General features: G+C 41.8%; 1 protein-coding gene across 1 annotated transcript; it reads left to right on the plus strand.

Annotated features, from left to right (window-relative positions):
• The first annotated feature begins 4,269 nt into the window (after nucleotides 1–4,269).
• On the plus strand, nucleotides 4,270–42,393 carry LOC100559291 (BPI fold-containing family B member 4). The gene is made up of 21 exons (XM_062979789.1): nucleotides 4,270–4,384; nucleotides 5,339–5,627; nucleotides 9,295–9,402; nucleotides 10,666–10,815; nucleotides 11,026–11,089; nucleotides 11,498–11,558; nucleotides 13,993–14,027; nucleotides 24,378–24,922; nucleotides 27,044–27,148; nucleotides 28,046–28,189; nucleotides 28,462–28,522; nucleotides 30,427–30,487; nucleotides 31,220–31,311; nucleotides 31,606–31,818; nucleotides 32,529–32,582; nucleotides 33,285–33,455; nucleotides 33,776–33,843; nucleotides 35,346–35,388; nucleotides 38,288–38,351; nucleotides 41,093–41,169; nucleotides 42,015–42,393. The coding sequence occupies exons 1-21, from the start codon at nucleotides 4,270–4,272 to the stop codon at nucleotides 42,036–42,038; spliced, it is 2,544 nt and encodes an 847-aa protein (XP_062835859.1). The 3' UTR covers nucleotides 42,039–42,393.
• The last annotated feature ends 29,696 nt before the right edge of the window (nucleotides 42,394–72,089 follow it).

The raw sequence follows: 72,089 nt of genomic DNA on the forward strand, positions 1-72,089 counted from the left end.
CCTTACTGAAATCTAGATATGCTACATCCACGGCATTCCCTGTATCGACCCAACTCGTAACTCTATCGAAAAAAGAGATCAGATTAGTCTGGCATGACTTGTTTTTGGTAAATCCGTGTTGACTATTAGCAATGACCGCATTTGTTTCTAAGTGTTTGCAGACCACTTCCTTGATGATCTTTTCCAGAATCTTGCCTGGTATTGATGTGAGGCTGACCGGACGGTAATTGTTTGGGTCGTTCTTTTTTCCCTTCTTGAAAATAGGGACCACATTCGCCCTCCTCCAATCTGCTGGGACTTCTCCTGTTCTCCAAGAACTCTCGAAGATAATTGCCAGTGGTTCTGAAATAACTTCCGCTAGTTCCTTCAATACTCTTGGATGTAGCTGATCTGGTTTAGGTGGAACCTTTTCTCCCCCTGCAATTTCAGTCCATTGTGTTGTGTCCTAGTCTCTGGAACAGCAGAAAACTAGCTAAATCATTGTTGATATGACATCCTTCCAGATATTTAAACATGGATCTCATGTGGGTTGTTGTGTGTTTTCCGGGCTGTATGGCATATTCCAGAAGCATTCTCTCCTGACGTTTCGCCCACATCGATGGCAGGCATCCTCAGAGGTTGTGAGGTATATGGAGAAACAAAGCAAGGAAGGTTTATATATCTGTGGAAGGTCTTGTGTTCCTTATCAACTTTCTTGTGTCTCTTATCAACCTTCTCGTCTCCAGGTTAAACACACTCAGCTCCCTAAGCTGCCCCTCAAACGGATTCTATTTACACAGTTATCTGGCTCTTATATTTATCTAGCCTAGATAACCTTCCTGGCCCATTACAGGGTGGTCGGAAGCCACAAAATCAGTTACTTGCCAACAGCTAGCAAAACGGTGGTTATCTCATCTCCATTGTGCAGGCTAGAAGTCCCGCTTGAACATCTTTGAGAATTCCTGGAGAAGTTCCAGCAAACTGGAAAGAGGTAAATCTTCAAGAAGAAAAAAAAGAAGACCCAAAGTAGGACCATTCAGTCACCCTGACAGTGATAACAGGAACGATTCTGGAGTAAATCATGAAGAGATAGTTTGTAAGCACATAGAAAGGAATCCTGTGATTACCAGAAGTCAACATGGATTTCTGAAAAACAAGCCATGCCAGAATCATCTTTTTTTTATAGAATAGCAAGATTAGTAGATGAAGGGAATGCTGCAGATGTAGAATATCTTGATTTTAAGCAAGGCCTTTAAAAAGTCAATTATATTCTAGAAGCTAGTAAAATATGGGCTAGGCAATGCTCCTGTTAGGTGGATTGGGAACTGGTTGACTGGCCAAACCCAAAGGGAGCTTCTGTGCAATGGCTCCTCACTCCTCTTGGAGAGAAGTGACCATTTGGGTGCCATAAAGAGGGTCCTGTCCTGGGCATTTCTGGGTTATTCAATGTCTTTATACACTGTTCAACCACTGTGGAATACATCTCACCACATTAAAAGAGTGGATGTGGCTCTTAATGAGATGTGCTGCATTATCTCAGGATGTCTATGCTCCACATTACTGGAGAAATTATACTGTTTAGCCAGCATTGCACCACCTGACATCCACCTGACATTGCACCACCTGACAGCAATGAAAGGACCAAGGCATTGACATCTCCGGCCCATCCCCTGTTTGAGAATCAGTCAGCACTCCAACATCTTAAATCAAGAAATAGCTCCCTATGATCTACAGAGATTCTCACAGGAACACCTCAGCAAGTGAGAGTCCAAAAGTGGCAGGCTAAAACCCAGAACCTCAATTCGGGACTGTTACCAGATGGGAAACTCCTTCCTGGGCTCACAGAAGACTGGGCAACTTGGAAGGCTCTGAACAGGCTTGCTCTGGCACCACGAGATGCAGAGCCAACCTTAAGAAATGGGGCCACAAAGTGGAGTCCATGACATGCGAGTGTGGAGAAGAGCTATTTATTTATTTATTTATTTATTTATTTATTTACAGTATTTATATTCTGCCCTTCTTTCTCACCCCGAAGGGGACTCAGGGCGGATCACGTTATGTACATACAGGGCAAACATTCAATGCCCATAAACACATCAAACAGAGACAGAGACAACGGACAGACAGACGCAGAGGCAATTTAACCTTCTCCTGAGGGGATGTTCGATTCTGGCCACAGGGGGGAGCAGCTGCTTCATCATCCACTCTGATGGCACTTCCTCACTTCCTCATTCCAACGTTGTAAATTAGTTAAACTTGCCTCCCCACTTTTATAAGTGGTACCTTATTTCCTACTTGATAGATGCAACTATCTTTCGGGTTGCTAGGTCAGCAACGAGCAGGGGCTATATTTTATTTTTAATTGATGGGTGCTCACCCCACCACGGAATGGCCTCGAACTCATGACCTCATGGTCAGAGTGATTTATTGCAGCAGCTGTTTACCAGCCTGCGGCACAGCAAACCACAGACCACTGACTACAACGTGGTCTGAGCCCTGCCACATGCACTATGGAGGACCTTCTTAGAGCAACACCAGAGGCACTCCAAGTGGCCAGCTTCTGGTCAAAGGACATTTAGTGTCATGACAAGTTTTTTTAACTTTGTGTTTTCAAATACATTACAACTTGTACCCTCGGTTTGCTTCTGACACAATAAATAAATAACCTCTTCATCAATGACTTGAGTGAAAGAATAGAGGACATGCTTATCAAATTTGCAGATGACTCCAAATTTGGAGTGAAGGCTAATACCCCAGAGGACAGGATCACAATGGAAAATTACTTTAGGATTCCCGGATCTCTTTCACATGTATTATTGTCAGGCCATGTGCCACCCATCCTATATCAGCACATCTCATTGTTTTATGCCTAAGTGGCTTTGCATGACAACTTATCTTACTATGATGGTGCTTGCAATTCAACCATTTATCTATTGGGTCCACTCTGGGAACAACAGTTAGATCTGGGATCCTCTGAGTTACTGTTGCATTATGGAGCTCATAAGGTTGAGCATGAAATGAATGGTCAACTTCACTGTATTCTGATGCAAGTTTGCTGAATAAAAGCCCTGCTGTGCCAACCTCTAGCATCTCACCCAAGATCTTGACATTGTTCTGGGTTGACAAGGTCATTAACTCTCTCTGTTGGAAACTGACATCCCATATCAATCCTGGGCCAAATGTTCCTGCTGAGGTGTTCCATACGTTCTTGCATAACAATTTGCCAACCTTTTCAAATTTCTAAATATTTGCATTGCACACAGTAATTGCTATTTTATACTCAAGCAAATATCACGGGTTTCCCACAAAGAGAAGGTTTTCCTCATTCCTGATGCAGATATTTCGTATATAAGGGGCATCGCTCTTGGCTCACAACATCTTCCTCCACAGAGGACAACGACTTGAAGACACCTTGTGAAGACAACAGGTGAGTAAGGTCAGGATCCAAAGGGAGCTCAGCTTGACTCCCTTGCAAAAGGGTTGCTTCTCCCAAAATGAACCAACCAGTTTGATTTTCCAACTCAGTAATGGTATTTCAAGGGCTAGGTATTAATTTGTGTATGTATTATAGTCAATATAATTTGCATTCAATCTCTTGCTAGATAGTTAAGCAGGAATGGATTTGGACATGAAAATCTGTCTTTGCATGATTCAATTTTATGTATGATAGCAATGGGAGCTAAAATGAACATTTGAGGGATTTTCTTCTCATCTAAATTGTTGGTTCCATGTTGGAAAAAAAAACAGCTGACTCAATGGCATTTATGTTTAGATTTCATCTAAATGTAGGGAGACAAGCGGGATATAAATAAAGATTTATTATTATTAATATCTACACAGCAGAATAAATGCAGAGTGATGTCACTTAAACTTTCATGGCTCAATACTTGGAGTTGTAGTTTGGTGAAGCACCACCACTCTTTGGCAGAGAAGGCTAAAATCCTTATTAAAATGCAGCTTCCATAGTATTGTGCCACTACAATTACAGTGGTGTCAAACTCCATTAATTCTGCAATGTAGATGCCCCCATGAAGTCAGACTCCAGTAAAATAAATCCCAATTGAATATTAGGAAGAACATCTTGAGGGTCCAAGGTCTTCTCCAGGAGAATCTGGTGCCTGGGAGTTTGGTGGAGCTCCCTTCCGTCTCTGGAGGTTCATAAGCAGAGGCTGGATGATGGCCATCTGTCAGGAGGGTTTGCATTGTAGATTCCTGCTTGGCAGAAGGGATTTGTCTAGATGGCCCTGAGGTCCCTTTCCAACTCCAAAATTCATATTTTCTCAGGTCAAGATGCTCAAGATTTTGACCGTCCTTCTCTTGTGCGGCCTCCTGCCCTTCCAAGAAGCCACAGCGCAAGAAGGAACTCCTCTGTCGGTCGAGATCAATCTCAAAGAACTTGAAAGAAGTCAGTATTTGTATCTCTTTCGATTTTTATATTGGGATATATGTATATATCGTACAATAACAGTGCTTTTTTTGGCACAGAAATGGTTCTGCAATGTTTTGGTGCTGGAACCATCCATATATTTTTCTTGGCACTATGGACGCTGCTAATTAATCATCATTCATTGCAAGGGAATGCCAGTGTCATTAACTTGGCAATTTCAAGCTTCAAGGTCTACTTCTGTGCCACTGAAATTGTGTCCTTGTTGCACATATCTTCTAGATACTCCTGTTCCATATGTATATAATTGATGATTCCAACCAGATTACCGCATTGGACAAAAATGGAGTAAGGGGGCCGGGCTGTGGCGCAGCTGGCTAGTAACCAGCTGCTATAAATCACTACTGACCGAGAGGTCATGAGTTCGAAGCCCGGGTCGGGTTAAGCCTCCAACCATTAATAGCCCCGGCTTGCTGTTGACCTATGCAGCCCCGAAAGACAGTTGCACCTGTCAATTAGGGAAATTTAGGGACGCTTTATGCGGGAGGCTAATTTACAACACCATAAAAACTGCCAGCAAAACACGAGGAAAGGAATGAGGAAGTACAGCCACTACTGGACGGTGAAGCAACAGCTCCCCCTGTGGCCGGAATTGTGAAGCTGGAAAAATGTTAAAAATGCCTCTGAGTTTGTCTAATGTATGTTGTTTGTCTGTTGGCATTGAATGTTTGCCATATATGTGTTCATTGTAATCTGCCCTGAGTCCCCTTCGGGGTGAGAAGGGCGGAATATAAATACTGTAAATAAATAAATAAAATAAATAAGGGGTTGCCTATAAAGTCAGTTTAGTCAAAGATGACACAGCATTGGGAAGGAAAGGGGAGTAACAGTAGTGATGGTGGTGAATAATGCTGGGACATAGTTTTACTTTGTTGACTTTCTATCTCTTACTCAAAATGTATCAACTTTCTACAGTACTCTCTGAGCTGATGAATGGACTCTTGGGAGGACTTGGAGGAGGAGAGCAAGGAAGTTCAACTGGTGGCACCTCGGACAAACAAAACGGTCTGCTGGGAGGTCTCCTTGGGCGGCGAAGAAGAGCTCTGCTTGGAGGTGTCTTGGGAGGCCAGGGCAATCTACTTGGAGGTGTCTTGGGAGGCAATGAAGGTCTGCTTGGAGGTCTCTTGGGAGGCCAGGGCAATCTGATTGGAAAAATCTTGGGAGGCAAGGACGGTCTGCTTGGAAATCTCCTGAATCTGCTGAAGTAAGTGATACTGGGAACAAGGTGGGACATACATTCAATGCATGGATAAAATATATGAAAGTATGTGGGGAAGCCGACAAAATGACTTAGCCATCCTACTGCAAATTGGGACATTGGCTAGGGAGTGCTGATGTGCAAGAATAGATGTTGATATGCACTGGCGTCCTCTTGGTGGCATCCCGTTACAAAGCTTTGCAGTTCACTAATTGAGTTTCTTAGTTTCTCTACTTCATAGTGAAGCAGACTTGAAGTTACATCTCGTAGGCTAGGGTACAGAAGAGGTTCCACATGAACCTTGGAAGAACTTTGTGATGGGAAGAACTGCTCAACAGTGTTGCCTGGGAGCCTGGTGACATCTCCTTCTCCATCCAGAGCTTTAGTAGCAGAAGCGGGATGCTCACTTGTTGGGAGAGCTTGGATTGTGTCCTCCTGCGTGGCAGAAGAGGAGAGGACTGGATGACCATGAGGGTCTCTCTGAATTCTAGGATAATTGACTCTGAGCGTTGAAGTGGGGAAGGGAAATGGGAAGGCAACCAAACAGTGGAGATGGTCATTAATCTTTGCTGTAGTTCATGAGTGAGAGAAAGAGAGAGAGGAACGATGATATCAGATGAACAAAATACTCATGTACAAGTTGGTCTCGTGAATAAGTTGAGAGCAGGCTTTGGGCCCAAATAATAAATTTTGAGATAACTTGTGGTTAAGGCAAGGGTCATCTGCAGAGAGGAGACAGGACTAGGATCACCTCAAGGGTCCAACCATGTCTGATCACCATCACATTCAAAATGTAATGGTGATCATTACATTTTGTCACTCAACTCAGGGAAGGAAGTGGTTCCCTCTTTTGAGAAAATGTAAGATACACCATTAAGGCCCCTTCTACACTGTCCTTATATCCCAGGACTTGATCCCAGATAATCTACTTATTCCAGATTATATGGCAGTGGAGACTCATATAATCCAGTTCAAAGCAGATAACCTGGCATCAAGCCCTGGGATACAAAGACAACATAGAAGGGGCCTGTTATAAAAAATGAAGCCATCAATTTGTTTGAATAGAGAGAAGAAAGGTGAGAACATAGTCCATCTAAGACCTATACATGGGCTTATACAGTAACATCCTGCCTTCCTCCCAGCACAGGATTCAAGGTAGCTTATTACAATTGAAGCCGTGTATCCCATTTAAGCCTCATTCCCTTCCCTCTCACTTCTGTGAACCTTGGAGGGCTGCATTCCTGCACCAAAGATATTCATTTTTGCACTGAAATGCCATGTATTGGGTAGGTATTTTTAGCTTCCGCTGGGAGCCATGGGCAGAGTGTGGACGGTGCCACTGGCTCTAATAATAACTGGTCTGCTATCTACATGGACCAGTTCCACCATCCCAGTTTATTCCACATTAAAAACTGGAAGCCCCAGGATATTGTTTGGGCACTCAGTAGTAGTAGTATTAGTAGTAATACTAATACTAATAATAACACTTAATTTATATTCCGTCCTATCTTCCCAGGGGAAGTGACCTTTATAGACAAGTCTTGATAGAACTAAGAATTTCCTTGCGTGTTTTTCATCACTCTTGGGCTAGAACAGTGATTCCCAAAGTGGGCACTACCACCCCCCGGTGGGCGCTGGAGAGATCCAGGGGGGCGGTGATGGCACCTATTAGGACACGTGGGGCGGGGCCTCTTCCCAAGTGCCGGAGACAGAGCTGAGCACCTGAGGAGCCTGTTAGGACACACAGGGGGCGGAGCTAGAGGATGTCACGCCCGAGGCAACGGAGCACCAAGAACCAGACACAGAGGCCAATATCTATCTAATATCTTTATTAAGTAAATATATAAAAGTAATAAAAACAAGTGGAGAATATAGTTCAGAAGCTGACCTATCAAATGAGGTCAAATAAAGTCCAAAAATCTATTGTCCAAAAAATGATATTAGAGTTCAAAGTTTTAAATCCAATAACCGAAACACACACTATTGCCAAGCAATAGTGTGGGAAAAATGCCCAGAGTCTTTGAAGTCCAAGGTAGCTTGAGAACAAGGCTGGAAACAAACTTGAATCATTAAACAAGGTCCATGACTAGGAACAAGGCGAAACAGAGATTCTAAGAACAAGGTCCATGGTTAAAACGAAGCTAGACAAAACTTGAATACTTGATCCGGAAGGCAAGGAACTGGGGTTGCGGACTTTGCGAAGTCCACACAAGGCTGGAAACACGATGTTGCTTCTGGAGCTGCTCTGTTGACTCCGCAACAATTCTAACGTGCCAGGCACCTATATTGGGGTCTCGTTTTCCCGCCAACGACCTCTTTCCCTAGAGAACGGGAAACGAAACCCAACTTTGTCCAGATGTGAAACTCCTTAGAATTTCCCAAGGGAAGCATGGCTAATCAGCCTGTTGTTTAGCTGCAATCCGTAAGCTCCTGCGAGTCTGTTCTCTGACTCCCCTGTCTGCAGAATAGGACTGTCTCCTAGGGAACGGGGGTGAGGAATGCCCAAGGTCTGTTTTACTGGGTTCTTGGGCGAAAACATCAACATCCGGCAGCTGGAAAGACTCCGGCTCTTGTTGAACCGGTGAAAACCCCATGTTTTCGTCTTCATCTGTCTCGATGGCACTAGGAGCAGGACTACAAGGCCCATGAGGCTTCACAGAGGAGTGGATGTGGTTTCTTCCCAAGAGTCCGAGACAGGGCTGAGAATCTATACCTCTCCTGAGGCGCTTGTAGGGACACAGAGGGCGGAGCTAGGGAAGGGGGCGGGGCCTCCTTTCAAGAGCCCGAGACAGGGCTGAGCCTCTATACCTCTCCTGAGAGGCCTTTTAGGACTAAAGGACGGGGCTAGGGGCGGGGGCAGGGGTGGGGCCTCTTCCCAAGAGCGCGAGACAGGGCTGAGCCTCTATTTACCTCCCCTGAGGCACTTGTTAGAACACGGGTGCGGGGTATAGAGGTTCAGCCCCGTCAGGCACTTTGGAAAAGGCCCCGCCCCCTCCTCTAGCCCCGCCCCCTGTGTCCAGGACAGGGATAGAAGCTCAGCCCTGCCTCAGATCTCGTAACTCCACCTATCCCAGTCCTGGCCTCCCATTTGTGGCCCCATCCACGTCCCCCTCCCCCTCCCAGCCCTGCATCTTGGAATAGGGGAGAGGCTCAGCCCCGCCCTCTTGAGCAGGAGCCACGCCCACCCCTCTAAGCCACGCCCCCTTTCCAGGGGGTGCTGAGTCATATTTGTTTTGGAAAGGGGGCAGCCGGCCAAATAAGTTTGGGGACCACTGGGCTAGAGGATGCAGTCGGCCCTCCACATTTGCGAGTAGAATTATTCACAGGCTACTCAATGCTAATTCAAGCTTGCTAACTGCAACACTCACATTTGCTTTAAGCAGATAAGGGTTCTTTCTCCCATTCTGGACATTGCTCCACAGGGATATATACACTCCACTTGCCTTACCTCAAACAGACTTCCGAAGATGCCATGTTCTCTCATGTAAAAACATAGTGATTCCATTATTCGCATTGTTTCACCTTCACGGGTTCCTGTGCCCCTAACCCCAGTGAAAGTGGAGGGCTGACTGCACCTCCTTGAGTCCGGCTCAAAGCAAGGCATTTATGTGCATAAAGCTTCCAGCCACAGTTTCCCTTTCTGACTCTGGCCAAACTCTCTCTCACCTTCCAGTTTGAAGATTGCGGAAGCCAAGCTACTGGACCTCAAGCTGAAAACCATCCCAGGTGCTGGACTTGAGCTGACACTCCGCATCAGACTGGAAATCCTGAGCAACTCCAAGTGAGCAGAAAGGCCTGGTTCGGGAATCCTCTCCCTCGGGATCCACAATTACCTATCTCTACGTCATTGAATGTTTAGGCAGCAACTAAGTCCAAACAAACAAACTTGGGGCGAGTCTTGTGATATTGACATAGCCCAACTGTGGTGCTTGTATAAATGACAACACCAACAGCCTTCTTCAGCTATTTATTGTCCATTCTGCAGCAGCGGACCAAGCTGGGAGGGTCTCTTCCAAATCCAGTCTGGAAGAATATTCCAGTTTAAACAGCAGATTCATACTGTCAGAATATCACTCTAATAACATACTGTATATGCTCAAATATAAGCCGACCCAAATATAAGCCGAGGCACCTAATTTCACCACAAAAAAACTGGGAAAACATTGACTCCAGTATAAGCCAAGAGTGGTAAATTTCAGAAATAAAAACAAATACCAATAAAATTGCATTAATTGAGGCATCAGTAGGTTAATGTTTTTGAATATTTACATAAAGTTCTAATTTAAGATAAGACTGTCCAGCTCTGATCAAATCATTATTCTCATCTTCTTCAATGTAAATGTGCTTATGTATCCTTTTAATAATAATAGCGTAAAATAATACATGGAATAATAATAATAATAATAATAATAATAATAATAATAATAATAATAATAATAATACAGGAAATTAAAATACATGAATGCGATTTCCTGCTTCTTGGCAGGGGGTTGGACTGGATGGCCCATGAGGTCTCTTCCAACTCTACTATTCTATGATTCTACATGTAGTAATAAATAGAGTAAAATAATAAATATAATAATAATAAATGTACCAATAATAAAAATAGAGTAAAATAAATGTAATACAGTAGAGTCTCACTTATCCAACACTCACTTATCCAACGTTCTGGATTATCCAACGCATTTTTGTCTCCCTCTGGCCCCTTCAACACTGCCGTATAGTCCAGATTATCAAAGCAGATCGTCTGTATTATCTGCTTTGAACTGGATTATATGACTCTGCACTGCCATATAATCCATTTCAAAGCAGATAACCTGGATTTTAAATAGCAAAAGCGAACCCCAAAGGCATCTGCACGAGTCCACCTTTTTGAGAAATCAAAAATGCAACATACAGAGCTATCAATATCAACCGATTGCCTGGGAGAGTGTTGGAGTTTCCGTCTCTGGAGATTTTTGGACAGTGGTTGGACTGGATGGCCCTGGGGGGGTCTTGATTCCAATTCTGGGCTTCTAGAGCAACGATCCCCTTTCTCTTTCAGGTCTTCTGGGCCTCTGGCTGAACTTCTGCATATTCTTGTGGACGTTGACGTCAAAGCCTCTCTTCAGATTGAGAAAGACAAGTCTGGAGCGCTCAAGCTCGTGATTAAGGACTGTTTGACCGACCCGGTTCACATTAAGCTCTTGTCTGGGTGAGTGTCCAATATCCATAGATCTTAAAAAAGCTTTGGGGAGAGTGGTTTCAGTAATGATGGAGAGGGGAGTGAGTGGCCTTCCCTTTTCTATACAGAAATGCTATTTCCCCTCCCCTGCATGAGTGGTCAATGGACCATACCTTGGCCCAGAAAGGAGGATGTTTCTGAAGTCAATGTTTTTAAGGATGAACCCTTTCTCTTCCTTAGGACCCTGCTGGGGAATGTGGTTGACCTCCTCTCCAACGCCTTGAATCAAATCCTTCCTGGTGTGGTGAGTTCTGCAGGGATTTGGTTCTCCAGGGTTATTGTTCATCCCCTTTTAGCCTCTCAGTGTGTGGCATCCCTATCAACCACGCTCAGAATCTGAACTTTTCAGATAATTACCAACATCTGTCTGAGTTCTCTCCCTGCCAAAACAATTTGTAGCAAGCCATAAGGAATGCATGCTGGACAACCTCTTCTTGGTACTGACCAAGACAGAGCTCCAGGTATTTAGGCCTCCATTTAATTGCTACTCCCCATAACCGAACCTCTGAACATTTAGACTTCAACTCACCTGCAAACTAAAATAGACCCATTCAATGATTTAGTTGAACTCATCATGATAGCAAATGCTGTCCTTCAACTAAATGGGGCGTGAAGCTCTGTTCCTCCTACTGATCACGTTCTTCTTTTGCAGCTGTGTCCAACTGTAGAGCTTGTGCTGAATCTCGTGAACACGCTTCTTGGCACAGGCAACAGTAAGTTGGCCCAAACTCTAACCCTTGAATCAAAAAACCTTGGATAAGATCTCGGTGTTTGACCAAATCCAGGAAAATAATCCAAAACAGTGATGTTCAAGGTGATCGTCCATGAACTATGGGCCATGAACTATGGGCCTCTGGTTTATGCTGAGCTAGACCTCATCTACACTGTCATATCATCCAGTACAAAGCAGACAATCTGGATTAGGAAACTGGATTATATGGCAGTGTGGAAGGGACCTTAGTTTCCAAAAAAGGGAAACACAGCCAATGGGCACAAATGTAGTAACCGCTGATGCCTAGAACCTTTGGTGGGAAAATCTACCAGGCCTCCAAACTAGAGAACTTGAGAAACACTCGTCCAAGGGAAATTTCACAGGTAAAGTTATTGTGATGGAGTGGTTTCAGCCTTGTGTTATGACTCTGGAGACCAGGGTTTGGATCCCTAGTCAGTCATGGAAACTCATTGGATGACTTTAGGTGAGTTACATACTCAGCCCCAGAAAACCTCACAATAAGTTCAGTTTAGGATCACCATAAATGGGAAATGACTTGAAGGCACCCAACAGAAATAAGGCCAAATATTTATTGTTTACATCCCGTGAAGCAACGATGTTGGCTTTGAACACATGCCATTATTTAACCCGATGTTTCTGAAATTCATTCTGAGAACTTATGAGAACATTCTTCCTGTCCCAGCCTAGAATTATAGAATCTTAAGAGTTGGAAGGAACCACAAAGGCCATCTAGTCCAACAAGGGCTCCTTGAGGAACAACTCAGAAGGATGTGTGACTAGCCCCCTTTCCCACATCTCTCATTCACTATGTTTATGCAAATGCAGGAATTCCAAAATCTGGAATCTGATAAATTTCTAGTCCCAAGAAGTTCAGATGTGGAAGAATACATTATTTAAAATATACTAGGTTGGGTACCCAGCAATGCCTGGGTGAGGTATTTAGGAATGATAAATATTAGAAGTCGTCATTGTGTGTTTTGGGGTTTTAATATTGATCTCATTAGAAACTCTATAATGATGTGAATGAATTGCAACTCCCATAATCCTTCATCAATTTCCCCAAATTCATGCAGGATTATTCAAAGTTGATCATATTGGCTACCAGATTGGGTGCAGATCCATCATAGGTTGGGTTCACAGTGCTGTCTGGATCTGGGTGAACTATAACTCAAAGCACTAAAGGTCAATTCCCCCCAAATCCCACCAGTATTTAAAGCTGGCCCTGTATTTATGACAACTTTGGTTGAGATTCATTGTCAGATAGGTTCACAGTGTTCTTTTATTATGGGTGAACTACAACACCCAAACCCATGTGTTAACTGCCCATCCAACCTTGCCAGTATTTAAAATAGGCCAAGTTATACATACCACATGTGGTCAAGATCTATTGTTGGGTTCACACTGCTCTTTGATTACGAGTGAACTGTAACTCCTAAAACTGTGAATCAATCCCTTCCAAATCCCACCAGTATCTAAAGTTGGCGATGTTAGATACACATGCCAAGTTTGGTCCAGATCCATTGTCGCTTGGCATCACAGTGCTCTTTGATTATGGGTGAACTACAACTCCCAGACTCATGAATCAATCACTTCCAAATCCCACCAGTATCTAAAGTTGGTGACGTTAGATACATTATGCCAAGTTTGGTCCAGATCCATTGTTGTTTGGCATCATAGTGCTCTTTGATTATGGGTGAACTACAACTCCCAGACTCATGAATCAATCACTTCCAAATCCCACCAGTATCTAAAGTTGGTGACGTCAGATACATTATGCCAAGTTTGGTCCAGATTCATTGTCGCTTGGCATCACAGTGCTCTTTGATTATGGGTGAACTACAACTCCCAGACTCATGAATCAATCACTTCCAAATCCCACCAGTATCTAAAGTTGGTGACGTCAGATACATTATGCCAAGTTTGGTCCAGATTCATTGTCGCTTGGCATCACAGTGCTCTTTGATTATGGGTGAACTACAACTCCCAGACTCATGAATCAATCACTTCCAAATCCCACCAGTATCTAAAGTTGGTGACGTCAGATACATTATGCCAAGTTTGGTCCAGATTCATTGTCGCTTGGCATCACAGTGCTCTTTGATTATGGGTGAACTACAACTCCCAGACTCATGAATCAATCCCTTCCAAATCCTGCCAAGATTCAAAGTTGATCATGTTGGGTGTGTGTGCCAAGTTGGGTCCAGATCCATTATTGGCTGGGCTCAGAGTGTTGGTGAAACCCCTTGAAAACTGGATGCTGAACCTTCTTCAACTTGGGTACCTGCCTGTGCTTAATGTTATGACAAAGACATTTGTATGGCTCAGTCAAGCTAACAATATTAGCGTCAAAGGTCTACCTTTGTGGTTCATCAGCCCAGGTTCACATCTCACTTTTTTCCTTGGTTTTGTTGCAGTCGCCCTGGGTAATCCTGATGGTCAAGCCCTTGGGGTAAGTCCTCAGTTGTTCGTTTACATGTGTTTTCCATGGTGGCCAACTGTTGCTTGGGACAGCTGAATAGACTGACCTGTGATGATCTGTACCATAACACTTAGAAAACTTTAACTTTTCAAAGTACAGTATTCAAGTGTTTAGTAGGTCTTTTGACTGTTTAAATCAATTGTATGTCTTTCAATTGATATTGTTCTCGCTTTAAGCAGCATAAACTGATTTGGTGGTAAGGTAGATAGAGAAGCCACCCATCAAAGGACACTGGCTGGGTTCAGGTTTTATCTCCAAATTTTGTATTTTGTTTTCAAATCTCAGAAGTTAAAATATGGGCACTTTAAATGGACTTCAAAGCATGTGGTCAGCCAGGGTTTTGTAAATTTCTCCAAGAATTGATTTGTTCTATCTCAGAATTCATTTTTCTGTCCAAAAAATCAGTGCTTCAATTGCCAGAATAGTGACGGAGCAGAAAGAGATTCCACCTAAATATTAAGAAGACTTCAGCTGTGGAATAGATTGACTCAAAGGGCGGTGGACTTTCCTGCTTTGGAAGTTAGATGGGCATCTTTTAGGGGAGTTTTAGCTGTGTCTTCCAACCTGGCAGAATAGGATTGGCCAGAAAGGGGATGCAAAACAGAGTGGAGGACAAACCTTCAATCTGCAATGACTGGGGTGGAAAGAGGAAGCGAACTGTATCAACCCATAGTCTTGGACGTCTTTGCAAGTTGCAGCAACAAAACCATTAACACTGTATTTACTCAAGTATAATGTAATGAAGGTGCGCATTACAGAAAAGGGATTTGCTGTCAAATATAATGCAGGGTATTGCTGGCCATGACATGTCTGGTGAATTCACCAGCCTTTTTGCAGCCATGCCTTTGGAGAGAAACTGGCTCCCTTTTCACATTCAATGCTCCTCTGACATGAATACTTGTTAAGCATTGAAAGGGTTATTTTATTGTGTTCACAGTGAGACAGAGTATATCACATGCACTTTACAGAGAAAGAAGGTAGACACACTAACTACATTGGGTACACAAACAACAACAATAAAACTTTAATTTTATTCTTATATCCCACCCCATCTCCTTGAAGGGACTTGGAGCAGCTTACATGGGGATCAAGCCCGATAACACAGCAATAAAACATATCAACATAATATACATTTCAGTTACAATGAATTAATATATGAAACATATAAAATATCATAAAAACATAAATTCAGCAACAACCAATAACCAATTATTATTATTATTATTGAAAACTAGAGATTTCTGGTCAGTCCTGAGGTTGGGCAACCCTTATTTCCAGCTCAGGTCAGGATTGAGTGCTCTTGGGGTAAATGTTCTCAATAATAATAATAATAATAATAATAATAATAATAATAATAATAATAATAATAATGGAAACCTGAGGTATTCTAGTTGGTCTGAGCTAACTCTTTTCCTTGCCCTTGCCATGTTTGACAGAACAACATAGTGGCACCGCTGGGTCCAACTCTTCCATAGATGGATCCACGTTGTTGCAGAAGAAGCTTCAAGGTGGACTAGATCTCCGTTCTGGCTGCTTCATCTGCCATCTTGGCTCCAAGTCTGAAGCATGGAAGAAACATCAACTGTATTCTCATTTCAGTTTCTCCTTGAGCCATAGACCTGCTCTGGTCCAGGGAAGAAACAATGCTTATCTTTGTTCCATCTTGCCAGGGAGGGATGTCAACCAGCTCTTCTCCAGTCAATAAAATATATCATTTCCCAGCATTAACTGTGTCTGTATATGTTTTCCTCTACTTTAATAATAATAATATTTACTCTTTATTCCTAACTCACCCTCTTTCCTCAAAGAGACTCAGGGCGGTTTCCAAAGAAGAACAGAAATGGCAAGCATTCAATGCCTAAAACAGATAAACGGCAATCAAAACATAAACATGATAAACATAATACCTTTTAAACATTTCCAATCTCAGCATGTGTTGCCCCATATGTGGTCAGCTCAAGTTAAGGATTAAAGGTGCAGGACCATCCCAAAAAGTGAGGAAAATCCATAAAAACCCCTGTTTTTTTTTAACCTGAGAGAACATTTCTTTAGGAATCCCTGGGATTTCCATCATGACTACATGGTCAACTTCCCCCAAAATTACACCGGAGAACCTAGAGTTTCCTAGAGAGGTTGTTTTCTTGAAGAATCCCCAAGTTCTCCGATATGACTCTGTAGTCACCTTCCCCAAGAATTTGTCATGGGATTTGCTGATATGTGAAGTGATTTATAGTTTCCAAATCATGACCTTCCTGAGCTGCTGCAAGCTGGATAGCAAGTATCTCAGAAGTGAGCAAAATACAGCAGAGTCCTTTCACAGCAAAAACATGTTTCAAGCAGTCTATCAGCAGAATCCAACTGCTAGCTCCTGACCTTATCTACACACTGTTTAGTAAAGTCATAGATTCAGGTTTCATCCAAAATATCCAGTGTGTAATCTTCAACATTGCAATATGTACAAATATACAATCAGGATATGGAGATCCACTTTCTTTGTACTTGCAAACAATTAGAGTAATCAAATAGTCACATACCACATAGGCAGATATTCACACTGAGTTACACAGGAGAGAGAAAGATGGATTCTTTCATCCCACCTGCTGATAGGTTATTAGTAAGGGACACTGGCTGATGCAACCCCTTTGCAATCACCCTCACATGGTTATGACTCATCCATTACCAGACCCCCTTAGGCATTGCATCATGACATTCACAGTTATACTTAGGTGCTATCATTCTACCACATGTTCAACAAACAGTATTTTTTCCAATATTAGAAATGCTGTGCCATTTCTATCTAACAGAATTGCACTGGAAGACCTAGAGGTTACTAGAGAAAACATCCTCTACAGGAAACTCTGAGGCCTCCAGTGAGATTTTATGGCCAAGGTCTTCTGTAATGTCACAAATAGCACTGTAAAACCTAGTGATTCCTAGGGAGAACATCTTAGTTTTATCTGAAAATAATCAAATTTGAAGAATTCAAACCTGTGGAGTTGAAGGGCCAACTGTAAAATGTCAGACAGAAAATGCCACAGGCTGAGATCTTGAGTCAAACCATGGATTTCCAGCATGTACCCTGTAATGAAATACGAATTTTGGTTTACAGATGTTATGTTTAATTGTGTTTTTATGTATTAAAAGGGTAAGTATTACAATTATTGCATCTCAGCACTCAGAGGCTGGTTGCCATGGAGAAGTAGGCGGAGCCAACTGCCATTTAGGGGAAGAAGTGCAGAGTTTTAAAAAGTCAGTAAGTCTGTGCTCTGATGAGGCACAGGGAAGATTGATTCCAGGTTGATGGGATCAAGGAGACTCAATTGTTCATTTTTAGTTGGTTTTAAATAAGTTTGGCGACTTATTTAATGTAGTCTGTGTCCTGGAAAGGCACAGAGAATCTGTGATAGTATATCACAGGGGTGACTGTGGTTTGAAGTCACTGGATAGTCCAAGTTCAGACTTTGGGAACCAATCCCAGCTGGACTCACAGAGATCCATTGAAGTAACGGTTTAAAAGTGGCAGAGGAAGAAGTTTTTACTACTTTAAGTAAAAGAAGTGATACTTTAGAGAGTTGATTCATCTCATTCTAGTATTGTAACTGTTAATAAGAATACCTCTAAGTGAGAAACAAAATTGTAACCACTAAGCACTGTGCCTGAATAAACTTGTTGTTGTTCTTCCAACATCTAAGCCTCTGTCGCATATATTCTAAACCAAGTTGTGCTACCCTTTAAAGTGAAGAAGAAGAAAGAAAGAAAAGTAAAAGGTCTTTGGTGGTCTGCATCTTTCCAAATTGGGCTTCAGTTGTTATTAGCTCTTTACATACCCATTATAATATCCAAGTGAAACACACCTTTTCAGCATGAAAGACCGCCTCCCAAATGGCCATTTCAGCAACACTAAAGAGACTGGTCCTGCTATTTTCCTTTTCCTGAATGATTTTCCATAGTCATCTTCAGGACCCTCACAGAGATCCTTAGGAAGTTCCTGGGAGTGATGTTATTGTCCTCTTTCATGCTGTGGCAAGTGCCCAGGAAAGCATATCTGCAGTCCAGAGCCACAGGGAGAAACCAAGGCCAGTTCACACTAGAGCATGGATACACTTTAAATCAGGACCTGTCTGGCTGATCTGTTTAAAGGCCCCTCCCTGAAGTGGATTTAAAGTAGATCCAAATTCTAGTGTGATGAGGAGGTCATATACCATGCTCCTGGGAATTGTAGATTTACAAGGCCTTTAGCTTTCCTTGCCAAAGAATTCTGGTGATACCAAACAACAAATCCCAGAATTCTATAGCATTGAGCCATGGTAGTTAAAGTGAAGTTAAACTGCATTCATTCTCCAGTGTAGATGCATCCCTGGTCCCACAATGTTGACTTTCCGAAAATGACTGGTAAAGAGCAAGCCCCATTTAATTACATAGGTGTAGATTTCCACTATGCAAACAGGCTGCAGAATCATAGCCAAATTTTGGAGAGTGCGGCATGGACAAAACGATCTGTTCTTGATATTTTAAAAAATATATGTAAACAATAAAGTACTATGCGCTTTCTTCTCATACTATAACATGAACCATTGGTTCTTTTTAAATTCATGGACACATGGAATTAAAATCAGCACCTACGAGTCTGGGGGAGGTTGTACAAAGGAGAAGTTATACCATTTCCCCCTTTGTATCAGGAGCAATTGAGCTGATGAGTGTTGACATTCCCTTTGTTTTAGAAAGACAACCCTTATAGTTGTGCAAGGATCCTTGTTTAAACCGGGGATTAGCTGCAGAGTTTATCTGAATGGGGTATTAGCTGTTCGGTTTGTCCAAACAAAGGTCCCATTGAGACCTGGTGTAGCCTGCGGTTGAAGCTAATCTTTGCATCAATTGTGAAAAGATCTTGGCTGTGAACAAAATCCAGATGTGTGAAAATGGGCACCTCTTCAGCTGCATTATCAATGTGGTGGATGCTTCAGAAAATGCTTTCCTACAGTAAAGGACAGAAAAATCCCCAAAATCCAGTATTTATCTGGACAAAGCTGTATTTCATCTCATTACTTAAATCTTTTTACCGTCACCAAACTCCTTGCATTGGATCTAGGTGTCATTTCACGGCTGGTCTCTCAATGGCCAGAACAGTTCAGAAGTAGACCTTTAAAGGATCAGATACCAGGTGAACAAGGTGCACTTAAGACCTGGCAGTGATTTTGTAATATCATTTCATTTGCTAACATAGGTAGCAAGCCACCATGTAGTTCCATATCAATAGTACATTTTGGAACTTGCAATATTTTCTTGTTAGACACCTTGTCTTTGCTTCGTATGTTGTATCAGATTGAGATATGAAGTGTCTTCATGCATTTACACCTCTACAATGATATGTCTTCATGCATGTAGTCATCTACAATGATATTCAGACAAGAAAATAGCCACAAAGAAATTCCCTAAAGGGATTGTCGAAGGTTGTTGTATGTTTTCAGGGCTGTCTGGCTATGTTCCAGAAGTATTCTCTCCTGACGTTTTGCCCACATCTATGGCAGGCATCCTCAGAGGTTGTGAGGCATGGAGAAACATGTGCTGTCGAAGGCTTTCATGGCTGGGATCACAGGTTGTTATATGTTTTCCGGGCTGTATGGCCATGTTCCAGAAGTATTCTCTCCTGACGTTTCGCCCACATCTATGGCAAGCATCCTCAGAGGTTGTGAGGTGTGGAGAAACTAAGCAAGGAAGGTTTATATATATCTGTGGAAAGTCCAGAGTGAGAGAAGAACTCTTGTCAGTTGGAGGCCAGCGTGAATGTTGTAGTTAATCACCTTAATAGCATTGAATGGCTTCTTCTCTCGACTTCTTCCTGCCTGGGGGCATCCTTTGTTCAGAGCCGTTAGCTACCCCTGGTTGATTCATGTCTGGAACTCCTCTGTTTACAGAGTGTTGCTTCTTATTTACTATTCTGATTTTTGAGTTTTTTAATACTGGTAGCCAGATTTTGTTCATTTTCATGGTTTCCTCCTTTCTGTTGAAGTTGTCCACATGCTTGTGGATTTCAATGCCTTCTCTGTGTAGTCTGACATGATAGTTGTTGAAGTGTTCAAACTACATTGTTGTTGATAGTTGTTCAAACATTGATAGTTGTTCAAACTACAGGAAAGGAGATTCCACCTGAACATCAGGAAGAACTTCCTCACTGTGAGAGCTGTTCGACAGTGGAACTCTCTCCCCGGGGCCGTGGTGGAGGCTCCTTCTTTGGAGGCTTTTAAGCAGAGGCTGGATGGCCATCTGTCGGGGGTGCTTTGAATGCGATTTCCTGCTTCTTAGCAGGGGGTTGGACTGGATGGCCCATGTGGTCTCTTCCAACTCTACTATTCTATGATTCTATGATTCTAAGTGGTTGAGCAGCGAAGGACAAGAGGGATCCTCTCACCTCTGCAGGAGTCTACCATATACCATGCAGCTGTGGACAAGGGACCACCAAACACAGAATTGCCCAGGCACATGAAAGGCACTGCAGACTCACTCAACCAGAGAAATCAGCCATAGCAGAGCCCTTGATGAACCAACCTGGACACAGTATATTATTTGAGAACACAGAAACTCTTGTTAACAGAGCATTGGGAGGACAATTCCGAATCCTGAGCAGAGCAAATCTATTCTTGATCTCCATAATCAGGTCCATTTAGATAAGTCTTGAAAAGTGATATCTTCTTGCCTGCATTGTTCATGAGATTAAATAAGCTATTGGATCTGAGCCTCCTTCCGAAGAAAGGCTGATCTTTGCCAGGCACATACTTCATCCTTCCTGCCAAATAATGTCCAGAAAGAGATATTGTCAGCATTCTGGAACCTCAAGTCCATTTGATACCTCTTGCTCAACAATCTTCCCAAAGTTTATGAAATGATATGGAAAACAACCCACTTAAGAACAACACCACGGCCATGATGACGGCAAATCCATTATCTTAATGTCCTTGGCATCTTGTTTGGGTCCTCCCCATGTTGGCCACTCATATAAATGGCTCTTGCCACCTCTTTATTTCCAGAGTCAGAAAGAGGTGAGAGGACCAGGTGGCCATAGGCCACTCCAACCACACTTATTGATTTGAGCGGGCCGGGCGGAATCCAAATTTCTCAATTGATTTTAGAAAGAGAGACTCCACTAAAACAGAGATGGTTCTTCAGAGATGAGCAAACACCATGGACCCTACTGTATCTCTGTGTTTTAGTCTGAACTTTACAGACATTATCTAAGATGCTGAACCTAAGACTCAGCCCCTTGGATAGTTCTGCAGGCTAGGGGTCAACATCTTTGGTAGCTCCTTCAAAGTTCTGATAAACATTAATCTCAGGGGAATCTCCACTATTAGCTAATTACTTTCCTCTTGATATTCATTATTGATTATTTTCGTGTTGCTATTGATGCTGTTCCTATCTCCACCTTCATCTTCCTTTTACCCAGGAGAAAGTTTTATAGAATCGCATCTTATCTCAACAGGTTTGGCCAGAACTAAGATGTTAGCAGTTTGGTGCATTGTCTTCTTCTGTGGTTGGCTTTCTCCATCACTGAGCCAGCAGCTTCTCCCGACAGATGTTGTCATCAGGGTCAACAAAGGTGTCTTACACAATGGTAAGCCAATGGAAATAGGGCTTTGAAAGGACTATTGACAGAAGGTGATGAGTTCTCCTTCTGTAGAGGTTTTTAGATCAAAGTTGGGTGGTCATCTTCCAGGATTACCTTAGCAGTGAACAACGACTTTGGGAGATAAGGTTCAAATACTCTCTTATCCATGGCAATCCATTGAGTAATGTTGGGCATGTCCCTCTCACTTCGTGTTAAAGGAAAGCAGTGATGGAAAACCTACTCTGAAGAAATCTGGCCAAGAAACCCCTGTGATACATTTGTCATAAGCTATGAACAACAAATAAATAAAGACCAGGGGGATTAGCACACTGTTCTGTTGTACTCTCATAGAAATACATTAGTTCCTCTTTAGTTTCAGTCTTATCGCACAACAGCATTGCGCTCCAGGTATTGTGGTGTTGCCAGGGCATTGAAAATACAGTAGAGTCTCACTTATCCAAGCTTCACTTATCCAGTGTTATGTATTATCCAATGCAGTCTGCCTTTTAGTAGTCAATGTTTTTGTAGTAAATGTTGCAATGTTTTGGTGCTAAATTCGTAAATACAGTAATTAGTACATAACATCACTGTGTATTGAACTGCTTTTTCTGTCAATTAGTTGTAAAACATGATGTTTTGGTGCTTAATTTGTAAAATTATAATATAATTTTATGTTTAATAGGCTTTTTTCTTAATCCCTCCTTATTATCCAAAATTTTTCACTTATCCAATGTTCTGCCGGCCTGCTTATGTTGGATAAGTGAGACTCTACTATACATTTTTCTGCCCCACACTGGAAATAATCCATGAATCACCCACGTTTTGTGCAATAATTCAATAACCTGGATGGATTCCTCTTTGTGCTTTCTTCTGTGATTGATTTTGGAAATTGTCTAGGGTCCCACTCTGGGAGAAAGGCATCATCATCATCATCATCATCGTCATCATCATCATCATCACAATAATCCTTTTGTGGGCTCTATTTGGGTATGCCCAGGTTATCTCTCCCAAGGGATTCCCAAGAAAATCTCTAGCAGAGAGGCCTCCCAACCACTTCTGGTGCTCAAGCAGGGCTGTGCACAGATCCGTTTTTCAAAACAGGCTCCAGCTGTTTCGGCTCTTTTGGCCAGCCATAATAGCATGGCGGCACCACCATTTTTTCAGCAGCAACAGACCATGTGGCAGCCAACCATGACTACTTTTGGTTTCATTTGGCTACATGTGGAACACGGAGAAGCAACCTGCACCCCTGCAGGGAGGTTTCCCTGTGAGCCCTGCCTGTTGAACTCTTCAGAACAGAAGGAAGACGTGACATGTCTTTTAACCAAACTGGACCTCCATTTTTCTGTTGCGAGCAGGGGCAGTTCACCTGCCAGGCAAAATAGGCATTTTCCTGTGGTGCCATCTTGTTGGGGGTGCCACGGGCAAATCCTGGCTCCACCAGGAAGGCGTTCTGCGCTTTGCAGACCAGAGAAGCGGCGCCTGCTTCTCTGGTCTGCAAAGCGCCGAGAAATGGCTTCCTGGCGAGAAGGAAGCCGTTTCTTGGAGCTTTGCAGACCAGAGAAATGGTGCCTGCTTCTCTGGTCTGCAAAGCACCAAGGAACGCCTTCCTTCTCGTTCCTCGGTGCTTTGCAGACCCCTCCCCTCCCTGCTGCTGCTCAGCCCCCCCCCCCCCGGTTTGGGGTGTGTGTGCCAAAATTTGGGAGGGGGGGTGCCAAAATTCTGATTGCCTACTCTAAAAAATAAGAACGGCTCTGGTTGCGAGCAGGCTTCGGAGAGAGACAGATTGTGCTCCAGTCCACTCGTGATCTAAATTCTCACTGACACAAGCTTCAAATGTGGGGTAGAGGTATATTGCCATTTCTAAAGCCGCAATAAAATGAGCAGGTAATTTAAATCTTTTTTTAATAATGGCTCATGCTCCTTCAGGTGGTGTGTCTCCCACTGCAATAAGTGTTTAAAAAGGGTGCCTTAACTCAGCTTCATTGAAAAGATGTTGAGAGCAAACGATCCCAGAAAAGGTGGTTTCTTAAGTCTGATGCCTTAACCAAGGTCTATATGAAAAATATTAGAGCAAAGGAACCCCCCCCCCCCCACCAAAAAAAGTGGTTTTCTTAAGATTAATGACCTAAAAATGACAAGGGAAGCCTTGGAAGTTTCCCCATTGCCAGATTTTCCCAAAGAGAAAATTGATCTTTTGGTTGCTGGATTGAAAAATGGAATCTTGTCTGCCTGAATTTGGGAGGCTACTGAAAAATAGATCAGGGGGGCCACCAAAATCCGGACATTGAAAATGGCATGGTGTTTGGTTGAATTGCACACCCCTATCCCTCACAATCCCTTTGCCATTATATTGTCATAATATTATAATACGACATATCATACCATGGTATCATCATAGCACTATTATGGATGCCATTTTTTAAAGTAGACAAAGCAATTGTGTAGTGAGGAACTGGGTAGAGGAGATGGCAATGGCATCCTTAATGTGGATGAAAACATGGACCAGAGATATTCTTAAAGTGGAAATGCTCAAGGGCGCAGAAATTAGCAACCGTCCTGAGACCTGCTGATGCAGAGTTCAAGTGGAATAACATAGCATAAAGGAGTAGTGTGATGAGGCCCAAAAACCAATGGGCCTTAACCCAGCAGGCTCTTCTGGAAAGAATTCCACTAGAGATGCATTGCTGAGGTTGTCTTGTTCTGCTTCCTAATGAACTCATTTCCTTTGCTTGACTTTTGCAGCTGTCTCCAACTCCATGGCCCAAAGCAATGCCCTCCAAGGAGCCATGACAGATCTGCCAATCGGAGGTGGTGGTGATGGTGGTGGTGATGGTGGTCTACTAGGAGGCCTCCTTGGTGGTGGTGGTGGTGGTGGTGGTGGAGGAGGAGGAGGTCTGCTAGGAGGTCTTACAGGGGGCTTACTTGGGGGAGGAGGGGGAGGACTGCTTGGTGGCCTCACTGGGGGCTTGCTTGGAGGGGCAGGAGGGGGTGGTGGTGGTGGGGCTCAGAGGCTGGGGGGCTACAGAGCTCCAGGTGCTGCTGGTGGCAATGGTGGAGGTCCTGGTGCTGGTGGGCTGCTGGGGCCAGGAGGCCTGTTGGGTGATGGAGGTCTGCTTGGCACTGCAGGGATACTTGGTGGTGGTGGTGGTCTCCTTGGGAATGGAGGTCTACTGGGCAATGGAGGCCTCCTGGGTGGAGGCGGCATCCTGGGCATCCTTGGAGAAGGAGGTCTACTTTCCACGGTCCAAGGGCTCACAGGGTAAGGCTTGTTTTTTTTTTTTTAAATCTTTGTGACAATTATCCTGTCATGAATACTTTTTGAACCTTAAAAAATGTTCTTTTATTCCATTTTTGGTAGGATAGATTGCATTAGGCACTTTCAGGTAAAGAAGTAGGCACACAGACTCTAGTACTGGGTTTTATAATATCTATATTGATTACACAGACAAAAAAGGAGAAACATTCACGTATACTCTAAGATTCATTCATCATTCATCCATCCATCCATCCATCCATCAAGATTCTTACCATCTTGATTACGTTGATCAGCTTCTTGAGAGGAGGCGTGTTAAAGTAGGAATGATTGTATATAGAGTTGTTTAAATGTAATTGAGTCATGGTGGTGCAATGTGTGCTGGAGATTGCATCATGCACTGTGTACTGTTTACTATGCCAGTGTGTAAAGGGTTAAGTGCCTGCAAACTTGGATTGCATCAGACAGCAGAGTCTGGGATAAATTGCCCTCTGCTTCCTATCTTATTTTTTTCTTCTTTGTTTCTTCTTTGTTTTTCCTTCCCGTCTGTGCCTGTGTGAGAACTGTGTATTCAGTTAGTGAGTAAAACTTTTGATAGAGAACTGAAGACTCCAACGTCATTATTTATCTAGTGTTTTCTCGTCAGCGACTTCTGCTGCGTGTGTGCCTAGCAAATCGCTCTGACAAGGCGGCTGTTCAGAATGGTATCCAGAATGGTCTGACACATTTTTCAGGGAGAAAGGGGTCTCTCTATGTACATTTTTTGCAGTAGATGTTCTAAATTGATTAACTTATTATCCAGCTAAAATATGCTGACACTTCATCAGTTCTGGACAGATATTGGTTTTACTTCTTAACATAAGGGACAATTGTGGTTGACTTCCTTGACTTAAAGAATCATTGTCTCTGGTCATGTCAGAACTTTAGTCATTTTACTTCATCAGCCTTTTAATGTCATTGTAGGCCTCAATCTTCTTAGGAGGGCATCTTCAGTCTTCACCAAACCCCAATCATATATCAATCATACAATTTCATTCAATCAACACATCACAATCCTGCAGGTTGTTTGAGAAGCCTCAGCTTCAAAACAGAGATGGGAGTGGAAAAGACACCCAGGGCAGTTACAGTCTGGAAGATTGTTGGTTTCATACACATGTGTAATATAGTAAAATCCCCATATCCATTATGAGATGCATTCTCATTCAGGCTGTGGTTACCTGAAACAATGAGTATTAATGAACTTAAATTAACTGATTTCTGGGCCCAGGATACAATAGAGCAGGCATGGGCAAACTTCGGCCCTTCAGGTGTTTTGGAGGGCTGAAGTTTGCCCATGCATGCTATTGAGTCACTTTAGGGCATCTAGAAATTCTTAGAGAGGTAATTTCTCTTGTCTTGGAATTTCCAAGATAATACAGGGTGACTTTGTAGTAATGTCTGGGAAAACATATAATTTAATTCCCTGGGGGACCCGTTTAATTGTTAGAACAGTCATTTGGGCATGGGTACATGAAACAGCAGAAAAGGATCCTGTGGTTACAGAAGTATTATTATAAAGCTATCTATCTATCTATCTATCTATCTATCTATCTATCTATCTATCTATCTATCATCTATCATCTATCTATCTATCTATGGTGTGTGTATATATATATATATATATATATATATATATATATATATATATATATATACAGTGTGTGTGTGTGTATGTATATACACATATACACACACACATAAAACACTGCTGTGCAGCGGATATGCTCATTTCATTGTGAAGACTGTGAAAGAGTGGGTGGCAAAAGAGACTTGAAAGTAGAGACACAACTTGACATGTAGACATTGGAAATTATATTTTGAAACCATCAAATATTTATCATTTAGAGGAACCAACTCCAGAAATGTGCAATTGTCCATGTGCTTGAAAGTTATGTGCTAATATTCTACTACAGTTAAGAAACAGAACAAAGAGTTGATTTGTACAAATAATGAAGGGCTATCAAACTTGACAATAGTTAACTCTCTTCTGATTTCCAATATAAATGGATTTGGGTCCAATTGGTAGCCATGGGATCTTTGGAACCATATAAGATGGCTCATGAGCTGTCATCTGCTTGTTTCCTACAGGTTACGGATTGTGGAGCTGACTCTTCCCAGGATAAACCTGAAGCTTGTACCTGGAATCGGGGTCCACCTGGATCTGTACACCAGGGTGGCTCTCAATGGCAAGAGGTACGTAGGACAACCTGAGATATGAACATGCAATGGACAGAAAGCTCCTTGGCTGCATCTTATCTTGGCTCTTCTACACTTACCCTTTTTTGATCCCTTTCTTAGACCCTAAGAGGAAGGCAATGGAAAACTTTCTCTGAATATATGTGGCCAAAAAAAGCTTAGGGCAGCATTATTGTAGTGGATCCAGTATGGCATAGTGGTTAGAGTGTTGGGTAGCAGTCTAGAAGGCCAGTTTTCATATCAACTTCTTGGAGACTTTGGGTTCTGAAGAAGGCAAACACAAAACCTCTTGCCAATGAAAAATCACGATTGCCTTAATATCACTATAAATCAGAAATGACTTGGTGGATTCCAATACAAGAAGATTCACTTCATGCAGAACAGAGTTCTTCATAGTGTAACATAACAGTAAACTTCTAATATCTGGATTGGCAAATTAATTTGAATGGAAAAGAGAAAGCCTGTCCTCACACAATGCAGAGTGAACTTTTGAAAATCATTGGCACGAGATGGAATAATGGGAGACACTCAACTTCTAATTGACTTTGATATACTAGCTCTTCCAGTGGCTCCTAATCAGAAAGGTTATATAAAGATGCTCATTGTGTTGAGCCAGTAGGACACTGAATCCAAGTTTCTTGGAAGCATCATTGGGAGATGCTTGTTGAAAGCTTGGGAAAGGATGCTGGAGTCCAAAAAGAGAGAGGAATGGTTCAAGTGGTGCCCTAGTCAAGGGAAGATGTCTCTGGACTTGACTATCTGTCAACAAGACCTCTTATTTTGTGCTTCTGCTCTTCTCCCCTTTGAGATGTCATTGTACTGCAACTCCCAACATCCCTCATCATTGTGTATTAATGTGTGGGGGAAATTAGCTTCTTTCTCCTTCCAATCCAGCTTCCTGGGTTTGCTCGACATTGCGGTGGAAGTGAACATCACAGCAGTTGTCCGACTGACCATGGATGGGACCGGATATCCCAGATTAGTGATTGACCACTGTGATACCCTTCTTGGAGGGATCAAAATCCGACTCCTCAGAGGGTAAGCAGCACCATCAGCTGTGGATTATATATACATACATTGATTTTGGCAACACCATTGGGTTCCTCTCCAACAGCAAACTTGCTAGTGGTCTTTTTGGTGGCCAGGTCTTACTGATTAAGTCCCAAGAAACATCATCTTGGACCACCACACATCTTTATCATATATTGCAATGTTATAGATGGGGGTGTTTTTGTAGGGTTTTTTTTTTTGGGTTGCTCAGACTTCCTTTTCAAAGTCTTCTCCTTGTTTTCTTTCCTTTTTGCCTCCAGCCTGCTTCCAATTGTGGACCATTTATTGGCACGCATCCTTAACAGGCTTCTTCCAGATCTGGTAAGTGACAATAACACAGTTGGCTCTCACTTTTGTGGAGGATTTGATTATTTGTGAATTTTATTAATATGTTCTCCCTAGGATTCTTTATTTTCTGCTTCATGTTGGAAGACCTAGAGATTCAACACTTACTTAGAGAGAAAACACTTCAAAAAAAGTCACCTTAATACCAAAATTGCCCTTAACCAAAACCGAGCAATAACTGAATTGATAAAAATATTGAATTTGTGAAATAATTTTGTGTGCCATGACAATTGTATTGTGTTTTCCAAATCCAGCACTCAAAAACACATTGAGAAATAGCTGATGTGTCAAAAAGATAGAGGTGGCTTCGGCCTTCCAAATTTAAAACTTTACTTTGATGCTAGTGCTTTGACGTGGATCAAAGATTGGTGCAATTTAAAGAAGGAAAATATACTAAATTTACAATCTTTTGATTTGAGAAGGGGATGGCATGCGTACATATGGTACGATAAAAAACGAATAGAAAAATTTTTTGGAAACCACTTTATCCGATCATCATTGATAAAAGTTTGGGAAAAGTATAAAAAATTTATGTACGACAAAACTCCACAATGGATCTCACCATTAGAAGAAAACAACAGAAAACTATTAGGATGGTCAGAATGGCCAACTTACAAAGAAATTTTAATTAAGAAAAATAATGGATTCCAAATTAGACCCCTTGAAGAACTAAAAAGGAGATACAGAAACTTAACATGGTTACAATACGCCCAAATTAAGGAAAAATTTGCGGTAGACAACAAAGTGGGCTTCTGTTCCAATGGAAAATTTTGGGATAAGATACTTCAATCCGACAAGAAAGAAATAACAAAAATCTATGATAGATTACTAGAATGGACGAACGTAACAGAAGAAGTTAAAAGCTGTATGGTAAAATGGGCTCAAAATATTGGACGTTCAATAAGTATGGCAGAATGGGAAACATTATGGAGGAAAAAAATAAAATATACCTATGCTTGGGACTTAAAGGAAAACTGGTTAAAATCCTTCCACAGGTGGTATATCACACCCAAAAAGTTGGGGGAAATGTATAAGAGAACTCAAAACAGCTGCTGGAAATGTAAAAATCGTATTGGATCATACTATCATGTTTGGTGGACATGTAATGAGACAGGTAAATACTGGAAAATGATACACTCAGAATCCCAGAAAATATTAGGAAAAAAATTTCCGATGAAATCAGAATACTACCTGTTAGGTTTGACAGATTCAGAAACAAAATTAAACGCAAATGAAGACAAACTGTTTACGTATATCAGCACAGCTGCAAGGACTATCTATGCGAAGCATTGGAAATCACAAGTGATCCCGGGAAAGGAAGAATGGCTCGGGAAAATCGAAAATATCAGAGATATGGATGAATTAACGTTCTTACTAAAGATACATAGAGGACAGCCAATAAAAAAGACAGACTGGGATCAATACAAAAAGTATATGGATAATCAGTAAGAAACAAGCCTTGTTACTGTAGAATTAAACAATGTACATCAGTACAACCAGGACTTAAAAATAATTATAATATGAACAAATTGGCCCCCATAAGGGAAGAAGGGAAGTACAAAATTTATGTTTTTTAAGTAATTAGTCAATGTACGTGTCTGTGTTTCGTTGCTTTTTTTTCCTTTTCTTTCTTTTTAGGTTAAAGGATTATTGTTATGTGTTGTGGAAATTTAATAAAAATTATATATATATATATATATAAAAAAGAGAAATAGCTGATGTGTTGAAGATAGTTTTTCATCCCATGCCTCTGATCTGGGAGAAGATGAAAAAGCACTGAGGGAAAGAGGAATAACAAGGCAAACAATTGCTCTTATTTTAACAATATCCTGACATTTTGCCTCATATGTCTCATTGGAATATCTCATTGGGTTTTCCAGCTTTGTCCTGTCATTGATGTTGTCCTTGGTCTCGTCAATGATGAGCTGGGATTCGTGAACAGTAAGTTTTTTTCTTGTGATTCGGTCTTCCTTGGGTGCATCTACATTGCAGAATGGATAGAGTTTGACAAGACTTTCAGTGCCATGGCTCAACCAGGATCTAATGCTCTGCTCTGTATGATGGCTACTTGGTCATGGAAGCATGGAGAGATAACCACCAACATGGAGAGATAACCACCAAGTCCAAGAGATCTTTCTTCTTGTTAGGGATTCCTCTTCTTCAGAGGAGGAAGGGGAGCAGGAGAGTGTTCATGGATCTGGGGGTGAGTTGGAATCGGAGGAGGAAACTTTGCAAGTACCCTCATTTCAAGAGAGGTGAAAGGAAACAGAGCAGAGATGTAATTCAGCTAGATTAGCTGCCAGAAATGCAGCTGAGTAATGAGGAACTGCCCTAGCAGCTGTGAGGGGACCCAGGGCTATAAAGCAGAAGCAGGTGCAGCCAGCTTTTGCTGGTAACAAACTGACTCTAATGCCTTTGTTCCCCTGGTGCCTGCTTCGAGTCTGCATCTGGGTTTATTGCTGTTTCTTTGTCTGAAGTAAGACTGCTATTTGATTTGGGAGTTTATCAGAGACTGTGTTTGCCCTATGACTTCCTTGCTTCTTTTTGCATTATTCCACTGAGTGTGCTGTACTTTATGTTTTGCTGAAGTAAAGCAGTTTTTATTTACTTACCACAGTATTTTAAGGCTGTTCTTGAAAGACAAAACAGGACACTTCTTGATTTTCCTTGCAGCTCTAGTTCCCCTTGGTTTGATAGGAAGCATCCAGTACACTGTTTCCAGCCTTCCAATCATCACAGGACAGTTCCTGGAGATCGACTTAAATGTAAGTCTAGCTTTGCTGAGATGGGCCATGCTATATCTTCTATCTCTCTTCTAACAAGACAAAGCAAAGAAAGATAGAATGAGTCCTGGAATGCTAGAATGAAGCAAAGCAATCCAAGTTTCCATACAGCGCAACTCCTCATGTCCACGGAATGAGACCCAGAGTTTTTATTTACCTGCATCTGACAAAATATGTCCTCTCTTGGCATTTTCCAAGTCCACCAGGTAAGTTTAGGTCAATGGCCACATGGGAGACTTTCCACTAACTTGTGATTCTTTTGCTCTTTCCTTCTAGACCATAGTAGGGGCTGTGGCTGGACCTCTCCTGGACTATCCACTGGGCAAGCCAGAATCCGTTCCTTTGCCTGCAAGGGTGCCCATGCCCCCATTACCACCAATGGATGAGACCACCTACTCCCAGCTGGGACTCTCTGTCAATTTCCTGAGAGCCGTCATTGCCCTCTTGCAGAAACAAGGAGCTCTGGACATTGAAATCTCCGATGGGATGGTGAGTTGAAGCCCAGATCTTCTGCAGGCCAAACTCTGAGCACTTTGTAGGGATGCACAGAACATTTGAAAACTCAAAGATTCACCCAATTAAGAGCATATCAAGTGTATGAAAATCCCAATGTAGAGCTTCCTCCTCAAGACACTTCTCCAAATTTTCCCAGCCTGTGAATAGATTTAATACGCACCAGAGTGATGTGGTTTGAGCATGGGACTATGACTATGGAAAAAAGAGTTTGAATCTCCACTCAACTATGGAAACACACTAGGACAAGTTACATACTCTCAGCTTTAGAGGAAAGCAAAGGGATAGGCTTGTCGTAGGTTTGAAATAACTTCAAGGCACACAACAACAAGTTAAAACAGGATTAAAAGAGTTTCAAACCAACCATGTGCATTAGCATCTTGAGATAACTCAATGAGACCCAACAGCTATAATTAATAGCCATGGCATAGATCCCAAGATCTTTAGAAGCTATAACTCCTAAGATTCCATAGCAGTGAGCCATGGCATTTAAAGTGGAGTCAAACTGCTTTAACTCTACAATGTACTCTACAGTGTAGATGCAACTCTACTAACGCTAATTGCGGTGAAATGGTTGGAGCATTGGGTCACAACTCTGGAGGCCAGGGTTCATTCCCTATTCAGCCCCAGAATATCTTGCATATCCATGGATATCTTTTGAATAACTTTCTTTTTCCATTTCCCAGTTCCCTGAGCTTCCTCCCCTGATAACCTCAACACTTGGAGCATTGATTCCTGCAGTAAGTGGATTCACTTGTCTTAAGTCCCATCTATATTGCAATGTAATGGAGTTTGAAACTGCATCTTGTAGTCAGTGTAGAATCATAGACTGCAGTTCAATGCAGTTCTACGGCAGTGTAGATGGTGACTCAATCTGTGCTTTGAAGAACTCCATTTGTAACCCCACTGTGTGCAAATTCTAGGATGGGCAGGATGGGGCAATGGTTTCTATGTGGGACTAGGAGGTCCGGGTTTGAACCCTGCTTAACCCTGAAAATGTTACTGTTTTTGTGATATTGTAGTGAAATGTTTAATCTATTGTGGCTGTTGAAGTGTGTGTATTCATTCCGGCAAGCATTCCAACAGTCAAGAGGTTAATTGCAGTGAGCCCTGATTGATGGCTAGAAGGGCCATCGATGCTACATGACAGGAAGATATGTCATGGACTGTGGAATGCAGGGTGGTGCTTTGGTTCACTGATAACAGATTCGAAAAGACACGGAGAAACTGACTTAACGTCAGGGGAAACCTTTACCTTTACCTAGAGTTTAAAAAGTATTCATGACATGCTTCTTACTCAGCGTTTCCCCTTTTCAACTTTCCCCTTGTCTGAACTCTCTGCTTTCCTGGTCATTTTCCACGATTATCTCAGCCCTAGTCCCTTCAAGCCTTGTCTGCTCCAAGTTAAGCATGCCTATAGTGTTCCTTGGTGATATCCTCAGGTTTTCCCAAAGTTCCCAGAGCCTCGTCCTCTGCTTCTGAAGGTGACGGTTGCTGAGGTCCCCTCCGTGATGCTGAAGAAAGACAAGGGCCTGATCCATCTCAAAGCGACTGCAGAAGTCCTGGCTTCCAAGCCCAATGACGAGTACCAGTCTCTCTGTGTCCTAAACATTGTGAGTATGCGGAAGCATAGGGCTCTTCCGTTCCATGGGCTTATTTTGTTTTATTGCTTTGTTGCATGACATTATTGAATTGATGCAGTTTGACATCACTTTAACCGGCACAGGAAAGGCTAAAGAACATGTAAAGCTAAATCTTCCAGGATTCCATGGCATTAAACCATGGCAATTGGTGTCCAACAGCATTAGGTCTGCAATGTAGATAATACTCATGGTTGGAGGAGCATAATACGTAGTGAAGCTAGGTGGGCCATGTGGGTCTGGTTGATAAAATGTAATGTTTGGATGCACCAATTCCTGCTTTTTTGTTGCAGGATTGTTCTTTGCTGGCCAAGTTTTCTGTTGAAGACAACAAGCTGAAAATCAATGTCAGTCTTGACAAGTAAGTCTTCATTTGAAAATCGTAATTGAAATGATTTGCAGAATCAATGGAGAATTGCCCTGACTTATTATTATTGCTGTATATGCATGTATTTGACTAAGTTTCTGTGGGATCGCCACTTGTGTGTATGTGTGTTAAGGGAAAAAACACCTGGTCAATCACAATTCATAGTTGGGTAATTAGAACAATCAAGGACAACAAGCTTGAACTACTTCCTTAATGGGGTATAACTTGGGGAATGTTTGTAATGCTTTTTGGGACTTACTGAATCGTTTGCTTCAGAACTTACTCGGAGTAAGTTCCTGGCTGAGAGCCTACTATGTTTTCTCCTTGCACCATTGAAGAAGAAGAAATCTCCAAAGAAGATGCATGAATTTAATGCAAAGAACTTTACGTGAATTTGTTGCTCCAGATGGACTCAGTTATTTTGAAGCTGGAGGTTTTGTGTTTTTGAAGCTGCTTGTTTAATTTTCTCATTGACTCTGCTACTTAAGAGTAAACTTTGATTTTTCCATTTTCTTGGCTTGTATTTGCTCATTGTGGATGCACAAAAGGGCTGGATAAGTCTGGACAGGACTGCACGTAGTTTATTTTTCCACAAAACCGTAACAATTATGACAAGCGCAATGGCCAAGTTTAATAGTTATACCCATGAACAAATTATCTGCTTTGAACTGGATTATATGGCAGTATAGACTCCTATAACCCAGTTCAAAGCAGATAATGTGGATTATTTGCTTTTAATCTGGATGATATGGCAGTGTAGAAGGAGCCATGGAGACAGAAATCTTACCTAGTAGCATTGTTGTGCGTCACTTTTCATGCAAAATGAAGTCTTGGAGAGGGTTGGAAATATAGTTGTTTCCACCTCAACACAGGCTTTTGAGCAGAAGCTGGGTGGTCATCTGTTGGGAGGGCTTTTATTGCATATTTCTGTATGGTACATTGGGATTTGTTTGGATGGCTTCTTGGGATACCCCTCACCTAGCTATCTACTAGACTGTGGGAAGTCCTCACTTGGAATAATAACCATGTGTCCAGTTCTGGGCAAAGCAATTCAAGGAGGAGATGGACAAGGTGGAGTGGCCAACATGGCCAAGTTCTCTGAGGAATGACATAGGGAGCTGGATATGTTGAGCTTGGAGAAGAGAGGCTGATAGAAGAGGACATAAGAGCCATGTTTTAAGCATCCAAAAGGAGGTCCTACTGAGGAGGTAGCTACTCTGGAAACTAGGACACAATGGAGCAACCAGTTCAAATTGCAGGAAAGGACATTCCACTTAAACCTTAGGAAGAACTTCTGAGAATACTGTGGAATCTCCTTCTCTGGAGGCTTTGAAACAGAGGCTGTCTGGCCATCTGTCGGGAGGGGTTTGATTGTGCTTTTCCTGTCTGGCAGATTGGGGTTGGGATGGATGGCCCTTGGGATCTCTTTCAACTCTAGGTTTCTATGATTCTCTGGTTTTTCTGACTGTTCTCCTCTTGTTTGTTCCCCTCTGCAGGACCCATCTCTCCCTGGCATCTTCAAACCTGGGGAAATTCGATGTAAGAAATAAGTCAGCATGGTGGGGTTTGTTGGGGGTAAATAATAAACAAAACACAAAACACCTGTTGGGTAGGTACATGAATTAACTCCTCCCTCTCATGTCCTCCTTGTGCTGCGCATGGGACTGATTGTGTCAAGGTAAGCAGTTAGATCCAACCAAACACTGCAAAGTCCTTATCTGTAGTTAGTAGAGATTTATAGCACAGCCTCTGACCTTGTTTGCTGCTCATCGCTTTAATAACCACACGTGAACCCTGGCTTTCATCCAAACTCATTGGGAGGCTTTTAATCTTCACTCCTTGCCTTATATACAACTATTTATACATCAGTTCTGTTATCGGTATATGTAGAGATATAGCAGTAAGAACAGACCACGGAACAACAGACTGGTTCGAGATTGGGAAAGGAGTGCGGACATCAGGGCTGCATCCTCTCCCCCTCCCTACTCAACTTGTACGCAGAACACATCATGCGACATGCGGGGCTTGAGGAATCCAAGGACAGAGTTAAAATTTCTGGAAGAAACATGAACAACCTTAGGTATGCAGATAATACCACTCTGATGGCCGAAAGCGAGGAGGAGCTGAGGAGCCTTCTCACCAAGGGGAAAGAAGAAAGTGCAAAAGCTGGGTTGCAGTTAAACGTCAAGAAAACCAAGATCATGACAACTACACCTATTGATAACTGGCAAATAGAGGGAGAAAACGTGGAGGCAGTGACAGACTTTATATTTCTGGGCATGAAGATCACTGCAGCCAGGAAATCAGAAGATGTTTCCTTCTTGGGAGGAGAGCAATGGCCAACCTGGACAAAAGAGTGAAGAGCAGAGACATCACACTGGCAATGAAGGTCCGCAGAGTCAAAGCAATGGTCTTCCCCATAGTGACCTATGGATGCGAGAGCTGGACCATAAGGAAGGCTGAGCGAAAGAAGAGAGACGCTTTTGGACTCTGGTGCTGGAGGAAAATCCTGAGCGTGCCTTGGACCTTGGCAAGAAGATCCAACCAGTCCATCCTCCAGGAAATAATGCCCAGTGGCTGCTCACTGGAGGGAAGGATATTAGAGGCAAAGCTGAAGTATTTTGGCCACGTCACGAGGAGACAGGAAAGCTTGGAAAAGATCACAATGCTGGGGAAAATGGAAGGAAAAAGGAAGAGAGGCCGACCAAGGGCAAGATGGATGGACGGGATCCTTGAAGGGACTGGGGGCGGTGACGGACGACTGGGAGCTCTGGCGCAGACTGGTCCATGAGGTCACGAAGAGTCGAGACGACTAAACGACTGAGCAGCAGCAGCAGTAGCAGTAGAGATATAGGCATAGCAACACAACAGAAGCAATGACTATGGCAACACACACACACATGGCAAAGGATCATCATGGCAAAGAAACTGCATGGCAAGGGAGCATGCACATGTCTGCCACTTACTTTTATACCCATAGGAACCACAGGAAATAATACAATTATCGTCATGCCTGTCTCATAGTCATAACTCAATGGAATCATCTCCACTTGCTTAACCCTTCAGTGAATATGCTGTGACCACATATCCCTTAGAACTGTATTTTTCACACATTGGAGTTACAGACAATGCATTTCTACTTAACACAGCAATATCTACCTAACAGGGTTGAGGGCTGAAGGTGGTCAATGTCACTCAGCTTATTCCATCTACTGCGCCTCATGCCTTGGAAACGGCTAATGATATAGATCAATAATCGTCAAGGCACTAATGACATAAAATCATGGTATTTTATTTGATAAAGAGCCAATGTGATGCAATGATTAGAGCACTGGATTACGATTCTGTGGAACAGGGTTCGAATCTATGCTCACCACAGAAACCCACTGAGGGCCTTGGGTGAGTCACACTCTCTCAGCCTCAGAAAAACCCATTACACTATGTCACAAAATTTGAAAAAAAATTATGTTTCTGGTTTGAAAATATTATTTCCTGCTTAATTGTGTGGTCCTTACTTTGAAAATGGTTGTCATACTCCAAAAACATTGTTTCTGTGCCATAAACTATATTGGATTGTTGAGACTCAATGAGATAATCATTGAAAAACTACAACAAAATGTGTTGCAATAATGTCCTTCCCGCAAAGACAAATTTTATTTGCACTTTAATACACTGTCCCCATGATTTATGATAGGAGCAATTAGGAAATGACATTTATAACCCAGGAACAAAAAATGTGTTGCATAGTGTTATAAGTGGACCTTATGGTCGTTGTAAGTCAGAAACAACTTGAAGGCACCACATAACAACAATGTACATGCAAACATGATAATTTATCAGATTATGTTGCATTTCTTTGAATATCTTCTTGGCTCGCTGCTGGAATTCTGTTGATATCCTGAGATGACATGCAGACAGAACATTTCTTTCTGACATTGCAAAGGAGAAGTTCAATATCTCATTGTATAATACTCTCTCATTACTTCTGGGAGTGCACACTTGGCTCTTTATTCCAATATGCAATAGACTTTCAGTTCTGGCAGCCATGGAGATGGGTGGGCACCAGATAAATGTAGTTTCTGATTGCTTGGGACTTACTATTAAAACTAGGCCTAATATTATACTCCATTCTATGTTATACCACAAACTCTGTATTGACTTGATATTAAGATTGAAATACAATCATTAAAAGAAAATTGATACAAATAAATGCAAAACTAATACAATACAATGTTTTTATTAATACAAACAACTCTGGGAATGCACTGTGCAATTTTAATTCAATAGCAACTTGCTTCAGTTGCAGTTGCTTCAGCTCCAGTTAACTGAGATCATAAAGATGTAATTAAACCCATTGCAAACTCCAGATACCTGGTTTATTTTTTTTTCCAGTTTTGGCTAAGACAGAGATACTAAATCCCATTTCTTTCTCCTTCAGGTCAAGCTGTTGGAGGGACTGGTAGACAAGATCATTGACATTGCATTTCTCCCTGCAATGAACGGTAAGAATGTGCCTGATTACTTACCGTATATACTCGAGTATAAGCCGACCCGAATATAAGCTGAGGCACCTAATTTTATCACAAGAAAACTGGGAAAACATTGACTCGAGTATAAGCCGAGGGTGGTAAATTTCAGAAATAAAAATAGAAACCAATAAAATTACATTAATCGAGGCATCAATAGGTTAAATGTTTTTGAATATTTACATAAAGCTCAAATTTAAGATAAGACTGTGTCCAACTCTGATTAAATCATTCTCATCTTCTTCAATGTAAATGTGCTTATGTATCCTTTTAATAATAATAGAGTAAAATAATACATGTAATAATAAATAGGGTAAAATAATAAATGTAATAATAATAATAAGATCAGAGTGGAATAATAAATGTATTAATAATAATACAGATGGCGTAGTGGACTAAGTGAGTTGAAGGTTGGGTTGCTGACCTGAAGTTGCCAGGTTCGAATCCCACCTGGGGAGAGTGCGGATGAGCTCCCTCTATCAGCTCCAGCTCCATGCGGGGACATGAGAGAAGCCTCCCACAACGATGGTAAAACATCAAAACATCCGGGCGTCCCCTGGGCAACGTCCTTGCAGACGGCCAATTCTCTCACTCCAGAAGCAACTTCGGTTGCTCCTGACACGAATAATAATAATAATAATACTAATAATAATAATAATAATAATAATAATAATAATAGAGTAAAATAAATGTAATACTAACAATAATAATAGAGTAAAATAATAAATGTAATAATACAAATAAAAATAGAGAAAAATAATAAATGTACCATATATACTCAAGTATAAGCCAGCCAGGACCCTCACTCGAGTATAAGCCGGGAAGGACCTTTTCAGTCCTAAAAAGGGCTGAAAAACTAGGCTTATACTTGAGTATATACAGTATTTTCTCCATTGTTTTCATACCCTAAATTAAACCACTTGCAAAATTCAGAGCAGCATAGCTTTAAGGTACAAATACACTGTAGAATGAATGCAGTTTGAGACCACTTCAACTGCCTTGGTGCAATGCTATGGCATCCTGGGAGTTGTAGTTTGACACGCCTTGAGCCTTCTCTTCCGCCAAAGAGTGCTGGTGCCTCACGAAAATACAACTCCTATGATTGCATCACATTGAGCCAAGGTAGTTAAAGTGGGGCAGAACTGTATTCGTTCTGAATGTAGATGCAGCTTTGGTTCAGTTGTGCCAATGCAAAAAAAAAAAAAAGGTTGGATAGCACAATCCATGCACAATTTTGCACATTGAGATTTGCATTATTTAAACCCAAGGTGGGATGATGATGATCATCATAATCATCATAATAATTATACTATGTAACAAAATTTGCATTTTTTTCTGTTTGAAAATGTTATTCCTATTTAATTGTCCGGTGCTTGTTTTGAAAGTACAGTAGAGTCTCACTTATCCAAGCCTCGCTTATCCAAGCTTCTGGATTATCCAAGCCATTTTTGTAGTCAATGTTTTCAATATATTGTGATATTTTGGTGCTAAATTCGTAAATACAGTAATTACAACATAACATTACTGCGTATTGAACTACTTTTTTGGTCAAATTTGTTGTATAACATGATGTTTTGGTGCTTAATTTGTAAAATCATAACCTAATTTGATATTTAACAGGCTTTTCCTTAATCCCTCCTTATTATCCAAGATATTCACTTATCCAAGCTTCTGCCGGCCCGTTTAGCTTGGATAAGTGAGACTCTACTGTAGTTGCTGTCCTCCAGAAACTTCATTTTTGTGGCTGCCACAAACTAGATTGAATTGGTTGAGACTCTATGACAGTGATGGCCAACCTATGACACGCCTAGCCATTTTTGCTGCCACGCTGCCACATGCAGATTAATTGGATGACTATGTCTTTTGTGGCCAAATTTGGTGTGATTTGGTCCAGTGGTTTTGTTGTTTACTCCATGGGAATTATGCACATTACATTTATATATATAATATCATTCTATTATTATTCTATTATCATTGTAATATATTAGTATATTATTACTATTATATTATTCATTATTCATGACTACATTGAAAGTAGAATAGAGAGAAATCAGCGTGGAAACTGCAAGAGGTACCATAGATTGCTGTACATGGAAATAGGGATAGTAAATAGTTTTTGATTTATTAAATACAGTTATATATTACAATTATACATTTTTGTTATTTAAACTATACATATTGCAAAATTATGGGTTTTTTTCTCTCTAAGTGACACACTACCCAAGTCATGCTAGGTTTTTTTGGTGAATTTTGACAGACCAAGCGCAAAAGCTTGCCCATCATTGCTCTATGAGGTATTCATTGACGAACTAGAGCAAAATGTGCTGCAGGATGTCCCTCCCACAAGAACAAAGTTTTTGCAGTTTAATAAACTTTTCCATGTTTTTTTATGATAGAATCAATTAGGAAATGACATTTATAACTCAGGAACAAAAATTGTGTTAGACAGTGATTATTTCTATCTTGCCTTTCTTCTCAAAGGGATTCATTGCTACTAATAAGCATATGAGCGCAACCTAATAAAATTTAAACTAAGGCAAATGCAAAAATTAAAAAAAATGATAAAAGTGTATCTTTGCAACAGATGCTGGGAAACTAAGGCTGGGTCTGCATCCAGCAAAATACAGAGGCAATGACATGCAAGAATGGGAAGGAGAGCTTTCCAGTTTTCTAATGGGATTTGAGATGTAATATCTTTATTTTCTTCCCAACTGCAGGCATCTTAAGTGGAGGCATTCCTTTGCCCAAGTTGCTGGACACAGACTTCAACAACGCAGACATCGATGTCATTGAAGTAAGTGCCAATGCCTTTGATGTCACCGTGAAATCATGGGATTTATAGTGAAGTGATGTGCAAACTCACTGAACTATAAATTACTCATTGTATTGAATTGATTTTAATGTAAGCCGCTTTGAGTCTCCTGTGGAGAGACTAAGTGGAGTAAATATAAACATAACAACAACAACTATTTTTGGCAGAAAACGCTAAAAACCTTTGAAACTACAGCTCCCATGATTACATAAGATTGAGACATGGCAGTTAAAGTGGTGTCAAACTGTATTTACTGCAGTGTAGATGCCACTTAAGATAGGGCCGTTTTAGCTTTCTGCAATGTTTGAAATGTGAGGACTGAAATAAAATGTCATTTGGGGAAGCAAAATTACTTTTTGTGTGGCCATTGATCTATCTGTCCATTCCATAATAGTCCCATTGTTGTTGTCTTGCCATTTTATACCGCACTTTATTGTCCATTCAACTGTGAAATTTCCTTTTCCCATTTTGTAACACTCTGCATTTCGCCTGGGATCTACGAATTAGTCTCCTGTTTTTAACACTGTATCCTGCTTGTTGATTTTAATGATTGTTTTTATTGATGTTGATGTTTTTACTGGGATAATTGTTTTATTGCTTTGTTACTGTTATTTGTTTGTTTTATCGGGCCAGGCCCCATGTAAGCCGCCCCGAGTCCCTTCGGGGAGATGGGGCAGGGTATAAAAATAAAGTTATTATTATTATTATTATATTATGCCTTCATACCCCCCTCTTTCACTTTTAAAAACACCAGATCATCAAACTGATATGGGATCAAGCTTTTGAAAAGAAACCTCCTTGATTCTTTTTATTACTATTTTTGCAAGGATCTGCTTGTGCTGTCTGCGTGAGGCGCTGAGAAGAGGTTCAAAGAAGAGCATGGAGACCCGTGAAGAAGACTCACACCTCCACTTCACTTGTCAATCCAAATAGATTCCGATGAGACCCGATTCATTTGGGGTGAACCTGGACTTGGTTTTGCATGCTGGCGGTTTCAGACGTTGCTCCTGGCATGTTATGTTCATGGTCCACTTTGCTGTAACCTTGTTGCTTTGAAGAGACATTGAACATTGAACGTGTGCATGCATGCTCATGATATTTCTTGCATGGTTACTTTGAAATAAAAGTTTCTGCTTCTCCACTGCATTTTTGGGATGACTTGAATGCCTTCTGATGCAGCAGCACATCATAGAATTCATAGAATCCTAGAGTTCAAAAAGCCATATAATCCAGGCCTCTTTGGCCTTGTAGAAAGACACCATCCAGCCCTCCTGACAGATGGCCATCCAGCCTGTTTAAGAAATTTCAGAGAAGGATGTCAGAGTATTTGCAGCGCAGCAGTAATTGGATGCAAGCAGTGGAATGCAGAACGAAGAGACACTCAGAGACGTTGGTAAAACTATTTACAAAGTTTTACTATATGCAGCAATAATCAACACAAACAGACTTGCAGACGACAGACGAACACAGGACTGCTCTGTTCTCCAACAGAAGACTCGAACTCTAGGCAGACAGAACTCAACTGAACTCAACTCAAACACTTGTGTCTGGATACTCCCTAGTTCCATCCACACATCAAGGTCATCATAGCTTCTTGGCAATTAACTCTTTCCACATTATGGCACAATCTGGATGATGCAATCAGTTGCAATACAAGCATGGCACAAATTGCATTTGAACACTATCAATACACAAATCCCACATTAACAAAGGAAACTCCATGACACTTCAATTCCATCGAACAGCTATTACTGTCAGGAAGGATCCCCAGCAAAGGCCATCTAGTCCAACTCTAGCTCTGCTCACTGCGATACAGCCGAGTCTCACTTATCCAATATAAACAGAACGTTGGATAAGCGAAAATGTTGGATAATAAGGAGGGATTAAGGAAAAGCCTATTAAATGTCAAACTATGTTATGATTTTACAAATTAAGCATAAAAACCATCATGTTTTACAACAAGTCTGCCGCTTATTTGGGAGTGTGGCTGCACTTGTGTTGTTGTTGGGTGTGTTGGTTTGCTGTGTGTTGCTGCCTAGAGAAACAGATGTGGACCTGGGCAGGAGACAGACTGCGTTGGATAATACAGAACTTTGGATAAGCAAAGGTTGGATAAGCGAGACTCTACTGTACCTGCTAAAGCAACCCCATCAGGGAACTGTCCAGCCCTATTTTGCAGATATCCAAGACTGTTAGAGTTGTGCAATCTGAGTAAACTGCGAGTCGTTTCATGTCCCGGCTTTCTTTGGGCCCCCCCGATCCATTTTTGGGAGCCTCCTGAATACGGGAGGGCAGATATCTTTTTTCGCTCTGGGGGTGCCGAAAGATTTGTTTTCTATCCGCCTATTAAGGAAGGGGGGGGGGCTTCCCAGGCTCCCCTTACCATCATTTTAGGCATTTAAGCTGTTTTTTTTCTATTCTATAGGAGAGGTCCTCGGCTGCAGGTAGGCCCACACTTTTAGGAGGCTTCTTTCTTAAAACTGTTTTTCTTCTATTGAGGAGAGGTACTTGGCTGCAGGCAGGCTTGCGTGCTTTAAGGAGACTTTTTATCTGTTTGTTTTTACTCTAGAGGAGAAGCGCTCAGCTGCAGGAGAGGCAGGCATGCATGCTTTCTTTCAACAGCATCAGCATGTCACACAGTTTTCCAAGAGACATTTTAAGGAGGCCTAGGGAAGGAAGAAATATGACCTGTACCTCAGTAGAGCTATCCTCCCTGGGCTACCTTAAAAATCCCATTTTCAGTGCCTGCAATCTCCTTTGTGTTTGCTAGTTTTGCTTCCTCAAAGCTGTTTCTACTTCTACTCTAGAGGAGAGGTAGGCTTCTCTTTTTGATTGCTGGTATCACTATTATTAATAATTATTCTTATCTTTTAGAAGTATTTGCTGAAGGAGAGGAAGGGAAGGAGAAAAAGAAGGTAAAAGGGTGACTCTCTGTCTCCAAGCCCCCAAACACAGGCGAACGCTCCCCATCCACCATCCCTCAAGTCCCCAACTCCCAGTCAATCCCAGTAAATAAAAAGAATCAGGAAAATAAAGGAAAATAAAGAAGATTCAACTGTGATGCCAAATAGGGGAGGAGGAGCCGAGATTGGCTACTGTTTGCTTTAGTGTTGGACGGGTTTTCGTACCAGAAGGGCCCTTATCATTACAGGCTGCCAAAGTACCAAAGGTACCAAAAGAAACAGAGGAAATAGAGGAAACGAAATCTGTGCACAACTCTAAAGAATGTTCCCTTCTTTCTATGGTTGGGATATTTAAAGTGAGACAAAATAATATCACCTCTCAGTCCTCTCTTTGCCAAACTCAAAAAGCCAAGAAATACCCTTAAGGTCACCATAAGTCAGGGATAATATGAAGTGAGCAGACCTTTCATGCAATGCTGTTCTTCCCAGGAGAAAGCATTAGAGGGCAGTCGAAGCCTTGTTATTTCTTTGCTCCTCCCAAATACACAATGTAACACAATTTCTATTCTTGGCATCTCAATGTTATTTCTTAATTGGTTCTTTCATTAAAAAAAATATGGGAAAAGTTTATTAAACTGCAAATACTTTGTTTTTGAGGGAGTGACATCCTGCAGCACAATTGACTATAGTTTTTTAAAAGAATATTTCATCAAATCTCAACCAATTCAACAGTATGAAAAAAAAACTCTAAAATCAGGTCAGTAAATAAAGAGCAACACTCAGAAAACAGGGGGATTCCAAACAGGAAACAATTAGGGACAGCTAACACCTCCCAACAAAGGATTCCCCCCAAGCAGGAAGCAGCCAGACTTTGAAGCTGCAAGGTCATTCAATGCTAATCAAGGTGGCCAATTGCAACATAATAATAATAATAATAATAATAATAAGAAGAAGAAGAAGAAGAAGAAGAAGAAGAAAACTTTATTTATACCCCGCCACCATCTCCCCAACGGGGTCTCAGGGCGGCTTACATGGGGCCATGGCCAGAACAATACAATATAAACAGCATATAAAAGAACAACACATCACAACACAGTGAACAATACAATAAATAATAATATCCATTACCATACAAATCAAGGATACAATGAAAACAAGGGCGGACTTCCAACAGAAAAGAGTTCTTTCTTCCACCCTGGACATGATTCCACAGATATATAAACCCCACTTGCCTAGTTTCCAATAAACCTCACAGCTTTTGAGGATGCCTGCCATAGATGTGGGCGAAACGTCAGGAGAGAATGCTTCTGGAACATGGCCATACAGCCCGGAAAACACAAAGCAACCTAATTCAACATAGTTTGCGGCAGCCATAAAAACTGAGTTTCTGGAGTAGAACAACTACTTTCAAAGTAATTGCCAAACATTTAAACAGAAAATAACACTTTCAAATCCTGCTTCTTGGCAGGGGGTTGGACTAGATGGCCCATGAGGTCTCTTGCAACTCTACTATTCTATGATTCTATGATTCTATGAAATCAGGATTCCCCCCTCCCAAATTTTGTTACATGGTGATGTTATAGCGCTGTGCAATAGCTCACGTGTAAAATTTATGCCTCATAAAAAACCAAATATTTGAACTGCCGCTCATGCACTCTGAGACATGTCTGATAAGAGCCAGCACCTTTGTTCAGTTTGTTTAATTAAAGTAATTGCTTGTCAGAACAAAGTTGGGGTTAGGACTCTTTTAAAAGCAGGTAGTTTATTTAGGATTCAACTCATGAGAGGCAGAGATTTCGTTCTCAATGGGAAACACACGCTATCCGGGAAGAGAGCAAAGGAGGAGTAAACAAAGAGGGATTTTCACTACTTGCAAGATCGCATTACAATCAGACATAGGGTGCATCTACAGCACGCTTGGGTAAACTTGGAGCCTCCAGGTGTTTTGGACTTCAACTTTTCGGAAAAGGAAAGGGCCTGAGGCTGTTAGGAATGATGGGAGTTGGAGTCCAATACACCCGGAGGGCCGAGGTTTGCCCATGCCTTATCCCTGATTTAGCCATACATTTCCTTCTCCTTGATGTCAGCATGACCCTGGATCAAGACAACCATGTAGATGAGGCTCCGATCCCCCTTTGAAGCTTTCAACTTTAGTTACTATCACCACATCTTGCGGCAGGGAGTTCCATTAGGTATTTTGGCAGTACTTCCTGTTATCAGTTTGGTATCTCTTGCCTTTTGCCTTCAATAAGTGACTTCAATAGATGTTTCCTATATGAGACAACTTAGGACAATGGCCAACACTAATGAGTATTCATAACCGGAATTTATAATACATCAGAATACATCACATGTATGATATGTATAAGTCCATAGATATGAAGCATGTACATGATGAGGTCAAATTGAAATGGTGATATTTGTGAGTTATGCTGGGTCTGAATATCTGCAACGTGAACCACAGAATGTGAAATGAGAACACCTAGGAAAGCTGGGAAACATTTCAGACTATTTATGCAACTTATTTCCTGCTTCAGCGTTAGCCCTGTATATGCAGAGAATCAAACCTATAAGGAAGTTAAAACACTGAAGCATTCCAGACTGTGCACAACATTCATGACAAGGGAGAGTGAAATGCCAGTGCAAAAATATTTAGAAATGATGGATACAAAGGATAATTAAAGTCAGGCAAACAGGGAACAATAAAGAGAGTTTGGAATGAAAAGGAGGAATAGGAGAACAAGCCCTATGAGGAGTGGCTGAAAGAGCTGGGCATGTTTAGCCTACAGAAGAGAAGGCTGAGAGGAGACATGATGTATCCATGGATCAAGATGTAAGGGGACGTCATTGGGATGAGGGAGCAAGCCTGTTTTCTGCTGCCCTGGAGACTAGGACGCAATGGAGCAATGGCTTCAAACTACAGGAAAGGAGATTCCACCTGAACACCAGGAAGAAATTCTTTACTGTGTGAGAGAGCTGTTCAGCAGTGGAACTCTCTGCCCCAGAAGGTGTGTGGTGGAGGCTCCTTCTTTGGAGGCTTTTCAGCAGAGGCTGGATGGCCATCTATTGGGGGTGCTTTGAAGGTGATTTTCCTGCTTCTTGGCAGAATGAGGTTGGACTGGACGGTCCATGAGGTCTCTTCCAACTAGGATTTTATGAGAGAGAATGAAGAAGGGAGAAAGAGAGATTTGAAGGAGGAAAAGAGGAAGGGGAAAAGGGAGATAGAAGAAAAAAGAAAGATGAGAAAAAGGGAGGAAAGAAGGAAGAAAGGAAGAAGAAGAGAGGTGAAAGAAGAAAGGAGAATGAAGGCGGAGAAGGAGGGAAGTCAAAGGGAGAAATAAGTAGAGAGGAAGGAAGGAAGGAAGGAAGGAAGGAAGGAAGGAAGGAAGGAAGGAAGGAAGGAAGGAGAAGTATGAAAGAAGAAGGGAGAAAGGGAAAAGGAAGGGAGATGAGAGTGAAAGAAGAACGGAGAAATAGAGAAAGACAAAGAAGACAGTAATGAGGAGAAGAAAAGTCAATAAGGGAGAGAGAAGAATGAAAAGCAAAGGAAGGAAGAAGGGGAAAGGAAAGAAAAGGAGGAGGAAAAGGAAAGGAGAAAGAAAGGAAAGAGAATGGTGAGAAATAGAGATGTACATTTGGGGGAAACTTTGTCCCATTTTATGTCCTGGCTTTTGTTGGTGGCCCTGATCCATTTTTTTGTAAGCCTCCCAAAATTGGGAGGGTTGTTTTCAATTCTTTTGTTTCGGAGCCCAGGCCATTATGGGGGGTGGGTCCAGAGCCGGTCCAACAATGAGGTGAATTAAACGGTCGCTTTGGGCGCAAAACATACGGGGGCGCAGTCGAGACTGCTTTTTCAGTTGATTTGTTGTAAAACATGATTTTTGGTGCTTAATTTGTAAAATCTTAATGTAATTTGATGTTTAATAGGCTTTTCCTTAATCCCTCCTTATTATCCAACATTTTCGCTTATCCAATGCTTTTATTTTTCAGTGATTGGTTTGCGGGGAGGGTGCCAAAATTCTGTTCGCCAACACTTGAAAAATACCTAGGGCCGGCTCTGGGCGGGTCCAACCCACTGGCTCCTCTTCCTGCTGTGCGTTCTTCTTACCTGGCACCTGCTGTTTCTACTCTAGAATAAGAGGCGCTTCGCTGAAGGCATTGGCAGGCACGCACGCTTTCCGGGCCTGCATGCATTTCCTGACAGACATGAACTCTTCTTAGAAAGAGAATGCATGTGTGGCGGATGTGCAGGCAGGCCCAGAAAGCAGGTGTGTCTGCCAATGCCTGCAGCCAAGCGCCTCTCACTCTAAAGTAAGAAGTGCTCAGCTGCAGGCGAGCTCTAGGTCTTGCTGCTTTCATACTCTGCCACAACGCCCTGCCACACTCTCCGAGATAGTGTGTGTGGCGGGGCATGCAGGCAGGCCCAGAAAGTGGGTGCGTCTGCCAATGCCTGCAGCCAAGCGCCTCTCACTCTAGAGTAAGAAGTGCTCAGCTGCAGGCGAGCTCTAGGTCTTGCTGCTTTCATACTCTGCCACAACGCCCTGCCACACTCTCCGAGATAGTGTGTGTGGCGGGGCATGCAGGCAGGCCCAGAAAGTGGGTGCGTCTGCCAATGCCTGCAGCCAAGCGCCTCTCACTCTAGAGTAAGAAGTGCTCAGCTGCAGGCGAGCTCTAGGTCTTGCTGCTTTCATACTCTGCCACAACGCCCTGCCACACTCTCCGAGATAGTGTGTGTGGCGGGGCATGCAGGCAGGCCCAGAAAGTGGGTGCGTCTGCCAATGCCTGCAGCCAAGCGCCTCTCACTCTAGAGTAAGAAGTGCTCAGCTGCAGGCGAGCTCTAGGTCTTGCTGCTTTCATACTCTGCCACAACGCCCTGCCACACTCTCCGAGATAGTGTGTGTGGCGGGGCATGCAGGCAGGCCCAGAAAGTGGGTGCGTCTGCCAATGCCTGCAGCCAAGCGCCTCTCACTCTAGAGTAAGAGGTGCTCAGCTGCAGGCGATCTCTAGGCCTTGCTGCTTGCACACCCTGCCACAACGCCCTGCCACATTTTCCGAGATAGTGTGTGTGGTGGGGCGTGCAGGCAGGCCTGGAGCGTGCCTGCAGCCAAGCTCTGGGTCTGTCTGTCTGTCTGTCCCGCCACACAAGCAATCTCTTTCCAAGGCAAGGAGACAAGTTCGGATGCACATTAAAGCAGGATTTTGTTTTTAGCAGATTTTTGTGCGAGGCGGGTGCTTCCCATTTTGTGCTTCTGAAGAAACGGAAGATATGAAAGAAACGGTAGAAACGGTAGGAACAAATTTCAAGCACATGCCTAGTGAAAAAGGGGAAAGAACAAAAAAGAAAAGGAGAAAGAAGACAGGAGGAGGAGGCAGTGGAGGTGGCAGGAGTGGCAGGCAGATGGACAGAGAGAGCTGAGCAGCTGCTGCAATAAATCACTCTGACCATGAGGTCATGAGTTCGAGGCCAGCCCATAGCGGGGTGAGCACCCATCAATTAAAAATAAAATAATAATAAAAAAATAAAATAGCCCCTGCTCGTTGCTGACCTAGCAACCCGAAAGATAGTTGCATCTATCAAGTAGGAAATAAGGTACCACTTATAAAAGTGGGGAGGCAAATTTAACTAATTTATGACGTTGGAATGAGGAAGTGCCGTCAGAGTGGATGATGAAGCAGCTGCTCCCCCTTGTGGCCAGAATCGAACATCCCCTCAGGAGAAGGTTAAATTGCCTCTGTGTCTGTCTGTCTTTCTGCCTCTGTCTCGGTTCTATGGGTATATGGGCATTAGATGTTTGCCCTATATTTATATAATGTGATCCACCCTGAGTCCCCTTCGGGGTGAGAAGGGCAGAATATAAATACTGTAAATAAATAAATAAATAAATAATAAAATAAAGTATGAACCATGAGGAAAAACCAGAAGTACAATTGTGAACAGATAGTGTACAATGGATTGCACCATGTGTTGGTTTTCCAAACAAGCCAAGGAAGTGTGGGGACTCATATTACCATCCCCAGATGTAGTCTAATGCTACATTAGGGGCCGGGCTGTGGCGCAGCTGGCTAGTAACCAGCTGCTATAAATCACTACTGACCGAGAGGTCATGAGTTCAAAGCCCGGATCGGGTTAAGCCTCCGACCATTAATAGCCCCGGCTTGCTGTTGACCTATGCAGCCCCGAAAGACAGTTGCATCTGTCAATTAGGAAAATTTAGGGACGCTTTATGCGGGAGGCTAATTTACAACACCATAAAACTGCCAGCAAAACACGAGGAAAGGAATGAGGAAGTACAGTCACTACTGGACGGTGAAGCAACAGCTCCCCCTGTGGCTGGAATCGTGAAGCTGGAAAAATGTTAAAAATGCCTCTGAGTTTGTCTAATGTATGTTGTTTGTCTGTTGGCATTGAATGTTTGCCATATATGTGTTCATTGTAATCCGCCCTGAGTCCCCTTCGGGGTGAGAAGGGCGGAATATAAATACTGTAAATAAATAAATAAATAAATAAATAAAATCACGAAACTGTGAAGACTCCAATACAGTGGCCCTATCAGCCCCATATCAAAGTTGGGTTGCTTTTTTTACAAGATTGGTTCAGAAAGGGTTTAACATTGCTTTCCTCTGAGACTGAAAGATTAGGACTTGCCCAAGATCATTCAATGGTTTCCACAGCAAATGAAGACTTGAACTCTATGAGGTCATAGCAATTGCCAATGCTCAAACCACTACATCACGCTGCTGAATTGTATTTCTCATCTTCCGAGGGGCAGGGAAAATCTCTAAATGTCATCGTTTCATTCCCTTCCATTTCCCCCGAAACGGGCTCTTGGCCGAGATATATAAGAGCTCCGCAGTAGGAGATAAGGAAAGCCCCAGAGAGCTATTTGCAAACATCAAAGCACCGCAGGTAAGAGCGTTAAGACTCCCGATTTCTCTTCTTTCTCCTTCTCCACTTCTCTGCCAAATAGAGTTTTGCTTGGAAAGAGTAAGCCGGGCAGAGATTTGCACTTTTCTTCAAATATCTAAATTGAATCTATGGGACTGAATTGATATTCCAACCAGCTCTAAAGGTCTGATGGCTGAAGGCAGTGTGTGAAGTGTGGATGGAGCATGGCGCAAGAGGCAAAATGAAGACCAATGACCTTCAGCAAGTCAACAACAAATATATATATATACTAGCTGTGCCTGGCCACGCGTTGCTGTGGCAAAGTGGTGGTGGTATTGGTTAAAAATTGTTGTGTAATTTTTATTTGACGTTATTTGCATTTTTTATTAATTTTATTGTAAGTTATATTTTTATTTATTATATTTTATTATTTTCTTGTATTATTTTTAGTTATTTTCTGTTATTATAGTATTTTATTGTATTTTTTTAGTGTTTTTTATTACTTTTTATTGGGTTGCTAGGAGACCAAGTTGGAGGAGCTTAGCCTTCTAACTGGCAGCAATTGGATAAAAGCAATTATTCCTCTCTCTCTAATTAGGACTTTATTTTTCTTTTCTTTTTGTTGTATCAACCTAGAGGTGTGGATGATGGGTTGTGTTGTCAAATTTCGAGGTTGGGTAGCCTGTAGTTTTGTTGTTTTGTGGGTCGCCGTGATGCCATCACTCTTTTATATATATATATATATATATATATATATATATATATATATATATACACACACACACACACACACACACACACACACACACACACACACATATACACACACACACACACACAAATACACACACATTCCTTTTTAAAACTCTGAGCACACAAGGGATGGAAATGTTGTACAGTTCTGGGTGTGAATTTATTGAAACAGTAATTCAGTATTCAAATTGAATCACATATTCATACGTTTTGGAAGAAAACCTGCAGTCCTATTCATTCATCTCAACTATAAATTATTGTGTGCCTCCAAGTTATTGTATTTCCAACTTAAGAAATCTGAACTCATTGCAAATTGGTGATGAAGTATTCTGCAAAAATCGTGGGCTGCTTCAAAGACAAATAAATGGATCCTGGAGCAAACCAAGCCTGGAGCAACTCTACCCAAAAGCATCCTGTAGGCACATCAAAAGAAGACAGGACTCTTTGGAAAAGATAATAATGCTTGGAAAAGTGGAGGGCAAAAGGAAAAGAGGAAGATCTCACTCCAGATAGAGACTCCACCAAGGAAGCCATGGTTGCTCTGACTTTGCAAGACCTGTTGAAGACAGTGTGACTTGGAGGTCTCTCATTCAAGGAGTAACTATAGATTGAAGGCAGCTAAGAACATAAACAGCTGGACTTATTTGCATCTCTGCAGTGCAGCAAGAATTTATATACTACTAGCTGTGCCCGGCCACGCATTGCTGTGGCAAAGTGGTGGTGGTATTGGTTAAAAATTGTTGTGTAATTTTTATTTGACATTATTTGCAATTTTTTATTAATTTTAATGTAAGTTATATTTTTATTTATTATATTTTATTATTTTCTTGTATTATTTTTAGTTATTTTCTGTTATTATAGTATTTTATTGTATAAATTTTTAGAGTTTTTTATTATTTTTTATTGGGTTGCTAAGAGACCAAGTTGGAGGAGCTTAGCCTTCTAACTGGCAGCAATTGGATAAAAGCAACTATTCCTCTCTCTCTAATTAGGACTTTATTTTTCTTTTCTTTTTGTTGTATCAACCTAGAGGCGTGGATGATGGGTTGTGTTGTCAAATTTCAAGGTTGGGGGGCCTGTAGTTTTGTTGTTTTGTGGGTCGCTGTGATGCCATCACTCTTTTATATATATAGATAGTTATACAATGTTTGGGACTCCAACTCCCAGAAGCCCTGGCCAGTTTTCCCAATGGTCAAGAATTCTGGGAGCTGAAGTCCAAAGCAGTTGGAAGACTAAAGGTTGGATACCACTGCTGGAGAGCATGACGTAGAATCACAACCAATGTTTCCACTTATTGGATGGAACAGGGATTGTATATACTATAACTTCCATTCATTTATAGCAAATCTTTTCGTCAATGTTGGGTCCCAAAGTGGCTTTGTTGCTGTTGTTATTTGCTGTCAAGTTGACTCTGAATTATGGATGAATTACCTCCATGTCGATCTACCATCAACCGCTCTACACAAGTCTTGTAGATTCAAGACAACTGTGACTTCTTTAGCGGAAACCATCCACCTGAAACAGCAGGTTTGAGCATTGGACTAGAACTCAGACCAAGATTCAAATTTCCACTTGGCCATGGAAACCCTCTGGATGATCCTTGGGTGAGTTATACTCTCTCAGCCCCAGAAAACCCCATCATAACTTGACTTGATGGCAATGAGCAACAACAACAAAGGCGAGACTTTCTTGACAAGGTTTGTTCAGAAGGGTTTGCCTTTACCTTCCTCTAATGCTGAAAGTATGTGATTTGTTCATTAAGGATCATCAAGTGGGATTCCATGGTTGGTTGGGATTCAAACTTGGGTCTCTAGAGTCATAGGACACATCTACATTATAGAATGAATGCAATTTGGGACAGTATTAACTGCCAAAGCTCAAGTCTATGCAATCATGGGAGTTGTAGTTGCACAAGGTACAAGACAATTCGTCTTCTGGATTGTTGTGAGTCTTCTCTGCCAGAGACTCACAAAATAACAGCTCCCAGGTTTCCATAGCATTGAGCCACAACAGTTAACGTGGTCTTAAGCTGCATTCGTTCTACGGTGCTTTTCCTTGCATGAAATGGACATAGGTTACTGCAGTTTTTTCTGTGTACCGAAGCTAAAGCTGGGAAATATCCTATAGATATTCTGTGCAGAATATTCTACAGCTTTTTGCAATTCTGCCAAGGTGCAGGTGGAACGGTTCGAGATGTGGAGAAGTGCTTGAAGGACAGATTTGTTTCGGTCGAAATCCTCATGTTTATCTTTCACAAAACTTGTTCAAATTTAAGGCAACCGCGACTAAAATCCAAAACATGGCCAAACTGATTGGGAGTTTTGCAAAGAGAAGAAAAAACCAAAGAGGGAAATAAAATATTATGTGTGTGTGGGGTGGGTTAGTTCAGGGGTTACAGTGGTGCAGGCTGTGGCGCAGGCTGGAGAGCAAGCCAGCTGCAACCAGCTGCAATGAATCACTCTGACCAGGAGGTCATGAGTTTGAGGCCCGCTCGGAGCCTATGTTTGTCTTGTTTTTGTTCTATGTTAAAAAGGCATTGAATGTTTGCTTTTATGTGTGTAATGTGATCCGCCCTGAGTCCCCTTCGGGGTGAGAAGGGCGGAATATAAATGCAGTAAATAAATAAATAAATAAATAAATAAATAAATAAATAAATAAACTATTACAGCAAACATGGGCTATGAAAACAAATCATGACCCTTATTTTAAAGCTGTGTGTGTCTTTCCATGATATGTGCATCTCATTTCTCAGGAAACCAGAGTGCATCTACACCAAGCATGAGCAAACTTGGTCCCTCCAGGTGTTTTGGACTTCAACTCCCACCATTCCTAACAGCCTCAGCCCCCTTCCTTTTCCCCCTCAGCCACTTAAGCTGAGGGACAATACAGAACAAGGGTTGTGGTGCCAAGCAGATGTCCCGCAGCAACACCTTCTGGAAGTGACCCTCCAGGAAGGACCGGAGTCACTGCAAGACAGTTCATCCAAGTCCCATTCCCGCGAGGCGCACCAGAAGGATACCATGATCTACGGTATCGAAGGCTGCTGAGAGGTCCAAGAGAACAAACAGGGACACACTGCCCTGTCCAGTTCCCTGCTTAGATCATCCACTAAGGAGACCAAGGCTGTCTCAGCTCCATGACTTGGTCTAAAGATGGAATAACACCTTATATACTCGAGTATACGCTGACCCGAATATAAGCTGAGGCACCCAATTTTACCACAAAAAACTGGGATAACTTATCGGAAGTTATCTGAAAACATGGCTCTTCCGTTGTGCTTTTGGAGAGTAATTACTACATACATCCTCTCTACTGCTTTCCTCCAATATCTGTCCTCCAGATTGCACCACTACGTTATGACCCTGTTCTCTGTGGTTTTTACTCATTTCTTTTCTCACCCAGAGTTTTAACTTAGTGTTCATGTGGCCCGCCCTTGTTCTATTGTTCTTCTGATTTTGCGTATGTAGTCTATATTATCATTTATTGTATTGTTCAATGTGTTATGATTTGTTGTTCTATTTATATTCTGTTATATTGTATTGTTCTGGGCATGGCCCCATGTAAGCCACCCGGAGTCCCCGTTGGGGAGATGGTGGCGGGGTATAAATAAAGAGTATTATTATTATTATTATTATTATTATTATTATTATTATTATGACACAGCAAACAAGATAGATGTGCTGGATTTCGTTTCACAAAATCACAAGTCGAACACTTCCCAAGTGTCTAGGACTATGTGCTGTATTTTCGAATGATGTGCGCAGATCCCAGCAGGGTGGCCTTTTGCAGCTGGCAGATCGTAATTTTGTCAATGTCTATTGTTTCCAAATGCTGGCTGAGATCTTTTGGCACGGCACCCAATGTGCCCATCACCACCGGGACCACCTGCACTGGTTTCTGCCAGAGTCTTTGAAGTTCAATCTTGAGGTCCTGATAGCGGCTGAGTATTATTATTATTATTATTATTATTATTATTATTATTATTATTATTATTATTAACCCAGGTATAAGCCGAGAGTGGAAAATGAAGCAGCTACTGGTAAACTTCAAAATAAAAATAGATACCAATAAAATTACATTAATTGAGGCATCAATAGGTTAAATAATGTATATATATGGATACAGATATACAGGTACATGGATCTATATGTATATAGGATTTGCAAGGACCTGCAAACATATGAGGGAAAAAATCATAGAATCATAGAATCATAGAATAGTAGAGTTGGAAGAGACCACATGGGCCATCCAGTCCAACCCCCTGCTAAGAAGCAGGAAATCGCATTCAAAGCACCCCCGACAGATGGCCATCCAGCCTCTGCTTAAAAGCCTCCAAAGAAGGAGCCTCCACCACGGCCCCGGGGAGAGAGTTCCACTGTTGAACAGCCCTCACCGTGAGGAAGTTCTTCCTGATGTTCAGGTGGAATCTCCTTTCCTGTAGTTTGAAGCCATTGTTCCCTTGCGTCCTAGTCTGCAGGGCAGCAGAAAACAAGCTTGCTCCCTCCTCCCTATGACTTCCCTTCACGTATTTGTACATGGCTATCATGTCTCCTCTCAGCCTTCTCTTCTGCAGGCTAAACATGCCCAGTTCTTTAAGCCGCTCCTCATAGGGCTTGTTCTCCAGACCCTTAATCATTTTAGTTGCCTTCCTCTGGACGCTTTCCAGCTTGTCAACATCTCCCTTCAACTGTGGTGCCCAAAATTGGACACAGTGTGATTCCAGGTGTGGTCTGACCAAGGCAGAATAGAGGGGAGCAGGGCTTCCCTGGATCTAGACGCTATTCCCCTATTGATGCAGGACAGAATCCCATTGGCTTTTTTAGCAGCCGCATCACATTGTTGGCTCATGTTTAACTTCTTCCCCACAAGGACTCCAAGGTCTTTTTCGCACACACTGCTGTCAAGCCAGGCGTCCCCCATTCTGTATCTTTGATTTCCATTTTTTCTGCCGAAGTGAAGTATCTTGCATTTGTCCCTGTTGAACTATATAAAATTAAGATAGATAGATAGATAGATAGATAGATAGATAGATAGATAGATAGAAGATAGAGATATATAATTACATAGGGATTGCAAATCCATGCAGGGGGTTAATGCCTATATATCTGTAGGAGAGATTAATAAATATTTCAGGGGAAAATGCTTTTATAAGATTAATGGGTATACATTTTTCTTCTGGATACTTTGGGAACATGGCCACACAGCCCGAAAGACATACAACAACCCTATATTTTTCTTCTTCCTGACTTGCAAGGGCATCTTTCCCTTTTCAAAACATTCCCTTGGTTAAGAGCGAGGGAGACTTTGGAAAACACACTGATAAGGGAGGGTAAGAGAGGAATATATCATCTATTGAAAGCCATGGCCTCCAGGTTCTGATGCCTGGCCTTGACCCCATTATAAGCCAAGGGAGGCTTTTTCAGCTCAAAAAAGGGCTGAAACCTCAGCTTATCTTCGAGTATATACGGTACTTTCTTTCCAGTGCTTGGCATAAACTGTTCGAGCAGCTGTTATAGCATTTTGAAAGAAAATAATATTTTTCTTATTGATATCATTTATCAGAACATTTACAAAAATATTTCTAGTGAAAACGGTATATTCTGTTGTAAAATTATTTGGATTGTTTCTTTAACAGCTGTCCAATATGCATGGGCTTTATGACAGGTCCACCACATGTGGAATATGAATACTTATAATTCACCTGCAGCGTTGGCAACTGATGGAAATTCAACTGGCCTGGTTTGCTGCCTGGGAGTGCAATGGAATTTCCTCCTCTGAAAGTTTTGAAACAAAGACTGGATGTCCATCTGTCAGGAAGACATTGTGTCTTCTTGCATAGCAAAAGGGGATAACCTAGATGGCCTTTGGGGACCTTTCCTAGCTATAGCATTTGGACTGTGGTGCTGTCTCCTTCATTGGAGGTTGTAAAACATTGACTAGATGGACATCTTTTGAGGGAGCTTGGATGGTAGAATGGGGTTCGACTGGATGGCCTTTGGAGACGCTTCCAATTCTATCAATCTGAGATTAAATACTCCTGACTTTCTGATCCTGGGACGAAAAGGTCAGGTAGACCCTATCCTAGATAGACATTGGACTGTCATTCTTTTAAGCCTGATAATTACATTCAGTTGAGCCAAACTCATTGGTGCTCATGGCTGTTTCTTTTCTCCGCAAGGATATATATATATATATATATATATATATATATATATATATATATATATTCAGGGCAGTTTAAAGGATCCAGAGATCCGTGTCAGTAAATTTCCATGCTGGTCATGCCTGCGAAAGGGAGATGCCAGCAAATCCCTTTGATTTCCTTTGACATTGTTCTTGATCGAAGTTTGTCCAAGTGCCAAGCGTTCTCTCTCCCTCTCAATAATCCTGGATCCTGGCGCCGAGCCCAGGCGGCCGCTCATCAAAGGCAGAGCCAGCGAAGCCGTCGAGCAAATTACAATCTTATTTAATTTCACCCCGAAGTGTTTTGCTTTCTCTGTTTTTTTTTAAAATGGAAGAATTGTCTTAAACAATGAAGGAATTATATCCAGTATGACCCAAATCATTTCATTCAGCGACGCTGGAAGTTTAAGGCATGCTGTCTTGTCTTGTTCTCGGGAACATAATTCGGAAAATGAAAATGTAACATCCAAGAGAGTCTCAGGGATGTTTCTATAACCAAAGTTTGAATTCAAGCAGAGTTTGTGAAAGGAAAAAAACCCCATACTATTTCTTTTATTGCATCAATCCATCTGGAGTGCATCTACACTGTGGAAGTAATGCAGTCTGACACTCTGTTAACTCCCTTGGCTCAATACTATGGAAGTTTGGGAGTTGTAGTTTTGCAAGGTCTTTAGCATGCTTTGCCAAAGAAAGTTTGTGCCAAACCAAACTACAAATGCCAGGATCCCATAGTAGTGAGTTATAGCAAGTTGTGGGGTCCAAATTCATTAATGCCACAGTCTAGTGGACCATAGTATAAACACAGAGTGCCGTCGCCCCACCAAACTACAGATCCCAGGACTTCATAGCATGAGTCATGGCAGTTCAATCTGGAGTCATTCCACAGTGTAGACCAGGCATGGGCAAACTTGGGCCCTCCAGGTGTTTCGGACCCCAGGAATTGTGGAATTGTGGGAGCTGAAGTCCAAAATACATGGAAGACCCAAAGTTTGCCCATGCCCAGTGTAGATTCGCTTTGAGCCAAGATATGGAAAACCTTGAACTATTTCAGTGTCCTCAACTAATACTTTAAATGCATGTAAATAAATTGTAGTAATTCTTTTTTCTTTCTTAATGTTGAACTGTAAACCCGCCTTTGCACTTTCTATTTTGACGTTCTTCAGGAATGGTTCCATGTCTTTGCTATTTTCTACTAGTAGTATGGCGTCATCTGCATATCATCAGCTGCAGATATTCCTTTCTCCAGTTTTCATGCCTCATTTCTCCAATTTGAATCCTGTTTTCTCAATTGTATCTTTGACATAAAACTTAAAAGATGGGGTGGTAAAATCCAACCTTGATGAAGTCCCTTGTCAACAATATAACTTAATTCTTTTTCTTCTTCTTCCTCCTCTTCCTCCTCCTCCTCCTCCTCCTCCTCCTCCTCCTCTTCTTCTTCTTCTTCTTCTTCTTCTTCTTCTTCTTCTTCTTCTTCTTCTTCTTCCTCTTCTCTGTGCTTATTCCTTAGCAAACAACTTGCAAAATTATGCTTCAAATAAATGAATGAAGATCTGGTTCTTCTGCTAACGGTCCCTGCAAAGTAAACTCATGGTTTTGCACCTCCTTGACTCAACTTTTTTTTTCAGGAGGCACAGGATGCGGAAGAACCGGTTGTGGGCAAAAGCATGGCACATGGTCATCATCTGGAGCTTACTGGTTCCTTCACAAGCCCTGCTTGGTGTTGGTGAGTTCACAACCGGGGTTTGCTCAAGAGTGGCAACTGAGTGCCCAGCCATATATGTCAAGTGCCCAATCTTATAAATATAGGAATGAGAACCATGTATCCCCTTAAGACTTTTGAAAGCCTCTGGCCACCTTTCAGGTCTTTAGACTTTTGGGATGGTTGCCCCCAAACCGTTGCTTCAGTGGTTCCCAAACTTGGATCCTCTAGGTATTTTGGACTTCAACTCTCAGGATTTCTGGATATTGTCTACAGTGCTCCAGGTTTCTGGGAACTGGAGACCAAATGATAAGGAAAATCAATGTTTGGGACTTAATGCTCCATCAGGAGCAATTTTCTTCAAGATCAAAGTGTCCTTCTGATACATCATATCCAAACAGTATATCCATTTCTTTTCAAATGGGAAGCCCTTTCATCTAGAATGGAAGTCTGTTGTTGGTCACTTCTGTCAAGGCGGGATAGGTGCACAATTTACAGTTTTCCAATCATGCCCTCCCTGGATATGCTGTGCAGTAGAGTGTAATTGCACCATCTGACCTTATTCTGCTCACTGTTTAGAAAAAAAAATCTCTGATAAAGTGTTCATCCAAACTCAGAAGGCTTTTAATCTTGACACATTGCTCAATATACAAAATATTCACATACAGAGATCAGGATCCCCTGATCCTCAACCAATCAATGGCATATACAGCGATATACTCATGACATAGGCAACAGACACAATCAAGGAAAGGAGATTCCACCTGAACATTAGGAAGAATTTCCTAACTGTGAGAGCTGTTCAGCAGTGGAACTCTCTGCCCCGGAGTGTGGTGGGGGCTCCTTCTTTGGAGGCTTTTAAGCAGAGGCTGGATGGCCATCTGGCAGGGGTGCTTTGAATGCCATTTTCCTGCTTCTTGGCAGAATGAAGTTGGACTGGATGGCCGCTTCCAACTTTAGGATTCTATGATTCTAAGAGATGCAATGCAAGACATATTGGTAAGAGATGCATGGCAAGAGAGAGAACAAACATTTCCTGCCTTTTTCATACCTACTGCTGGCCCATCATCAGCCAGGGACAACATGAATGATACAACCTTTTGTCATGAACTCAGCTTTTTTTAGCATGGCTCTTAGGTAATACACTACTACCCACTCAATCATTCTGCAGATGTGTGACCACATGTCCATTAGAACTGTATTTTACACAATAGAATAAATGCCAATGCATTTCTAGCTAATAACTTCTTGTTGCTGGTGAAGTTCATGGAGGTTTCTTGAAGCTGAACAAACTCTGACCTGGCTTCCTAGTAGGCTGAGAACTTTATGCCTTTAATAATTGGGTAGAAGAGAGTAAGTAAAGGTAAAGTTTTCCCCTGACGTTAAGTCCAGTCATGTCTGACTCTGGGTGTTGGTGCTCATCTCCATTTCTAAGCCCAAGACCTACCTTTGTCCGTAGACTCCTCCAAGGTCATGCGCCTGGCATGACTGCATGGAGCGGCATTACCTTCCCGCCGAAGCGGTACCTATTGATCTACTCACATTAGCATGTTTTCGAACTGCTAGGTTGGCAGAAGTTGTAGCTAATAGTGGGTGCTCACTCCGCTCCCGGGATTTGAACCTGAGACCTTTCGGTCTGCAAGTTCAGCAGCTCAGCGCTTTAACATACTTCGCCACCGGGGAAGAGAGTAGTTGTGCACTTACTGAAATTTCTCTTATGGGTAACCATTCAAAGCATAGGAGCCATGTCCATTTTTGACCTCCATAGCAGTCTCAACAACATATCCTGCTTCGAAGCCAGTTTGAAATGGCTCAAGGAAGTGCCTGTCACCCAAGATTGCTTAGAGTTGGAGGACAGGTGCCTTCTCAATCATCTTGCCCCCTCAAAAGGTTGGTGACTGGTCTGTAATCATTAAGTTTCAGGGGATCAAAGGAGGGCTTTTTCAGCAGTGGTCTAACTGCTGCTTCTTTTAAGCAAGTTGGAAAGCTCTCCTACCTGAGATGGCAAGCCGTCTTTGCCTCAGAGGAAGAAAACAGAAACCCTTTTCAGAATAAATCTGGCCAAGGAAATGCGAAGATAGCTTTATCGTAAGGTCATCATCAGTCAGGAATGACTTGAAGGCACACAGCAACATAACCAAAACTCACAACCTCTGAGGATGCCTGGCATAGATGTGGGCGAAACATCAGGAGATAATGCTTCTTGAACATGGCCATACAGCCCAGAAAGCTCACAACAACCCTAAAACCAAAACTGATGTAGGACCTCAGCCAACATGTCTTTCCTTGAAAATAGAGAATAAGAGCTAACACCAATTATCTGCTTGGCACAGGTGGTCTCCTTGGTCTTGGCGGTGATAAGGGCCTCCTTGGCACAGGTATTGGTGGTGAAAAGGGTCTCCTTGGCACAGGTCTTCTTGGTTCAGGTGGCGGATCCAGTGGATCAGGTGGTGGATCTAGTGATACAGGCCTCCTTGGTACAGGTATTGGTGGTGATAAGGGCCTCCTTGGCACAGGTCTTCTTGCTTCAGGTGGTGAATCTAGTGGTGCCGCTACTAATAAAAGTGATGATTCTGGGAAAGGTGGTCTGCTTACAGGCTTACTTGGAGGTGGTGGAGGTGGCCTCCTTGGCGGTGGTGGAGGAGGAGATGGTGGCTTGCTTGGAGGTCTTCTTGGCAATGGGAGTCTCCTCGGTGGCGGAGCTGAATCAGGAGGTGGTGGCCTTCTTGGTGGAGTCCTGGGAGAAAAGGGGCTTCTGGGTGACAAAGGGCTACTTGGTGGTCAACTCCTTGGCAAAGATGGGCTGTTGAACCTCGGTGGTGAAAAAGGCCTCCTTGGTGGTCTCCTTGGCGGTGACAAAGGCCTCCTCGGGGGTCTCCTTGGGGACAAAGGCCTTCTCGGTGGTCTGCTCAGTGGTGACTTACTTGGGGGTCTTCTCGGAAGTGGTCAATCAAAGGAGCCATTCACATGGTGAGTTGATAGAAACAAGGTGGAATCTATGACAGTAGATAGATAGGTTTTCTAACTGACAAAAAAGAGTGCATCACCACAAATCTTCATAATTCTGTGATATACCCTAGATATTCACATGTTATTGGCCATCTTGGGACCATTGATAAGGGGCCAAACAAGGGGATCATATTAGCCCTCCATGGGACCTTTGAAGGTCACTCTCTTCCTACCATGCTCCACTTGATCTTCTTATCTTGGGGAGTTACCAGAGTGAGAATAGGTGACATCTCCTGTTCCTTTAATAGTTATGTGGAAAAGGGAATTTCCATAGATGTTGCTTCTTACTTGGCTACATGTCAGATAATACCTGCAAACCTCTCTAACTTTCATTATGGGGTTATGTAAAGTTCCTCCATATCTCCTATAGGCACAAAGGCCATTTGGGACTATTGTTTTGGAACCTTTCATGGGGGGCAAGCATGTCTTTACTCTCCCCATGTCTTCTGTAAACTAATTTTACCCTCCACACTTCCTCTTACCACTAAAGGTAAACTGAACTCATCTGGACCTTAAGGTCCTTGAGTGAAGGCCTTGGCACTCATGCTTTCGCCAAAAAGACTCCATTGGCACCTATTCTGATGCCATATTGACACCAGAAGTAGACTTCTCCCACTCTTCAAGACAGTTTCAGGTCCGCTAAGTTTGATTTTTGCCATTTTTATCTTCCTGTTCTAGATTTTTCAGTAGGAGTCTGCAAAGAAATGTTGCAATGAAATAATGGCTCTGTTATCTGTGGAGGATCTGTTTCTAGCTAAACCATGATTACATGAAACTGTTTATATGACTTATTGCCATTAAATTATTTATCTTCCTGTCCCAGAGTGCCATAGAGTTGTGTTGGAAGACCCAGCAAGGTATCCTTCTAGGAATTTGCAAGGTTCTCCATAGCAACTGTATGAGCACTTCTAGGGGAAGCATGCTGTAGAATCACCTGAAAGCCATTCTGAGGATACGATTTGTTATCTTAGATAGTTCCTTTACTTTTCAGACTAAAACCTAGACCTAAACCTTGATTGACTTGCACCAGAGTCACCAGACTTCATTGCATGCTCGTGTTGTTCATCAATCCTACGTTTTTCATTTCACAGGTTTAATGCATTGAACCTTGAGATTGTCCGAGGCTCTTGGAAGATCATACATGGAACGGAGTTGGTTCTCAACCTCCAAGCAAGAGTCACTGCAAATTTTCCTGGGTGAGTCATCTTCAAGACTTCCTTCCTATTCTACTGGGTCTAAAATTAATGTGAAAAATTGGGGTGGGGGGTTCATTACTCCAGATGCACACCACCTCTCTTGCATGGCTCCAAGTCCTGGTTCAGCTCCAAGTATCTCCAGCTAGAAGAGTCCCAAATAACATAGTTGAGGTTGCATCTAGGATGAATGCAGTTTGACCCCAATTTAGCTGCCATGGCTCAATGTGATGGAATCCTGGAAGTTACGGTTTGGCGAGGCTCCAGAATTCTTTCACCAAGGAGGCTGAAGACCTTGTGAAATATTGGGAAGAACTTCTGGACTACAAGAGCTGTTCGGCAGTGAAATTGACTGTCATGGAGGGTGGTGGACTCAGCCTCTTTGGAGTTCTTCACATGGAGAAAGGAAGGTTTTTTTCTCAGGTGTGATGCAGTTTTGGGTCCCTTTCTGGGCTGGATCAGATGTCCTTCAATCTCTATGAGCCTATGGCCTGTATTAGTTACAGTATTAGATTCAGAGTTAGGAGATGTAGATTGCCTGTGAGTCTTGAAGATTCACTAGTTGAACTTGAGACAATTAGTTTCCCAGACTGCAGAATTAGAACAGTTTGATACCACATTATCAGCTATGGTTCAATTCTATGGGATCCTGGTATCTATAGCTTTGTGAGATAGTTCCCCTTCTCTGTCAGAGCCCTCCAATGCCTCTACAAATTCCAGGATTCCACTACAAATTCCAGGATTCCATGAGATGGCGACTTGGCAACTAAAGTGATCTCAAACACTGTAATTCTGCAGTGAAGCTGGTCTCTCAATCTGACTTATCTCACAGGGTTATTATGAAGGTTAAGGAGGAAAAAGGAGAAACAAGTCCACTGTTTAGAGCTTATCTGAGGACTATAAATGTAGCATGTGATGGGATATTTTTTTAAATGAAGGCATGAGTGGCTGAACCTTTCGCTACCTTCCTTTGATCTCAGGTTTCTCCGTTTTCTGAGCGGATCTTCTGCGGAGATGAACATCACTGCCGACCTCGCACTCACCCAAAACAGGCCTGGAGACCTTCAGCTGGAGCTCAAAAACTGCAAGGACCTTGTGGGAGGTTTCTCCGTCAACCTGCCCAAGGGGTGAGTGGCTGAAAAAGGGAGGGCAGACCCCATTGTATGAGGCAGACGGGCTTTTCCAAACTGTCCCTGTCCTTCATGAAGCTCAGTGACTCCACCCTTTATACCACTTTGTGGCAGCAAAACTGTTTGGGATTCTAGCTTCCAGAATCCCCCATTTGGGCGAGCTGTCATAGGTTGGAATCCAGCATGGCTCAGCATAACTTAGGACTTGTCTTCACTAATGGAAAACAACATACCCTACAACTCATGGGGACTTCCAGTAAGTGCCTGGAGCTCCTGGAGCTCACCTTTGCTAATAAATGATTTCTATATGATCTAAACAAATAGGGGAAGATATGTCTATTATTAAGAAAATTAGAGGATAATGTATCAGTAAGAGGACAGACAGGGAAATAATATGAAAATGTCTGTAACTTTATAAACGAGAGGAAGGGTAGGCGAGATGATGCAAAATTTTAGATTGCGATTTGTTATACTGTTAGGGGCCCCCAGTGGCACAGTGTGTTAAAGCGCTGAGCTGCTGAACTTGCGGACCAAAAGGTGCCAGGTTCAAATCCCGGGAGCGGAATGAGCACCCGCTGTTAGCCCCAGCTCCTGCCAACCTAGCAGTTCGAAAACATGCCAATGTGAGTAGATCAATAGGTATCGCTCCAGCAGGAAGGTAACGGCGCTCCATGCAGTCATGCCGGCCACATGACCTTGGAGGTGTCTACGGACAACACCGGCTCTTTGGCTTAGAAATGGAGATGAGCACCAACCCCCAGAGTCGATCATGACTGGACTTAACGTCAGGGGAAAACCTTTACCTTACCTACAGTATATAATGTGGAAATGTAGTAATAACTACATTTATTTATTTATTTATTTAGGCAATCTTTATAGTTCCTTTCCCCACTTAAGGGCCCAAGGCAGTTAACAGCATTTATAAAATGCAAATAATAAAAGCAATACATTTCTAAAAGTCTTACTTTAATTCACTTTAGGCAAAATTGGGAAATATTCCAGAGTTTGCAGTTTCCTACAGCTTTGTGGCTACCTGAGCAGCTGGATTCGATCCATTTTGGCCTCATCCATTGGATATCATTGGCCTCATCCATATGGATACCATTAACATCACCATGATGGCAACCACAAGTCCCGAACCAAACCCCTTGCGGTGCTATTTTGGTGTCCAGATGATCCAGCCATGTCAAGACTGAATCTGCACAATTGACTTATTCCTTTGTCCTCCATGTAGCCCCTAATGCTCTTCATTGGCCATGGAGGCCCTGGCCATCACAATGATCATGCTAACGTCAAGCAAGCAAGAAGGGTCACTCTACCCCTTTGTTGTTGGACACTTGGGTGTTTAACCAAAGGCAAAAAGGTTCTTTTTGGATCACACAAGTAGTTAAGATGACAAGATTTTATTCAACAACATTTGACAAATGTGGAATGACATACATTATCAAGATTGTCAAAAATACAAATGCCCTGAAGTCTGGTGGTAAAAACAAAAGAAGCATTTAGAAATTGAGGAATCCATGCAGGAACTTCCACTGAGGTTCTTCTGTGCTTTTTCTCCTCAGCCTCATCGGCATGCTGATGAACGGTGTAATTAACACCGCCCTCCGTACCATCCTTCCCACCCTGGTGAGTGGTCTCCTGGGTTATATAGAGCCAGAGATGAGAAAGACAGTGTAACTAATGGCAGCAAGAACAACACTTCTAACATTTTTCATTCCTAGTCTCCATTGCTCATGCTGTTTTTCCTTGCAGATGTGCCCTGTGTTTCAAATCTGGTTCAGTATCATCAACATGCAACTCCGTTTCTTCAATGGTAAGTGTTGTGTGTTTGTGGGTCTTCATGTTTGTTAGCTGAGTCTGGGTGCATCTACACTGTAGAATCAACTACCGTGGTACAATGCTATGGAATCATAGGAGTTGTGGTTTTGCAAGATCTTGAGGCTTTGTTGACAAAAGAGTCCTAGTGCCTCACCAAACATTTGGAAGAACTTACCAATAGAAAGAATTATTGGACAGTGGAACCATTTCAGACTCCCTTGGAGGATGGTGGATTCATCTTCACTGAAATATTTGAAATAGAGATAGATGTCCACCTCTCAAGGTTTTTCTAGCTTAGATTTTTCTGCTTTGGCAGGTTGTTGGACAAGGAGCACAAATCTTCTTCTTGACTGGAAAGAAGAATGTCCCATTCTGTTTCATATGAGCTGTCAGAGAGGTCATACCCTTTCAATTTGAACCTCCAATAAACCAAGATACTGAACAAATTTTGGGTTGTTGTGGTTCAGCACCTTGGACGCCTCCTTTAATGTTCAGGCTAAAAGCCATAGGAGCAAATTCATCACCCCATTGACATTTCAAGAGGAAATTATTTCTCTAATGTCTCTGGGCAAAATTGGAAGGCCATGCTGAGGAAGTAAGGATCCAAATTTATTGAAAGGAACCTCAATTGAACGCAGATCCCAGAATTGCACTAAAAACTTAGCAATTCCTAAAGAAGGGTTCTCTCTAGAAATCTCTCAGTCTTCTAGTATAGGTCACACTGGAAAAACTGAGAGATAACATTTCAATGAACTCTGCAAAAGTAAAAACCTCAGATGTGGAGGGATGACTGTGTTCCCGCTCTATTTGCTTTTTATTTTCTGGAGTTTTGTAGAGAGGTGTTTTTTTTTGTTTTTTGTTTTTGCTTCAACTCAAATGAAGACCAATGAGCTTTCACATGTGAGCCACAAATTGTCAGGCTCCCAGCTATTCTCCAAGCACATAGTCAGATATGGTCCAGGATTATACACAGTAGTTAGCCTAACAGAGAGTCAAACAGCAGGAGTCTATTCCAAATGTTCAATCACATAGAAGCTCAACAAAGTTCAAGAACAGTCCAAGTCAAAATCCAAACATGTGGTCAAAGTCCAAACACGAAATACACCAACAAAGATACCAGCTGTATCTCTTTCCAAAACGTTGCTTCCAGCAAAGAGGTATTGCAGCTACCAGCTATTTATGCTGCCCAATAAAGCCCTTACACCTGAGAGGCCTTCTTCTGAGTCAGCAGATTGAATCTTCTCAGCTTGATGGCATCAACCCTTAGCTGGAGCTGGGCAGGGTGAGTCAGCTTCTGCTCTTCCCACTGAAGTGCCTCATCTTGTCCTGTTTCTTCCAAGCCAGGAGAGGCCTGCTCCTGCTCAGCATTGATAAGCTCTAAAATGTCAGGTTGCATAGGTGGTTGTTCTATATTTGCCCCTGATTCAGCTGATGAGAGAAAACCCTCTTCCCCATCAACCCCATCCTCCACCAAGGTCCTGACACCAATTGTCACATTATTTGCATGGCTTTGCTCCATTTAATCATTATATGGGGAGAGGCCAGTAAGGAGAGAAATCAGTTTTTTCTTGTTTGACTGTATCCCACCCACCTTTTGCTTTGTGTTCAGATTTCATCTTCTTTGGACTCCTGGGCCAAATTCACTCAGCTCTTTCCAGTGTGCCATTTTCCACAGGGCAGTTTTCAGAGCTCGATTTTAAGGTAGGTCCATATTTCCTTCCACTTGGGTATTGCTGCAGTACTTGGTATATAACGGGCATATACTGAAAAGACAATTGAGAAACAATGTGAGATGTGTGATGGATACAACTGAATAACTAGAAAGTCGTACACGAGAAGCAAGTGGTTCTGATATTTCTAAATGCTGAAAAGGCATTGGATGATATATGTTAGAATAGAAAAGATGGACTTTGATTGATGGATGTCATGGAATGCCTAGAAAGACATAATGAGAAGATGCAGCTCTCGTATATCTAGATGCTGAAAAGGCTTTTGAGAATGTACATTGGAAGTTCATGTTTGCACTAATAGAAAAGATAGATTTTGGTCAATGTATGTCATGGAATACCTAGAAAGACATCCACAAACAGCAAGCAGCCCTGATATTTCTAGATGCTGAAAAGGTATTCAATAATTTCAGTTGGAAGTTTGTGTTTACATTAATGGAAAATATAGATTTTGGTTGATGGATGTAATGGAATTAAATATATTGAAAGAGAAAATGAGAAGTAAACAGCTTTGATATTTTTAGACATTGATAAGGCATTTTATATTGTACATTGGAAGTAATAGAAAAGATGGATTCTGATCAATTTATAAATGGAATACATGAAAAGCAAACAGTTCTGATATTTCTAGGTGCTGAAAAGGCATTTGATAATGTACAATGGAAGTAATAGAAAAGACAGATTTAAGTCAAACTTTTAGTGCTTGGATAAAATAAATTTATGACAAACAATATGCTAAAATCTTAGAAAATTGGGGAATTGATGGATATTTGTAAAATTCAGAAAGATTCACAACAAGGGTGCCCACTTTTTCCATTACTTTTATTTTGACTTTGGAAGTACATTTGAAAGAGAAAAGGCAAAATGTAAGACTGAAGATAAAAAAGTATCTGTTAAACTGATTTTTTTTGCTGATGACATAATGATTGTGTTAGAAGATCCCTTGAAACTATGAACCCACTTTTAGAAATATGGAGAAGTAGAGGGTCTCAAAATTAATACACAGATAACAAAAATGGTAGACAAAAATCTAATAAAAGGAGAAATATTAAAATTAGGGGACATATCCTGGCTCAAAAAAGAGTGAAGTGTTTAGAAATAACTCTGACTAGTTATCAAGAGAAATAATACTTTATCTTTGTAAGATGTGGACATTTGGTAGCTTTGGAAAGTAAGACGTTTTTTTTTAACTTTTCCAGTGCACTGTAGTGCTATATTAAGTTACCTGTATTTTGTATTCTGGGGATTTTCTGTAATTTTTCCTAGATGTTCATTTATATAACTTGTGAAGTGTGTGCGTGTACAATTAATACTTTAAGTAAATTAGTGGAAGCAGAATTGCATGGAAGCATCATTGACCTTTGTTGTTCTTGTGTTTTTGCACATCATTTCCATGCCTTCAAGTTATGTCCTGTTGTTGTTTTATCACATCTGATTGCCTTTTTTCTCTTCCTTCAGGACAAACCTTTTCCTGGAGCTTTTCTTCAATGGTTTCTCAACCGTAAGTCTCTTTTCTTCTTCTTCCATGTAAACCCTATGGTTCTTCAGGATGGCTGTCACAGCAAACTCAGATGTGAAAATGCTGCATAGATGAACATTTCCACAGTTCAGGACTTATTCTGAAGAAAATTCACATGACAGTTGTTTTATATAAGATACATCATTTCCAGCATTCTCTGTAGGGAAAATAATTTCAACACAAAAATTTATTTTAAAAATCCTGTGTTGAAATATTTTTTTTTTTTTGCCAAACCAGTTACCCTAATTGGGGATTATTCTATGCTCCTGGCTGGTTTGCATAGAAAGTGTCATTTCAGGGAAATAGAGTTCAATGTGTTATTGGAACATGGCCATACAGCCTGAAAAACTCACAGCAACCCAGAAATAGTTTATTTGTTATTTTTATTTGGCAATGATGGAGAGATGGGATTGTTTTTGTATTTGAGTCTTCTTTTGTTTTGCTTTCTATTTTCGTGTCTGTCCTTTTTGTTTTGCTTTTTAATTTGTTGGATTTAAGTGACATTTTTGAAAATCTAATCAAATTGAATTACAGAAAAAGAAGGCGCCATGTTCTACAGAGTGCATAGAATTTTCTGCACACACTTTGCCATTTTTGCATTGAAATAATATTGTCCGTGCAGAAAATGCTGCTCCCTGAGCAGAAATTCCATTTTCTGTGCACAATCTTAAAATTGTGCACAAAATAAATCCTTAATTGGAAATAATAATAATAATAATAATAATAATAATAATAATAATAATAATAATAACTTTATTTATACCCCGCCACCATCTCCCCAACGGGGACTCGGGGCGGTGGTTTTTGAATGCATTCTATCTGCAGGAAAGAAATAGCTAAAATGATTTGTCACTGCCTTTGAGAAGAAACTTTATGGAGAGTAACACTCCTAAATCAACTATTTCTATGGAACAGAGGGAGAAGAGTGAAATAATTCTGAGGGGGTAGCTTAAAATGAGAAAAATTAGAAAATTCATAGCCATTGATCTACTTGTTTCTCTCTAGTTTTAACAGGCGGCCGGAAGTCTTCATGATGGGCTTCTACAAGAAGCCAATTGGGTAAGAATATGTTTTTAAGTATTTTAATTGTTTTAGTGTACTTTAAATAATAGAGTGAAAATACAGCTAAAAGGCTCCTCATACTGAGGATAACTGAATGCTGGCTACTTTTTGCCCTTCAAACCCATTTTGTAGCAATAAGTTAAGATAAAGGAGGAAGAGAAGAGCAGAAATTGCAGCATTTTAATAGTAGCTGGAAAAATGAATGACTGAGGATTACTTATTTATTCATTTATTTATTTACAGTATTTATATTCCGTCCTTCTCACTCTGAAGGGGACTCAGGGCGGATCACATTGTACACATACAAGGCAAACATTCAATGCCATATAACATAGAATAGACAGACACAGAGGCAATTTAAACCTTCTCCAGCTTCCTGAGGTTATGCTTGATTCCGGCCACAGGGGGAGCAGCTGCTTCATCATCCACTGCGACGGCAACTTCCTCATTCCAACGGCGGCTGGATGATTTTTATGGTGTCGTAAATTAGCCTCCCCACATATAAGTGGTACCTAAATTTCCTACTTGATAGATGCAACTATCTTTCGGGTTGCTTAGGTCAGCAACGAGCAAGGGCTATATTTTATTTTTAATTGTCAGGTGCTGGCCTCGAACTCATGACCTCTTGGTCAGAGTGATTTATTGCAGCTGGCTGCTAACCAGCCTGCGCCACAGCCTGGGACTTGAGTCTGCTTCTGTCAAACTGAGACAGATTAAGCATATGTGGTTTTGGAAGCTAAGTAGGATCAGGCCTGGTTGGTGACTGGATGGAAAACCCGATGGAAAACTGAGGATGTTTCCAAAGCATCCTGCTCGAAACTATTGGTTTCATCTGCTCTGCAGAATGGGCTGAATGTTATGAAATACTAGTAGTTGTTGTCTTATTTATTTATTTATTTATTTACAGTATTTATATTCCGCCCTTCTCACACCGAAGGGGACTCAGGGCGGATCACATTACACATATAAGACAAACATTCAATGCCTTTAACATAGAACAAAGACAAGACAAACATA

Source organism: Anolis carolinensis, chromosome 4 (assembly GCF_035594765.1).
Source record: "Anolis carolinensis isolate JA03-04 chromosome 4, rAnoCar3.1.pri, whole genome shotgun sequence".
NCBI classification, from domain to species: Eukaryota; Metazoa; Chordata; class Lepidosauria; order Squamata; family Dactyloidae; genus Anolis; species Anolis carolinensis.

Coding starts and splice junctions, on each gene's coding strand:
- LOC100559291 (XM_062979789.1), top strand. CDS start 4,270: ATGCTCAAGATTTTGACCGTCCTTCTCTTGTGCGGCCTCCTGCCCTTC. Junction 4,385..5,338: donor TCTCAAAGAACTTGAAAGAA/GTCAGTATTTGT, acceptor AACTTTCTACAG/TACTCTCTGAGCTGATGAAT. Junction 35,389..38,287: donor CAAACCTGGGGAAATTCGAT/GTAAGAAATAAG, acceptor TTTCTCCTTCAG/GTCAAGCTGTTGGAGGGACT.